The following is a 72,089-nucleotide window of genomic DNA, read 5'->3' on the forward strand; positions in this document are numbered from 1 at the left end:
GCCCCCGGCCCCCCGAACGCAGCCCCGCATTGCCCTTCACCTCACAGTGTAATGACAGCATTGGTGGCAGTTTGCGGAGTGGGTGGGGTATCTCTCTGTAGAGTCACGAATCATGGCATTTGGTTGTAATGAGGGTGGGGCTTAATGACATCAGCACCAGCCCCACCCCCCGGAAAGGCAGATCAGTGTCTATACTCTGGGCTTCTCCCAGAGAGGAGCACTAAATAGTAGGCAAGTATTCCTCAGACAGGGCACTCAGATCTCCTAGGATAAAGCTGCAGCTCCAGGCCTCAACACTGAAATAGGCCCATCATCATGATAGCATGGTGATCACCAGCTGGCCACATGGTCAGCGGCGTAGCTACTGCCGCTACTGCCCCCTACGGTGGCTTGGGTAGCTGGGGATGCTTCTATGCCGGGCTGGCATATTTACATCTCAAATATGGCACTGGGTGCCGACCAATCAGAGCTTGTGTACCAGCAGCCACAGTTAGTGATTGGCTGCCAGGCCGCAAGCTCTGATTGGCTCACGTGCTGGTATTATATTTGAAGTGGTCACCAGACTTAGCAAGGGGTGAGAGAAAAGTGTTCTCCACTGGTCTTCCCTCAGTGATGGCAGTTGGCAGTGCAGCCACCTCAGGGCAATTACTGGGGGCATTATGTGGAAGCTGCACTAGTGGTGGCATTATGTTTAAGTGGCACTAGTGGGGGCATCATGTGTGAAAGCTTCAAAAAGTGATAAAGTGGAGAGTGATCAACAACCAGCCAATCAGCTCATACCTGTGATTTTTCACTCAGCCTGAACGATGACAGTTAGGAGCTGATTGGCTGGCTATTTATCACTCTCCATTTTATCACTTTTTGAAGCTTGATACATCTGGCCCATTACGTGCTAGTAAGTGCATTATGTGTGAAAGCGGCACTAAAATGCCATGGTGGGGCGCAAACTTTATAATTACGCCACTGTGTGTGTGTATAGGGTTCCCCAGAATTGTCCGGAATGCTGGAGCTGCTGGGAGAAGATGTAGAAATATGCACCTTCTGCTATGAAACCTCTGGCGTAAAATGGTGTCAGCGGCATAACTCTGTTTGGCATAATATGTTCTAAGCATTACGGTGTGCATATTGTGTAAGGGGCATTACAGTGTGTAGCATATTGTCTAAAGGGCAATACGGTGTGTGGCATAATGTGTAAGGGGCATTAGAGTGTGTGGCATATTGTCTAAGGGGCATTACAGTGTGTGGCATAAAGTGTAAGGGGCATTATCGTGTGTGACAAAGTGTAGGGGGCATTACTATAAGAAGGAAAATTACAAATAATGCAAGGTGCATGATTCAGGATTCTTACCGGTGGTGGCCAATGCCTGTGCATACAGATTGCAAAGCTGGTATGCTTTTTCTGCAAGGCCACAACTCTTGCAACAAGGCCACACAAATTCTTTATTTTTAAAATGTCTATGGGGAAGGGGAGTTTTTAATTGTTTGCAATTATATCATTGTTAAACATGTACATTAAATGAACTTGGTTCTTATTTACCTGACACTAAGCTACAGATATTCCATGAATATGGAGCATTTGCCGGCGTCTGAGAGCGCTTTGCTATCACAAGTCATCATGGGAATTAGGAGTTTTCAAATTCATAGAAACAGAATATTTATATTGCCCATCACCAGGACTGTAGATATTCTTATTCATACTTGCCAACCTTTTAATGTCCTTCTCCGGGAAGTGCAGGTCGGGGGGCCGGGACAAGGCTGACGTCCCAAAGCCCCGGCCCCAATCCAAGCAAATGCAGCGATTAGCGGGTCTGTGTCATTTTAGTCCTGCCCCCTCCCCTGGACCCGCGATTTACGGCACTTCTTTCACCAGCTCCGGGGGAATGTGGGAGACTTGCCCACCTTCCCGGGGGGCCGGGAGGGGGACCCAATTTTCGGGAGACTCCCGGCCATTACGGGAGGGTAGCAAATAGGTTCTTATTTATCTACAGTATGTGCAGATACTTATATAGAGCCAGCATATTCCCCTATCTAATGCTTTACAATTTTAAACAAAATAGTAATAATACAATATAAAAGCCGCCACCCAGCTCGGTTTTTATGAGCTCTGTGACTGCATTGGCTTCACTGTGACTGGCGGTGGCTTGCAATTGCAAATCCTGCCTGCCAGTCACCCGCTGCGATAAGTAGAGCCCTGACTACTTGTATGAAGCCACTCCCTACCTTATTGCGCAGCCCAATCTGGCTTCTATGGGCTGCAGCCGATGCAGTCCATAAAAGCCAGGGGGTTTGCAATGGATCTATTGCGCTGTCTCCTCTTGAGGCAAGCAGTAGTGGCAGCACCCCTACCAAACGTAATTAGGGGCTGCTGCTTACAGGCAGAGAAGATAGGAAAAATGTTCTAAATTAATTCAAATAAGTGCTACATAATACAAATATCTAACAATCAGAATGCAATTCCAGGTGTCTTGTAGCTTGTACTGTGGTATTAAATCTTAAACTGGGGCTCTCCCCCGAGGCTCTCAGCCATCTATTGGAGATATCCTGTGTGGGGGAGATAGGCCAGAACTGTCAATCTTAATGCTGGGTGTGTGTATAACGCTGGGTGGGGGGCGGAGTTCACTCTATGACTCCGCCCAGCATTATACACACACTCACAGATTGACAGTTCTGGGCTATTATTAACACTGGGACGTGGTGGTCAGGATAGTAAGCAGGTGATGGAGTACAAGTCCAAAAGCACAGGTCTGGGTGATGGAGGGACCACAGCGGGAATCTCCTATGCCTGCTGCGATGCCTCCTGCCCCGCCGGCAGTGGCATCCTCCATAGGTCTCTATAGGGGGATGCGATGCACCCCGATGCATCAATATCAGGCAGCATCACATCAGGTCCTGGGGCTATCACCAATCTAAGATGCCGGTAGCCCATTGTAGCCTATAAGCTACTTACCGCATCCCCGGCAGGGCAGTGCGTTCAGTGCCAATGGCACCTGGCTGAGCAGTTTGCATGGGCCCCCAAGTGTTAAAGTCACCTCTGGGGCTCAGTGTAGATCAAACTTGCCTACCCAGGATGCTCCTGAAAATCGGGCCAACCTTGCATCCCCCAAAGGTACTTGTTTCTTAGCACGGCGCCCATCGCATCGTATACCATAAACCATACAATGGTATGCGATGCGCTGCGATGTTGCGCAATGTCAGCTGATGTTATACAATTTTAAATTGTATACCATCGCATTGTATGCCATTGTATGCCATATACAATGGTATACGATTTAAAATTGTATAAGCACCCTAATGGGTTTTTTCAATGTTAAATGGTCCCCCTATCTCCTATATATTTGGCTACATCTGTCACTCAAAGTGGGTGTCTGTGTCTATAACGCTCTGTTCCTGGACTTTCCTCTTAATGTGTGATTGCCTTCATCTGTGCTGAACACCTTTCTGAGAAATTAACCTGTTTAAAACAGGTGATGGCAATCATACATTAAGGAAGTCTAGAAACAGAGCATTGTGTCCCTCCTGGAGAGGGTCATGTTGGGAGGTATGTGACAGAGAACCTTACCAGTGAGCCCACAGACAGTGCCAGACACCCACTGCCTTCCCATGTTGCCCAGCACTGCTACTCCACAGCCACCAGGTGAGCGCCCTCCTCCCGCGATTTGCGGCAAAACCTCCCCCCCCACATGCCCCCCCCTCCCGCGATTCGCGGCAAAAACACCCGCGACCCCCCCTACCGCGATTCGCAGCAAAAACACCCCCGCGACCCCCCCTCCCGCGATTCGCTGCAAAAAGAACCCCCCCACGACCCCTCCCGCAATTCGCGGCATAACCACCACCTCGCGACCCCCCCCTCCCGCGAATCGCGGCAAACCCTCCCCCGTGACACCCCCCCCGATTCGCGGGAAAAACAACCCCCCCCCGCGACCTCCCTCCCGCGATTCGCGGCAAAAAGAACCCCCCCGCGACCCCCCCCTTGCACGATTGGCGGCACCCCCCCTGCGACCCCCCTCCCGCGATTCGCGGCACCCCCCCCCCCCGCAATTCGCAGCAGCCCCAGGATTAAATGGCACATGCAAAACACTGACATGGCTATGGTCGACAATGAAAAAGGTTGACATGAGTTTTTGAAGATTTATTTTGAATTTTTTCATATTCATTGTCATGTGTCGACATGGACACCAATGAAGTGGCACACTTATGTCAACATTTACATGTGTTGACCTTTCTGTGTTGATTTTTTCTTGTGGCGATTCGCGTCACACCCACCCGCAACCCCCCCTCCCGCGATTCGCGGCACCCCCCGTGACCCCCCACCTCCCGCAATTCGCGGCAACCCCCCACCGGAACCCCTGTGAACCCCGCCCTCCGGCGATTCGCGGCACCCACCCCCGCGACCCCCCCTCCCGCAATTCGCGGCACCCCCCCGTGATTCGCGGCAGCTCCAGAATTAAATTGGGTACTCTTTACCTAGAACGGCGCCCGCGATTAGAATCGCGGGCGTCGGGGGTAAAAAATCGCGGTCATCGCGGGCATCGCGGGTAAATCACGGGTACATAAAAATCGTGTACCCGCGATCACCGCGATTTTCCCAAAGGTAACAATGTTAAAAAGCCTGATTGACCGCGATTTTACTTTAAAATGCCTCAATGCCCGCGATTTTCACATAGGAATCAATGTTAAATGGGCTACAGAGCCCAAATAGTCACAATTAACCCTTAAATGTCACCCCAATTTTTGTACGCCACCCCACGATCCACGCCAACCCGAAGCGTGGCGAGCGCAGCGAGCCCGCGAGGGGCGGCGGTACGCGTCCTCCGACCTTTTCATGCCCTACTATCCACGTCGGCGTGGAGTTGAGAATAGAATAGTGTGGCGAGCGCAGCGAGCCACCGAGCCCGAAGCGTGGCGAGCGCAGCGAGCCCCGCGAGGGGACGCGGATACCTTCACAGTTATACGCGTCCCCTCGCGGGCTTCACAGGTATCCGTGGCGAAAAGTGGACACCTGTGAAGCCCGCGAGGGGACGCGTTTACCTGTGAAGGTATCCGCGTCCCCTCGCGGGGCTCGCTGCGCTCGCCACGCTTCGGGCTCGGTGGCTCGCTGCGCTCGCCACACTATTCTATTCTCAACTCCACGCCGACGTGGATAGTAGGGCATGAAAAGGTCGGAGGACGCGTACCGCCGCCCCTCGCGGGCTCGCTGCGCTCGCCACGCTTCGGGTTGGCGTGGATCGTGGGGTGGCGTACAAAAATTGGGGGGACATTTAAGGGTTAATTCTGCCTATTTGGGCTCTGTAGCCCATTTAACATTGATTCCTATGTGAAAATCGCGGGCATTGAGGCATTGAATGCAAAATCGCGGTCAATCAGGCTTTTTAACATTGTTCCCTATGGGAAAATCGCGGTGATCGCGGGCATCGCGTCGCGGCCGTTTATGTAGTGCCCGCGATGTCGCGATCACCGCGATGGGCGCCGTTCTAGGTAAAGAGTACCTTAAATTGCACATGGAAAACACTGACATGGCTTTGGTCGACAATGAAAAAGGTTGACATGAGTTTTTGAAGTTTTTTTGGCATTTTTTGAATATTTTCATATTCATTCTCATGTGTCGACATGGACACCAATGAAGTGCCACACTTATGTCAACATTTACATGTGTTGACCTTTCTGTGTTGATTCTTTTCTTGTGGAGATTTGCGTCACACCCCCCGCAACCCCCCCTCCGGCGATTCGCGGCACCCCCCGCGACCCCCCCCCTCCCGCAATTCGCGGCAACCCCCCACCGGAACCCCCATGAACCCCGCTCTCCCGCGATTCGCGGTACCCACCCCCCGCAACCCCCCCCCCCCCCGCAAATCGCGGCACCCCCCGCGATTCGCGGCAGCCCCAGGATTAAATGGCACATGCAAAACACTGGCACGGCTATGGTCGACAATGAAAAAGGTTGACATGAGTTTTTGAAGATTTATTTCATTTTTTGAATGTTTTCATATTCATTGTCATGTGTCAACATGGACACCAATGAAGTGGCACACTTATGTCAACATTTACATGTGTTGACCTTTCTGTGTTGATTTTTTCTTGTGGCGATTCGCGTCACACCCCCCCGCAACCCCCCCTCCCGCGATTCGCGGCACCCCCCGTGACCCCCCACCTCCCGCAATTCGCGGCAACCCCCCACCGGAACCCCTGTGAACCCCGCCCTCCCGCGATTCGCGGCACCCACCCCCGCGACCCCCCCTCCCGCAATTCGCGGCACCCCCCCCCCGTGATTCGCGGCAGCTCCAGAATTAAATTGCACATGGAAAACACTGACATGGCTTTGGTCGACAATGAAAAAGGTTGACATGAGTTTTTTAAGTTTTTTTGTCATTTTTTGAATATTTTCATATTCATTCTCATGTGTCGACATGGACACCAATGAAGTGCCACACTTATGTCAACATTTACATGTGTTGACCTTTCTGTGTTGATTCTTTTCTTGTGGCGATTTGCGTCACACCCCCCGCAACCCCCCCTCCGGCGATTCGCGGCAACCCCCCGCGACACCCCCCCCCCTCCCGCAATTCGCGGCAACCCCCCACCGGAACCCCCATGAACCCCGCTCTCCCGCGATTCGCGGTACCCACCCCCCGCAACCCCCCCCCTCCCGCAAATCGCGGCACCCCCCGCGATTCGCGGCAGCCCCAGGATTAAATGGCACATGCAAAACACTGGCACGGCTATGGTCGACAATGAAAAAGGTTGACATGAGTTTTTGAAGATTTATTTCATTTTTTGAATGTTTTCATATTCATTGTCATGTGTCAACATGGACACCAATGAAGTGGCACACTTATGTCAACATTTACATGTGTTGACCTTTCTGTGTTGATTTTTTCTTGTGGCGATTCGCGTCACACCCCCCCGCAACCCCCCCTCCCGCGATTCGCGGCAACCCCCGTGACCCCCCACCTCCCGCAATTCGCGGCAACCCCCCACCGGAACCCCTGTGAACCCCGCCCTCCCGCGATTCGCGGCACCCAACCCCGCGACCTCCCCCTCCCGCAATTCGCTGCACCCCCCGTGATTCGCGGCAGCTCCAGAATTAAATTGCACATGGAAAACACTGACATGGCTATGGTCGACAATGAAAAAGGTTGACATGAGTTTTTGAAGTTTTTTTTTTCATTTTTTGAATATTTTCATATTCATTCTCATGTGTCAACATGGACACCAATGAAGTGCCACACTTATGTCAACATTTACATGTGTTGACCTTTCTGTGTTGATTTTTTCTTGTGGCGATTCGCGTCACACCCCCCCCCGCAACCCCCCCTCCCGCGATTCGCGGCAACCCCCGTGACCCCCCACCTCCCGCAATTCGCGGCAACCCCCCACCGGAACCCCTGTGAACCCCGCCCTCCCGCGATTCGCGGCACCCAACCCCGCGACCTCCCCCTCCCGCAATTCGCTGCACCCCCCGTGATTCGCGGCAGCTCCAGAATTTAATTGCACATGGAAAACACTGACATGGCTATGGTCGACAATGAAAAAGGTTGACATGAGTTTTTGAAGTTTTTTTTTTCATTTTTTGAATATTTTCATATTCATTCTCATGTGTCGACATGGACACCAATGAAGTGCCACACTTATGTCAACATTTACATGTGTTGACCTTTCTGTGTTGATTTTTTCTTGTGGCGATTTGCGTCACACCCCCCCCCCCCCCCGCGATTCACGGCACACACACACACACCTCCCCCGCGATTCTCGGCACCCCACCCCGTGACCCCCCCTCCCGTGATTCACGGCACACCCCCGCGACCCCCCCCTCCCATGATTCGCCGCAACCCCCGCCCCGTAACCCCGCTCTCCCGCGATTCGCGGTACCCACCCCCCGCAACCCCCCCCCTCCTGCAAATCGCGGCACCCCCCGCGATTCGCGGCAGCCCCAGGATTAAATGGCACATGCAAAATACTGGCACGGCTATGGTCGACAATGAAAAAGGTTGACATGAGTTTTTGAAGATTTATTTCATTTTTTGAATGTTTTCATATTCATTGTCATGTGTCAACATGGACACCAATGAAGTGGCACACTTATGTCAACATTTACATGTGTTGACCTTTCTGTGTTGATTTTTTCTTGTGGCGATTCGCGTCACACCCCCCCGCAACCCCCCCTCCCGCGATTCGCGGCACCCCCCGTGACCCCCCACCTCCCGCAATTCGCGGCAACCCCCCCCCCCCCCGAACCCCTGTAAACCCGCCCTTCCGCGATTCGCAGCACCCAACCCCGCGACCCCCCCCCCGATTCGCGGCAGCTCCAGAATTAAATTGCACATGGAAAACACTGACATGGCTATGGTCGACAATGAAAAAGGTTGACATGAGTTTTTGAAGTTTTTTTTTTCATTTTTTGAATATTTTCATATTCATTCTCATGTGTCCTGCAATTCGCGGCACCCTCCGCGACCCCCCCTCCCGCGATTCGCGGACACCTAAGTTGCAATACAGGGCATCTTTCATACAATTCTAACCATATTTCTCATATACAAACGTTCACAAATTAAGGGGGCGCAGCCCCTTACGACGGTGTGAAGAGCGCCCGTAGGGCGTGATGAATCACCTAGTAAGATTATTAATTGTATAAGCACCGTTAGGGGTGCTTACAATGTTAAAAGCACCTCCACGCCACCCCCTAGAGGCGTAGCTACCGTAAGGCAGCCACCGCGGCTGCTTGGGGGAGCAAGCGCTAGCGGGGCGCCCCCGGTGCCCGGGCACTCTGGTCAGACCCCCCCCCTTACCCCTCCGCATGCCGCCGCCACCGCATTCAGTCCGGCACCGCAGATAGCCTCCGGGCTCCGTCTTCTGAAGTAATGAAAAATGTCACGACAAAATGGCTGCCCCCTAATAGCAGACAGTTTTTACGGATGCTAGAGGAGGCCGCCGCCTCCTCTAACATCCCTAAAAAAACTGTCTGCTGTACGGGGGCAGCCATTTTGTCGTGTCATTTTTCATTACTGCAGGAGACGGAGCCCGGAGGCTATCTGCGGTGCCGGACTGAATGCGGGGCCAGCGGCGGCGGTGGCATGCGGAGGGGTAAGGTAATTTTTGGGCGGGGGGGCGCCACAATATTAGTTACGCCTCTGCCACCCCCATTATCAATGCCAACGCCAAGTTCAGTTCACCATAAAAAGATGGCGATTGCTACACGGTGACAAACGGCGAAAATCACTTAGAAAGCAATTCGCCGTCTGATCATTGAATACACTCACGGTGAATCACATTGAAAAACCCAATGAAAAACCGCATAGAGTTACAGCGACTATCAGACGGCGAATTGTCCGTCATTCACGGTTTGCCGTCGGCGAATAGTACATGTTGAACAGGGCGAATCAGTTTTTCAGTAAAAAGATTCACCTTAGAGAAAATAGCACACATTCGCCGTAGAACATGACGAATCAGCCTTATTAAATACTGCCCTAAGGGTTAACACGTGAATACAGATCAGACCAGTACAGTAGTACAATAGGAAATACTCACATTAGTGGGACATAATAACACATCAGACACTGATTGGCTTGTCAGGCTTTTTATTGTTGACAACAACAGATTCATATAGAGGCCGCTCAGCGACCAAATGACTCCATAGACAGTGACAGCAAAATGATGTTTCAGACTTGCTGGATATGGAGAGAGGGAGTTGTGAAGACAGAGATTGGGGGTAGGGGGATTACCCATCAACGGGACAGGTTTGGGTAGAGGGATAAGCCGTCAACGGGACAAGCTTGGGTTGGGGGATGAGCCGTCAACGGGACTGGCTTTTAACATTGAACAAACGTTGCAGAAACTTTAATGATTTGAGTTAGCTGCATATCATTAAAACAAGTCAAATACTAATGTGACACAAGTCAAACATATTAAATATAAATGTTAAAAAACAATTTCCCAAGTTATGGGATATACGATGTTATATATAAATGACTCTGAGTCCGATGTCCAGGATAAGTTCTTCTTTAAATATCCACCCTGGGCATCCCGTCCTCCTCGTACTGGCAGAGGAAGCCAACAGAGACAGGCCTGATGTAGATGACCGTCCTATAAAAACAAACGTTGATCAGTGACTGTTATTGTAGAGACACAAACGTTTGCCATGTACAAGTCATCTCATTATTCCCTGGCCTGCTGCTATCTGGCACCTGCACCATGTTACTGGCCCTTACTGACTACATTTATCTGTGTGATTCCTCTTTGGACCAATAAGAGCGCTGATACTGTGGGTGTGCCATGACAAGGACGGCCCCCTACAGGAAGCCCAGTGCACAGTGATGTGAGATCCCTCTAATGGGGCCACACACCGAGCGATTGCGGCCTATTTTCTAAGTGATCTGACTAGATCGCCTAGAAATGAAGTAGGGCCCATATGTGTACGGCCCATAGCGATAGTGATGCGTGGCACCATGCGTTGCTATCGCTGGGAGATGTAGATATTGCATGCAGTATAAATCTAGTCATAACCGGTATATGGTCGACACTATTAAGGTTGCCATACATTGGGTCGACCATTGAAGACACATGAAAAAGATTGACATGCCTAAGATCAACAGAATCAAAAGGGAGACACAAGCTTTAGGTCAACATTGGGAAGGTCCACCGTCAAAAGTTCAACATGGGTTTTCCATGTTATTTTTGAGCCGACATGTGTCGACAGGTGGTAGGTAGTTCATTCCCTACCATTCACTAGGGCTGGAGGGAGAATTTAATACTGCCCGAAGCACGGGAGAAGACGCGGTGCACTTTTTTTCAGTGTCCATGTTGACTGTGTCGACACTCGGGACAAAAAGTTGTGAAAACCCCATTTTTGGCTTTCGACCTTCCCAATGTCAACTTAATGATTGTGTCAATCTTTTGACCCTGTCATCTGTAGGCATGTCAACCTTTTTCATGTGTCGACCTAAGGTCAGTTGACCTTTAGTGGTCGATATACATTGTATGTCGACCTTAATAGTGTCAACCCAACGACCCATACCTGTTCATCGCCTATGTTCTCTCTATTGAGAACGTGGGCAGTGACAGATCGCTCAGCACCCTGCGCTGTGCTGCGCTGTGCGCTGAACGATCGGAGTGATCTAGAATCATTCAGATCGCTGACAAAAACGTTGCGCGCTGTAGCATTTCTCCTCTTATATTGTTACTCCTTAGTATAATGATATATACATGTCGTACTAGTAGGATACCAGCCCATCAGCGCTGTGTGAGAGAACTTGTGTAGCGGCCCCGGCTGCAGCAGATATGGAGATACCGGTTCTACATCACAGCATGTGTGTAAGACAAGAGACCTGAAATCTACCCCAGCGACCAGAGCAGGGAGGACGTGCGGATTGTGCCGGCAACCTACCTGGGGGAGGAGTCACTGCTGGTATCTGAGGACTTAGAGCTGATGCTGCTGTTGTCAGATGAGGAATCTGACCGGTCTGTCAAGTAATAACTGCCACTGGTGGTGGTATCTGTGATGTCATCAGATGTCATTGTGTCCTCCGACATCATGGAGGACACCGGGGACTCCTCACGCCTCTGCACCTCACTCTTGCAGGCTAGAAAATGATAGAAACAATCTGGTAGGTTGCTATGGGCAACATCACCGCTTCAGGGGTGAATTTAGGGGTCAGGCCACCGCTAGGCACATCATTTACAACGCGCTAACATGTTGATTTACCAATTAAAGATAACCGGTATTTCAAAACCTTTAAAAAGCAGAGTCCTACACGTTTCAGAGCCGTTTTTTATGCAGTGAGAATGGCTCAGAAACGGTGTTTAGTAACAACAACAGATTACAGACCTGTGATAGGCTGTCCCCTGCATTCTGCCTTGAAAATGTTCAGGGGATTAAATGGGTTGAATGATGTGAATGGTACTCAAACAGTATTTAAAACGGTAATCTACTGCAATGTGAAGGCTCAGACCCGTTTTAAATACCGTTTGGCAGTGTGAAAGCGGTATAACTTTGTTGTGATGAACTTACACCCCTGCACCTGGGGGACGCTTACCTTCACTGATCAGGTACTCCAGAAGCTCTCCCACGACTGCTGCCGCGTCCTCTGTGTCCAGAGTATTATCCGGCTCAGTAGCACATTCCCCAGACACATTGGTGCAGGGCACAGGGGGCTGCACGCTGGTGGGGTGCTTGGCCGCTCCTTTATTACACCTCGCAGACTTGCCAGGCTGTAAGGAGCAGAGGAAGAGACATCATGAGCTGTGACTACAGAACTCTCCGCAGTACAAGCACTTTCTACCATGGAAGCAATAGAACAGGGTCGGGCAGTGGAACCAGCTGTAACTGCACTATAGTATAATAGAAACCACTGATGTATTAACCATCGATAAAGGGACCATCAGGTCATTTTATTTTGCTACACATCGATAGCAAAACAATATTTATATATCATCCATAAACCATCGATGACAATAATCGATTGTCATCTCTGCTCTTAATTTATGATTGTCATCATCTGTCAATGGTACAATGGACAATGGACACCGCATGTCCATTGTACCAATGGGGACAAAGATTTCTTGTCCCAACCTGAGGGCACCGGAGCAAGCTAGCCCAGGGGCGCTAGAGTGCCGCAGCACACAGTCAACGTTTTATATACAAGGTATATATATATATATATATATACACACACAGCAATCATAGTATCAAAGGGAAGCCCAGGAACAGGACATATTGGTAGGTATGTACAGTATTCACGAGTAATAAGATCAGGGCAGCTTTATGTGATGAAGTTATTACCAGTACTGTACTAGGGATGGCCATTGTTGCCATTGCCATCGATGTTTGCCATTGATGGCAATCATGCAATTGGCCATCGATAGTGTTAAACTATGCAATGGATGTCTATTGATACTTTTACCTATTGATGGTCATCCAATGTGTTTGGCTGATTGGCCTGTGTGCCAATCAAAACATGGGGGCATGGCTTCACAGCTGTCAGGGGCGGAGCTATGCTCAATGTCCAGGCACTTTGTAAAAAAAAACGAAAGCAAAACATCGGTTTTGCTGTGCCATCGATGGAGGGAAACCATCGGGTTCTCCCCCCATCAATGGCAAAAGTATTCAATATCGGCCATAAACCATGGATGATTTGGAATCATCGATGGTCGATGGCATTCGTGTACTGTTCTACACATATTGTATACAGAGCACAGGCCGAGCTGCAGTCACAGCTGCAATCTGAGCTCTCAGGTGATTGGCAGATAATTGGCAGCACGTCAAAAGGAGAATAGTTACATTGGCAGAACTGCAGGGAGGAAGCAGTAACTCCTGTATAGTAGGGATGGCCATCGTTGCCATTGATGGTTGCCATCGATGGCAATTCTGCAACTGGCCATCGATAGGGCTAAACTATGCAATGGATGACCACCGATATTTTTACATCCATTGGTCATCCATTGTGTTTGATTGATTGGCCAGTGGGCCAATCAAAACACAGGGGCAGGGCTTCACGGGTGTTGGGGGGCGGAGTTCCATCGATGGAGGGAAACCATCTGGTTCTCCAACATCGATGGCAAAACTATTCAACATCGGCCATGAACCATCGATGATTTCAAATCACCGATGGCCATCCCTACTGTATAGAGGGAATCCACATTACATGCAATGCTGACATATCTGAGATCACAGAACACATGGGATAGACATGAGATAATAAAGGCAAAGAGGCAAAAATCCTATTCGTCTACTCTTCCAGACTGGCCAGGAGGCTCCCATAAATCCCTCATAGCCCCAAGGACAGCAGGTAAGTCTCCCGCAATGTACATATGGATAGTGGTAGCACTCTGTGTGCAGACTGTGTATGGGCCCCCTTCTCTTCACAGCGAGGTAGACTCTGGTATGATGGTCACCACCAGGGCGCATGGGCAGTTAGTGACAGTTAGAGTCAGGTGGGAGGAGAGTGGGCAGGAGGCAGCTACTGGCAGGAGAAGGAGAACACTGCACACAGCCAAATATGGGATCTCCAGGGGGAACCTACATGGATGACAGCAGCAGAACTACAAAGCCCAGCAAGGTGGGGAGATGACACTTCACTGCTTATAATGGAGCTTCACCCACCCATGTACCCGCTAATGCTACATACTGGGAGCGTCACTAACCCGTGTACCCGCTAATGCTACATACAGGGAGCATCACCCACCCATGTACCCGCTAATGCTACATACAGGGAGCATCACCCACCCATGTACCCGCTAATGCTACATACAGGGAGCATCACCCACCCATGTACCCCTAATGCTAAATAACAAAAATGTGCCATCTAGTGGTTGTCTGCATTCAAAACACTTGAATTCCCCCCATAGAGGTGAAGAGCAGTGTTCCCCCTTTTGTTACATGGATGTTCAATACAAGTAATAAAAAAAATAACTTAAAGTATGGAAATTTATACACATTGAGAATAACAATACACTATACCTATCCCCCATATTTAGGCTACAGAACTGGGCAAATCACCCCCATATCTTGCCCAGAAACTCCCAATATCAGGTGAGCTCCCCCTATTGCGGCCTGTGATAATCCTCTGTATGTAATGTACAACCCATAAATATAACAGCGCACTTACCTTCCTGCTGGGTGCAGGGATGCACATTTTACTGCACAGACAGCCCATTACGTCACCTGTATTAGGTAAATAATCCCCCAAAAAAGAGATGAAGCACTCAGGAAATATATCAGCTTCTTCTCCTGATGCCACTAGAAAGTTCTCTGCCTCAGAGCCTTTGTGATGTCATAATGATGTCATGGGACAAGATGGCGGCTACTCAGCAAACATTTAAAAGTAAAAGAGCCTCAAATTGTGTTTAGGGATGGGGGGGGGGGGGGGGCAGAACAGCGCACATCCCAACTGTCCTGATTCACAGGCCTCAAAGGGGAACAGGGAAATGTACAAATAATCACCTTTGCCTGCGGTTTTACCTCCAAGACCATGGATTTACTATTCAGTGGTTTGGAGAGTAACTGGCGGGTGGACGTAACAATTTTAAGAAAAATTAGTATTTGAAATGGAGGAAGGTTTGTCCTATTGACATATACACAGTGTTATTTTACGTGTTGGTAATTGATATATTTTGTGGATAAAAGGTGTTCTCCAAGAATTAGCGGGTATTACTGTACTAGGTGGTTCATAGCACCCTACGCTATTCACACCGGCGTAAGGGGCTGCGCCCCCTTAGTTTGTGAACGTTTGTATATGAGAAATATGGTTAGAATTGTATGAAAGATGCCAGTATTGCAACTTGAGTTATAGGTGAAATGTGTTAATAGAGAGCATATGATGTGGAAGGGGGTGTGTATGGTTTTGTTTATTTAAAAAGCGGTTGTTTAGGTGTGTGTGTGTGTGTGTGTGTGAAATAGTATAGTAGGATGTTTTTGAGTCAGCGGCTCCCCACTGGCGGAGGTCACGACACAGGAAAACAGGAGGCTGGGTAGTGATAGGGGTGTGTGGTCATACGGGGGACTAAAGATGAGGGTGGGTGACACTGTGCAGCTTCTGCCAGTGGGTAAGGGTCCAGTGTGGCAGTACAGGACGGTGAACCTGAGTCAGTGTCTCCTCCTACTGGGCAGGAGGGGGTCTGCAAATCACGGGAGGTCCGTGAATCGTGGGAGGGGCCGTGAATCGCGGGAGGGGGTCCACAAATCGTGGGGGGCTAGAATCACGTGAGAGGGTCCAGAATCGCGGGAGGGGGGTAGCAAATCTCAGGAGGGGGGGAGCCGTGAATCGTGGGAGGGTGCTGGGGTTCGCAAATCGAGGGAGGGGGGCACGGCGAATCATGGGAGGGGGCGTGAATCGCGGGATCAGCCTTGGGTTTGCAAATCGCGGGAGGGGGGCGCCGCGAATCGCAGGAGTGCGGGGTCGCGGGGGGGTGCCGTGAATTGCGGGAGGGGGGGTTACGGGGGTGCTGCGAATTGCGGGAGGGTCGCAAATCGCGGGAGGGGGGGGGTGCTGTCAGAGGGGGTGGGTGGGAGTAATGGTGAATGGTGGCTGTGGAGAAATGGTAGGCGTGTACTGTAGCCCTGGCTGGGCGGGGGGGGGAGGTGATGTTAAGGGGGTGGGGTGAGTAGAACACTGGTATTTTCCTTAGGGGGGGCAGGTTTGTGTATACCTGGGCGGGAACGTTATATACACAGGGGATGAGTGACAGATCTGGCTAAATATATAAGAGATATTCCTCAGTATCTAACCATAACACGTTATACACTCACCTCTATGTATTGATTAAACATTGGGATCTGTGCAGCAGTTGTACAATTGGCAAAAAAACAGCACAAAAGTAGGGATAATAGTTACTATGAGGCGACAGAGAAAGGCTGGCGTAGCGTGAGGCTAAGACTCTGACTCCTCCCATGAGCTGTGAACTGAGCCACTATGAGCAGTGACCCCACCCCTTTTATGCGCACAATTATATGCTGCAAAGGAGGCAGCAAATATTAGTTTTACCACGGGGGCAATATTATTTAATGAATATATAGGGGGGGGGGGCAAATAAATGTATACTCCGAGATAACGATACTTTATTAGGTCAATGGGGAAATATTAATTGATAACTAATGTGGGTCAAAAAATATTTTTTTTTATGATAGGACAATATTTATTATTTTATAGAAATATAAATGGTGGTCACATATAATAATAAATAATTGTTGCTCCCATCATAAAGACTTATTGCCCGTAATAGCAAACAGATAACATTGTCCCTTAATAATTTCTTAATAAATAATATTGCTTTGTTACTCTAATTATACAACTGGGGATAAGTTACGTACATTTGTAATAAAGTTCCTGCCCTTAGTATCCGTCACTGACAATCGCACAGTACCCTTTCTGTAATCATGTGAAATAGCAACATATACTGAGAAATATGGCCAACAATTGTACAGTACCACTTCTGTAACCATGTACAATGGGTGTAATTCTCACTGTGCGCTGCGCTGTACTCTGGTATTGGCTGTGCACTGTATATAGAGACTGCATATAGGGGCACGCTGCTGTGTGCTGTACTGTGCTCTGTATACAGTGACTGTATATACACTGAAGCCTGCACGGATTTGACGGATCTGTGCAGGCTAAAGCCAAGTACGCCAGGAAATTAAAGTCTATCTTCCTGGTGTATTTGGCCGGCAATTATTGCCAGTTTGACGATAATTAGCAGCTGTATTTTAATTCTTAATTCCTATTTCCCGATGGCGTATCTATTTGTATATACAAATACGAATGTGCCATAAATACGAATATGCATATTATTGGTATAGTAATTGGCAAAAATACAAATCTGCATAAAAAAAAAAAAAAATCGTATTTTACTATCCAAATACACTTTTTTTTTTTAGGCGTATTTGCTTTAGTAAATTTGCCCCTCAGGCCTTACCCTGATGAGAATGGAAGAAAGACCAGCGAGTCCAAAATGCAGTGTGTTGTAGAACTATCTTTTTGCTGGCTCGACTGCTATCCTACTCCATTCCTGACCCCAGAGGGCTCCATACCGGTACCTAGAGTCTTCCATTATCTTCTGAGTGATTGGGATGGATGTAAAATTGCGTTAGCAGCTTTTGCCTTGGGATCTGTTATATGCTTGTATTCACCTACCATTGTGAGTTTTTTGTATTTTGACAGACACCTGTTGTGTAGCACCAGCTGCAGAACCTTTGTAGTCGTGCATTTTACTTTTCACCTAGAAACTTTCCAGGTAGGTACTCTAATACGCGCATGTTTCTCTCCCCCCCCCCCCCCCCCGGCCTTCTGGACTTGGCAAGATGCCAGACAATGATAATGACTCCTACCAGAAGTGTCAGGGAAGAGACAGCGCAGGGCCTATTCTGTAATTGGGTCATACTGCACAGAGGTGAGCCTATATCCAGCAGCAGACATGCAGCTCCTAGTGTCTCAGCACCCAGTGGACTGCTGGTACACGACAGCCCTTGGTGCCATCGTTGCTTGGTACTCTTGGCATCTGCAAACACTCAATGCAGCTCCAGTGCAGTTTTTGAGCAGGTACAGCTGAATAAGCAGGGGGACAGGACCCTAAAACTGTACTAAGCCTTAGCATACATGGGCAGATACCAGGATAGGCCACACTCCCAGACACCCCTTCCTTCCCCCTCTCATGGCTGCCATGAGGATCATAGAAGAAAAAAAATCTTAGCTGCAACTAGAGCACAGCAGGAGGCGATTGTGCCCCCACCCGCTAGCAGCCTCACTGGACCTGGCATATCAAGAGAAAGTTGATCACAACTGCAGAAAAACTAAAAAAAAAAAAAAAAGTAGGACACTGTGTGAAGATGAAATAACTGCCAGTGACCAGCAGGGCTCCACTGTTTAGTAGAAATCTGCAGTAATCAGTTATTTTTCTTATGACAACTCAAACAAATCCATGAGGTTTATCCATATACAATATTGCTGTACAGTGTTCTGTCAGACCTGGTGTAATTATACATTAAATGCACCCATTAGCTCAAACAGCATCGAAAAGGGGGGAAGGGGGGGGGGGTTCTACAAAATGAGAACGTCAGCCTTAACCCAATCAACGTGACGATAACAGTGACTGAACACATATTGGATCTGGAAAACCACTACACATTGCGTACTGCCAGCAGATACATGGCACTAGGGGAGCATTTGGGATATGCTTGCTAAGCCCTTACCGCCCCCTTCAGCAGACTATAACCCTTTTAGGGCGATTCAGACTTGCTCATAGCGGCCGAATTTGCGCATATACGACTCAGACTGAACGCCTCTGGAGAGTCACACTTGCCGGTGACTTTGCCAGGATGGGAGGAAGAGGGGGCGGCAGCAGCAGCGCCCAGCGTTGTTAGAATGATTATTTTGCCCATGCGGACATATGCAAGTGTACACATCCACTAGTGTGCAAATGCAGGGATTACCGCGGGGTGGGGGGCAGACAATTGCCTGGGCGGCGTTTACTGAGTATATGCTGCCTAGCAGGTCTGAATCGGGCTCTTTGAGTAGAGATGCGGAATGTCAATAAAGTACAACATGTATAGTAGCGGAAACCAAATATCACAAGCCCCCTGCGAGCCATTCGGCATTCCCCATCCATACTACAAAGCCTACATGTTATGCTCAGTTTAGGACCGATGTGTGGCTTGTGTCATAGCTAGAACACAGACGTGCACAAGGAGATCACTATTCTGCAGCATGTTTTTCTGTTGGACATAGTATTACGATTACAGTCATTGTGTTTGCTATATATAAAAAGAAAAAAAACTAAAATAAGACCGTGGTATAGAAAGAAGTCTTTATTTAGCATCAATACAAAAACATTTAATTTGTGGTTTTAAAACAAAATTCCCTGATTACGGCACAATAAGGCACATAAAATCCCTTTGGGGAGAGACAGCTCCAGGTGCACCTGCATGAGACATTATATTCTGCCAATCACAAAGTGCACTAAAGGGGGCATCCAGGCAGAACCCACACCCTCCTGCAACATTTACTGCCGGAAGATAGTCTAAGCTGCAGGCCGATACTTCATCCAGTCAGGATGGACAACCTTAGAGGCTCCCTTTCACATTACTATCCCATAGGCCAGGCATGGCCAAACTGTTGCCCTCTAGCTGTTGAGCAACTACACATCCCAGCATGCCTTGCCCATAGCTTTAGCATTTCCTAATAGCAAAACTGTGGCAAGGCATGATGGGACCTGTAGTTTCACCTCAGCTGGAGGGCCATAGGCTTCGTATGGCAGGCATGACCTAACTTTCACAGAATACATGGACAAACAAGGGCTATCTTAACGCTGAAAATGGCTTCACTTAAGTCAACCAGACTCCTAATCATTATGATCAAATTTAGGCCAAGCGTGGCAGCAAAGCAGCGGCGCGCCATATCCGCCACGCTGCCTCAGTTACACAAATCATTCAGTAATTTGGGTTTCCAGCATTAAGCCGCAGCTACAGCATCTAAATCACAGTATCTAAGACAGCTTTGGAACAGGGGTGGCAGATACAGCTATACTTTCAATGGCGCACTCATTGACGCCCCTGCGGATTCTGAAAAAGCCGTCTTCTCCCCAGGACTCTCCCCAGCTGTTTTTCACGATCCAGTACTTTTCCCCGGTTTTGGCGTCCTTTCCATACCCGACCAAGAGAACGGCATGGTTGGTAAGCTGGAAAGGATTGAACTTATCCTGCAGCCCCGTGTGGTGGTAGATGCCTCCGCCATAATGCATGAAGTCATCGTAGACTTCGAAAGCTACTGCCAAAGGTCCACCAAGTACCAGCTCAAGCTTCATGTAGGCCTCATTGCAGCCGCCGTAGAACCCCCCCACATAGTGGTACTCGGCGGTGTAGTACTTGTAGTAGTTCTCTTTAAGCGTGCAGGGCGAATCCTGGGCGGTGTACGGAAAATCCGCCTCTTCCACGATGCCAAAGTCTTGAGCGTACTTGCCAGCAATAAGGTAAGGGAATCCCCCATCACAACCTGCAATGAAAGGACATGAGCTCATGAAATGATACAATGTTCTGCACAAAGTCGCACTGCATGTGTAGAGAGTCTGAGGAGTACTCTTACCATGAGGCAGAAAGACCTCACCATAAGCACGGGACCAGCGGTGAGCTCCGTTAGAAGGGGGTACACGTGTCCCCTTCCGGGGGCTGGCGATCCAACCGCCAGCCCTCAGATAGAAAAGGCCAGCTCCATCTGTACAGTCAAAAATTGCATGGCACATAGTACAACAGTGACTGAACACATATTGGATCTGGAAAACCACTACACATTGCGTACTGCCAGCAGATACATGGCACTAGGGGAGCATTTGGGATATGCTTGCTAAGCCCTTACCGCCCCCTTCAGCAGACTATAACCCTTTTAGGGCGATTCAGACTTGCTCATAGCGGCCGAATTTGCGCATATACGACTCAGACTGAACGCCTCTGGAGAGTCACACTTGCCGGTGACTTTGCCAGGATGGGAGGAAGAGGGGGCGGCAGCAGCAGCGCCCAGCGTTGTTAGAATGATTATTTTGCCCATGCGGACATATGCAAGTGTACACATCCACTAGTGTGCAAATGCAGGGATTACCGCGGGGTGGGGGGCAGACAATTGCCTGGGCGGCGTTTACTGAGTATATGCTGCCTAGCAGGTCTGAATCGGGCTCTTTGAGTAGAGATGCGGAATGTCAATAAAGTACAACATGTATAGTAGCGGAAACCAAATATCACAAGCCCCCTGCGAGCCATTCGGCATTCCCCATCCATACTACAAAGCCTACATGTTATGCTCAGTTTAGGACCGATGTGTGGCTTGTGTCATAGCTAGAACACAGACGTGCACAAGGAGATCACTATTCTGCAGCATGTTTTTCTGTTGGACATAGTATTACGATTACAGTCATTGTGTTTGCTATATATAAAAAGAAAAAAAACTAAAATAAGACCGTGGTATAGAAAGAAGTCTTTATTTAGCATCAATACAAAAACATTTAATTTGTGGTTTTAAAACAAAATTCCCTGATTACGGCACAATAAGGCACATAAAATCCCTTTGGGGAGAGACAGCTCCAGGTGCACCTGCATGAGACATTATATTCTGCCAATCACAAAGTGCACTAAAGGGGGCATCCAGGCAGAACCCACACCCTCCTGCAACATTTACTGCCGGAAGATAGTCTAAGCTGCAGGCCGATACTTCATCCAGTCAGGATGGACAACCTTAGAGGCTCCCTTTCACATTACTATCCCATAGGCCAGGCATGGCCAAACTGTTGCCCTCTAGCTGTTGAGCAACTACACATCCCAGCATGCCTTGCCCATAGCTTTAGCATTTCCTAATAGCAAAACTGTGGCAAGGCATGATGGGACCTGTAGTTTCACCTCAGCTGGAGGGCCATAGGCTTCGTATGGCAGGCATGACCTAACTTTCACAGAATACATGGACAAACAAGGGCTATCTTAACGCTGAAAATGGCTTCACTTAAGTCAACCAGACTCCTAATCATTATGATCAAATTTAGGCCAAGCGTGGCAGCAAAGCAGCGGCGCGCCATATCCGCCACGCTGCCTCAGTTACACAAATCATTCAGTAATTTGGGTTTCCAGCATTAAGCCGCAGCTACAGCATCTAAATCACAGTATCTAAGACAGCTTTGGAACAGGGGTGGCAGATACAGCTATACTTTCAATGGCGCACTCATTGACGCCCCTGCGGATTCTGAAAAAGCCGTCTTCTCCCCAGGACTCTCCCCAGCTGTTTTTCACGATCCAGTACTTTTCCCCGGTTTTGGCGTCCTTTCCATACCCGACCAAGAGAACGGCATGGTTGGTAAGCTGGAAAGGATTGAACTTATCCTGCAGCCCCGTGTGGTGGTAGATGCCTCCGCCATAATGCATGAAGTCATCGTAGACTTCGAAAGCTACTGCCAAAGGTCCACCAAGTACCAGCTCAAGCTTCATGTAGGCCTCATTGCAGCCGCCGTAGAACCCCCCCACATAGTGGTACTCGGCGGTGTAGTACTTGTAGTAGTTCTCTTTAAGCGTGCAGGGCGAATCCTGGGCGGTGTACGGAAAATCCGCCTCTTCCACGATGCCAAAGTCTTGAGCGTACTTGCCAGCAATAAGGTAAGGGAATCCCCCATCACAACCTGCAATGAAAGGACATGAGCTCATGAAATGATACAATGTTCTGCACAAAGTCGCACTGCAGGTGTAGAGAGTCTGAGGAGTACTCTTACCATGAGGCAGAAAGACCTCACCATAAGCACGGGACCAGCGGTGAGCTCCGTTAGAAGGGGGTACACGTGTCCCCTTCCGGGGGCTGGCGATCCAACCGCCAGCCCTCAGATAGAAAAGGCCAGCTCCATCTGTACAGTCAAAAATTGCATGGCACATAGTACATCTCACACTAAGCCCCCCCCCCCCCCCCCATGGCCAAGCATCACCCTCATTCGGTTAAGAGACCAGGAGCAATCACTGCCACCCTGTACCACCAGTGTATGTTAGCTCTGCTGTAAGGATTTCCATAGGTAGTTACCTTGGGAGTAATTACTGCAGGACACAACCTGCTGAGGGCTCAGTATAGGGGCCTGTCGGAGGCTGGTCAGGAGACGGAGTCTAGATTCCAGCATTCCCATTGTAGCGAAGGAGTAGCAGCTTCCACAGCTCCCTAAACAAGAGGGGAGACAAACAAAGATGTTGTTGCATTCAGTTTTTCCTCTACATGTGCAGCCATCAGTTAATCATTGTATGGACAATTAATGGTGGTAATTAACAGGGATAACCCAGTATTAGCTGAAAATAAGAGACCTGGTTCTAGCATGCAGCCTATTAGCCCCTTCAGTGTTTTTTTTTAAGGAGTGCTCTCCACTGGGCGAGTTTTTTATGGGGAGCGCTCGCTAAAAAAAAAAAAAACCCACCATACTCTCCCTGGGTCCGGGCAGCGCTGCTGAACTGCGAATCAGCCGCTGCCCGGCCCTGTTCCCCGCCCCCGGACAGGACAATACAAAAGCTGACGGGGGAGGTGCCCCAGAGCTGAAGCTACGCGACAGTGATTGAACTCAGTAGCGCTGCCCGACTCTAAACAGTGGCAATCTCAAGAATCTTCCAGGCTTGCCAGACTGGGCAGAGGCACAGCCCGGAAAATTCTCAGGATTGCCACTGAAGGGGTTAAAGGCTTCTAATGAATTCAGACAGCCATCCGCCAAAATTTATAGTTAAAAGGTCAAACTTCTTGCCAACAGGGCTCAATACACAGTGTTACATGACTGTCATACAGGGGTCAGTCCCAAATACAGAATATACATGAACAAGTGCCACATCCCCAGGCCACTTGTTCTATAGTTTGGGGGGGGGATGACTGGTGGTACACTACATTGACTGGCAACTTTCACCCTTGGGCTTACCAGCATATCATACTAACGAGCTAGACTATAAAAAGTGATGGGACAGCAAGAAGGATCATCCCCACCACCCCTGTAAAAGCCATACCTTGGTTTCTAACAGGGCTGACAAAGCTGTATCCCTGGATGTTCCTCCAATCCCACTCCTCGGGGAGACCTTGGTATTTCTCATCGGTTGGCAGTGGGGCTGTTGGTGGGATGCTGGGAGAAAGAATGTGACGTTACAACCTTGTTCTAGGTAAGAGTCAGCACCACTTCCAGGATGAAGGAGCAAATACACAATATGCCGAACAGCCTTCTATCAAGGGGGCTATTATAGAACCGATACAGCCGTATATAAATGGAGAATGTCTCATAAGCTTAGCAGATCTACGGTCAGCAGCTGTGAACCAGCCCTTGCACATCACTCTGCATGGAAGGGTGCATGTCTAGGGCTCAATGAGCCTGACCTTGCAGCAAACCTCACATCTATCTGCTTGGACAACCGGCGTACAGAGGACCAGGCGGCTACTCTGATCAGCCAACCCAGCTCTGTTTGGCTGGACCAGCATTTGCTGCAACAGCCAGTTCAGCTTGTCATGCTGTTTGGAAACTGCATATCAATGCATGCATTGCCACAGGTGTAGCATTTTTGAATGGCAAAACTGGCAAGGCATGCTGGGATTTGTAGCTGGAGAGGCACAGTATGGCCTGACCTGTTTTAGTGCTTTGCGCAGTCAGTCAAAGGATGAAAAATACCTTGACAGTGTAATGGTTCACATTACTGCCTCACAGCACTGAGGTTGTGGGTTCGATGCCCTCCTTGTCCCAGACTGGAGTTTGTATAGCCCCGTACATAGATTCATTTTCTATTCAATCCAGGTTCGATTCAAACGAACCGTGTGTACAAGGCTTAAGTTCTGTTTATGTGGGATTCATAGAAACATAGAATTTGACGGCAGATAAGAACCATTTGGCCCATCTAGTCTGCCCCTTTTTTACCCTTCAGGTAATCTCAACCCTTTTTAATCCTTATTTCTTTGTTATATTCATATGCAGGATATTCCCAAGCATGTTTAAATTGTTCTACTGTCTTAACCACCTCTGATAAGAGGCTATTCCACTTATCCACTACCCTTTCTGTGAAGTAATTCTTTCTAACCTTTCCCCTGAACCTACCTCCCCCCAGTTTCAGTGCATGTCCTCGTGTTTTATTACTTGTTTTCCTTATTTCCCACCTGTACTATGTTAAAACCCTTGATATATTTGAAGATTTCTATCATGTCCCCCCTTTCCCTTCTCTGCTCCAAACTATACATGTTAAGATCTTTTAGTCTTTCCTGGTACGTTTTGTGATGTAGGCCATGCACCATTTTAGTTGCCCTTCTTTGTACACTCTCCAATGTATTTATATCCGTCTGAAGATATGGTCTCCAGAACTGGACACAGTATTTCAGATGAGGCCGTACCAATGACCTATAAAGTGCCATTATTAAGTCTTTTTTTCTGCTACCGATTCCTCTCCCTATGTAACCAAGCACCTGACTAGCCTTCCTCATTGCTTTCCTCCATGTAGTCTCTTCTCACAATCTAAGACATTCGGATCATTTAATAGCGCCCAACAAAAACGCCCCCTAGTGTGAATGCGCACATGTACATTTATTAGGAAACAGATGTAAACGACCAAATATTCTCAGTAAGGCGCTGCTAAATGTGTGCACTATATAGCATTTAATAGGGGTTCCCAACCTCTGTTCTCAAAGGACACTAGAGGCCTGACGTTAAGGTTAGCCATAACTGAGCACAGGTGACTTAATTCATACCATAGTTCCTTTGATTTAACCAATTGTGCATGGATATCACTAAAGCCTGGACTATGGTTTAGAAACCCTGATTTATATTAACCTTGACAAAGAACAGACTCATTGGGTGCATTCTGGCCACTACCTACATTATACTCCTCAGGGATTGCAGCTATGTAGTTTGCATCTTGCTCCAGAACCAGTTTACACCATAGAGATGTCATCTGATGAGTGCTTATGTTTATAGGCAAACAAGTACCTTGGAATTCTAGATTTACGGCCGCCAGCTCTCCTGAGAAGATCCTCCATGGTCATGCCTGCATACTCTGGGTAGGCCTTTGCAGTCCAAGACTTCTGAACGGAGTTTATTTGATCCAGAAAGGCCGGATTGTGTGTGAACATCATGCTGGACAGCCTGCAAGACATTTCATTCTAAACACCATTCCCACAAGATCATAGCTGTATGGTGGTCTAAGGCATAAGACAGTGGGGCAGATGTATTAAGCCTGGTGAAGAGATGGAAGGCAACGCACCAGCCAATCAACTACCAGCTGCCAGTTGATTGGCTGGTACTAGGGTGGCTAATCCCAGGATTGGATTATTCAGTCCCGGGTTTAGACTGTGCAAGCGCAGTCTAATGCCGCTGCGCAGGAGGCTCCTCCGCCTCCCAACAACCGTCGTAACACCTGCAGACTGCCTCCTGGCGGCTCTGCTGCCGCCTACCCTGTTCCCACATGTAAGTAAAATGTGGGGGATGTGGATGTTTTTCATTAGGATACCAATCCTGGGATTGAGCATTTTTCAATCGAGATTCTCGGGATTGAAAAAAAAATACCCTGGAATTGGCATACCTAAACTGGTACGTTATCTCCTTCCACTTTATCTGCCCCATTGTCTGAACACTGTGGTATCGTTTACAGTAACCAGATGTAAATAATAAACTATATATAAATATACCACAATTTTACTGTTTCTTCAGCGACTCACCATCCTCTCTGCTTTGGGAACGGTGCTGGATTTACTTTCTCACCCGAGTAGCTTGAAGCTTTCTTCCCCACAAAGCAAGCCCAGTTATGGCCCAGCACGTTGTGCACCCAGCCAGGGAGGGTATCGTGGCAGTAACTGGTGACGTTGGAGCCACGCTGTTCATACTGGAAGTAAGGGGCACGTTAGAGGGCTGGAAAATGCAAGAGAATAAGCTTACAGCACAGGAGACGTCTCACAAGCCCCTGGACTAGCCTGTGCAAGGAATTAGCCAGGTGGCGGAGCATCAGACAGGACAGAGGAGAATAGTCCTTGGGGTAAATTACTAGCCTGAGACTTGCATGAATTGGCGAGTTCTCCCTATGTATGTAAAACGCTCAATGGTTGCCTCTTCAGCATCAGGAAGACTCACCGATTCCTCCAAATCACAAGTTTACAGTTGCTCCCTAAAATTTCAACTGCCAATTTACAGATCCCGTTCCAAACGTATTGTACTAACTAAACAAGGTCTTCTCAGCTTCAGTCGGCAAGTAACCCTCAACAGGTTATGTTTTCTGGATTTCTTTAAACGTGCTTAGAAAAGTTGGTCTATTCAGTAATTAGCCCACGTGTCTCCACTGCTAGAAATCCTTGCTCATGACCTGTTGGGGGGTTACTTGGGATCTACTGTTCTACAGTACCATAAGTGGTCCACTTGTAATCAGTTACATATCACTGGTCCTTTCACGGTGGCAGTTAGTGACCATTTTATAAAATTGCATTTATTAAAAGATTAATGGTTACATGCCCAAACTAGTAAACTAAATGTGGCAAATAGGTGTGTCCTCAAACAATACGCTGAAATACTCACAGGGAGATCCCTGGAGCAAGATAGCTGCCATGTCCGTGCAGCTCTGCTAGCCTCAGGTTTTGATGGGACAAGGAGGCACCAGGAGATGCTATTAGATCTGTGGGGTAGACGTATGGGAATGGGATCATTCTTCAGACTGCATTTAGGTCTGCAAGCATTAGGTCGACTTGCATTTAGGTCAACCTGACTGAAGGTCGACATGGGTTAGGTCAACATGTGTTAGGTCGACAGTGAAAAAGTTTACATTGTTTTTTTCAAGCATCGACAGTCAAGATAGCACCGTGTCCCATCGAATGGCTCGCTGCGCTCAGCATACTATTTTATTCTTCCACCACGCCCTAGTGGATGGTAGGGCATGAAATACTGCCTGTCGGCACATGTCGACTCTAAGACAGTCAAATGACCCCATATCGACCTAAGTCATGTCCACCTAGTGGTGTAGACCTAATGCTGTAGACAATATGACCGTATCCCGATGTATGAAGCAGTGTGATAAAGGGAGACGTGAGCTAGACAAGTGGCCCATGGCAACCAATCAGCACTGAAGTAACAGCTATAATTTGCATAATATAAAAAACTATACAGAGCAGTTGATTGGTTGCCACTTCTCCCTCATCACTGCTTCATACATCTACCCCTGTGCGTGATGAGGCTATACAGAGCACAACAGAATTTGGTCTGTTAAATAAAAGATGCACTGCAGCGCCATGGCAGCACTTTGTAAGCAGATTCAGAGACAAAGATACACACGCATCATACTGTATCAAATAAAAGTCCTCCTGTATTATCAAGCAGGGACGTGCAGTGAGGTAAATGACTGAAGAGTCCCTGGCAAGTACCAGAGCCAGATTTGCACACAATATATGAGCCATGGAGTACATGCCGGCATTATGCACATGTGCAGCAGTATACACTGCTGGAGATTTGCTGAGTTTTGATAAGAGATATGCAGAAAAGGTAGCCAGTTTTGTCTATAAAAATTAAAATAAAAATATGAATTTTTTTAAATATTCTTTGTATTTGACATTCTTTGTATTTGACATACTTTATCAATGAAAAACGCTGGCATATACGCTAGTATGTGACAGGAAAGGCTGTGCCTCACCCCACTGCATGCCACTGATTATCAGTACACACAAAGTTAAGGTGGCCACACAATAGAACGATTTTTTGTCCGATTTCTGTTATAGGCCGATATATTGTCCGATGTTTACTGATAATCGGACAAAAATCGGCCGATTTCGGTCCAATGCACGCTCCCGTGGATCTTTTGCTAAATCTTCTGATCTTACGTGCTGCATGAAAGATCAGAAGATTTAACAAAAGATGCATAGGAACGCACACGGGATCTTAAGAAAAATCTTTAGCAAAAATGTGCGCTTGCCTGAAATCTTTTGTCCAGGACAGGCAAAAGATTAAGGCTAATTTATGCGCACATCTTAAGATTGCAGATCTTTCTAGTGTGTGGGCACCATTACAGTCTACACTGCAATCAATGAATACAGCTAGACCATACAGACGACTAATGAATCGGTAGCAAACAGGTTTATCCACTCAGCAAACCAGCTTGTGAGTAAGCATCAGCTCTGTGTGGCTATCACTGGTACAGCCCAACAGGACAGGCACCTATTCAGCACTTGCATCATAAACAATAACAAAGGTTTTAATGATATAATAACTGAAGTGCAGGTTTATAAATGGGATCATCACCATATAACACAGAAAGCAGTGTCACAATAGGGGACAAACCAACTCCCAACAGTAAACAGTGTTACCCAGATGCACACCTCCACTGCTAGAAGCAGTCATAGCAGGACAAAGGAAATACACAGCCGACATTTCTAACAGACAACAAAAACCACCTTCAACCCTGTATGCATGGGGATTCCCAGCCACAATCCTCAAGGCACACATGAAATTACTCAGCAGTCTCCTCACGCATCACAGCTGAGATGCTGGAGACAGTTTCATCAAAATGCAACTAGCAGAATAGCGTATGGACTGGAGGTTCTTACTCCAGGCATCACCCACTGTGCGAAATATGAGGGCACATTCATACCCCCAACCATGGCATGCCTGGATCCCCAACAACCCACCATCCCAAACTGTCTACATATGCATTACAATACCGGCAGGATCCAATATGTAAATGCCCATAAGACAAGGGGGAATACCAATATAGTACCTTGGTAAACTGACACCTAAAGGTACCAACTAGTCAGAACAGTAATGCTTGTCAGGCCTAAACAAGACTGAACACCGGACAGGAAAGTTATCTTAAATATGTGACAGTCGGGTGCCGGATGGGGTCCTGCCAGGCATTTACCCGACGGCCACCTGCTATTTTCCCTTGTGGGGGTCCATGACCCCCAGAGAGGGAGAATATAATAGGTGGCCACAGCGTGGCGAGCCCACAAGGGGCTAAGTTGCGCTCGCCATGCTGTCTGGGTCTGGCCAATCGGGATCCCGACGTCGGGCTAATGACTGTCGGGATCCCGACTGTCGGACCCCTGTACCACACTCGTGACAGTCACCAGGCAATAACCTTCCTGACTGATCACTGAAGAACAATCGCCCCGAGACTGAGCCGTGCTGCACCAACCAGGACCTCGCACAGGTAACAGATTTAAACCTTGTGCTTTTAGGAGCAAAAAGCATAAGTAATACAGAATTTAATAGCACCCTGGGGTGCCCATTATTTTTAGCCACCCCCACCCAAAAAAGAAAACCAATAATGCCCCCAGTGAGTTAGCACTAAAGAGTGCCTGCCATCTATAGTCTGCAGCAGGTGCTGTATTTAATCACCCTCTGCCTGCAGCAGCCGTCAGAGAAACCAGAGGACTCCGGCTGCGCAGGAGCAGAGAGGACACCCGAGGTGAAGGTAACATTACACAGTCCAGGCTGCAGCATCAACACCAGAAACTGACCTCTGCCGAACAGCAAGGGAGAGCACAGTAGAAGGCGGTAAATGGAACCAGCAGAGAATACCTAATAAGTATAGATCTGTACACAACTGCAGTGTGCATATAATTCCAGACAGGAAGCAGCCATTGCAGAGAGGCCAGTATAAGCCAGGGTACAATGGAACACAAGACAAGTTTAGGATACTGAGGCAGGAGAGGTAACCTGATAATTCAAGTTACAATTTGTGTAAGTTTAACAGGGTTGTTGTCTCCTTAAAACTTAAAAAAGTTCACAGCATACACAATGTTCTAGAACAGTAGTAAGAAGCAGCAAACATGCCGGGTGTGGTATGGGGTTCCGACAGTCGGGATCCCATACCACAGATCCTAGCTGCCCTAACTCAGCATGGCGAGCGCAAAAAAGCCCCTTGCGGGCTCGCTGCACTCGCCACGCTAGCAACCTATTCTATTCTCCCTGTATGGGGTTCGTGGACCCCCACGAGGGAAAATAGCGGGTGACCGTCGGGCACCCGGCTGTCTGTGTTCTGACAGTCAGGATCCCGACGTCGGGTAAATGACTGTCGGGACCACGTCCAGCTTATACCCTTTTACACCAAACATCAGTTTACCGGTTGGAAGCAATTCTACCCCGTAATTTGCTCAGTTGAAGAGGGTGAAGCCGGGTTTAAAACCCCAGGTCACCGACCCAGCTTGTTACCAGGGTCAGCAACCCGGATTGACCCTTTTACACTGAAGCTATACCCGTGTACTTCCGCAAATCACCTGTTTGACATTTTTTAACCCATTAATTTGCAGCTCAGTGTAAAAATGGGGTCAGACCGCACCCGGCAAAGTGACCTGGTAATCAAAATGCTGGGTAATTGCCAGGTCACAGGTCCAAAAGGGGTATTCGTGGGCCCAGAGGAGAGCCAAGGCCACTACCTTTTTTCACCCAAATTAAACATGGATATAAGTCCCTTGCCCACTGGAATCGAGCTATGCACCCACCAACTTTGTTCTGTTGCAGAAGGCTTGTACTGAATGGGACCTTCACCAACAGCAGCCACCTAAGATCCCTACCTGCTCTATGTTCTTGAATACACCAACATAAGCAGACAGGAACCAAAACCAGCAGGTAATCAGTTACTACAACCCCCCCCCCTTTCCACCCACCACCCGTCCCAGAATCATACATACCTTGAAAAAGGCAAACCACTTGTAGCCATTAATTACTATTTCAAATCCTTGATTGTAGATGAGTGTAACTGTTCCCAGGTTTCCAAACTCATCTTCTGCCACATTAAGTTCCTTTACGGCAACTCTGAAGGACTTCTGCACTGGGCCTGTAACAGGGATTGGAGGTCAGAAACCATTGCATTGATCAGGTTAGTATTGCTGTATGATCCTTAGCCCCATAAGTTACATCTACACCAGTCTATCCTTCTAGTCTCCCGCAAGCCAGGTTCTCTGCCAACTTTGCTCTCGGCACCTAGATGCACAGAACTTCACAGAATAATGTGGTAACCATTTGGGGTTGAGCGCCCATGGTTTTAAAAGGTTGAGACCCTACCTAGAGCCCAATTACAGACAGGCATATGGGTTTAATGCAATATGGTCCAAGCCCAGAGAAACAGCACAACTGCAGTTGTCTTGGATGTAATTTCAAAGGGAATGCATATGGATGATTGAACACCAATGCCAGCATCCTGGGGTCCGATAACTCAGCCCACCCCCCGGACCCTCCCATCTCGCAGCCTAAAGATGGGTACACACTAGACCAGTGGTTCCTAACCCTGGGAGTACACTGCAGAGCGGTTGGGGGTATTAGAGAACTTGAATGGAGGCCAAGTGTGGCTCAGACCTTCCACCACAGAAATCTATATGGGTCTATGCCATGTCACATGGCAATTTCAGTTTCTTGTGACATTAGTCGAAGAAGCCAAGTAGTGTCACTATTTCCGTGCAGTGACTGGATGATCGTCTATCTCTTATCATGAGTCAGTAAGTGTTGCCAACTGTACATAAAACCAGTCTTGTTTTCTTCCTTGCACTAGGGTACACACATCGCATCACAAACCATATGCACCTGGCAGATTGAAGTACAGTCATGTGACCAGTAGTGTGCAGCCACGTCCCCACCTTAAACTTTCTGTGAGGCCTGCTGTACAAGTCAGATCATAATAGCTAGTAATCCACTGTATCCAATACAGCAAAAGCAGTCTTATACCAGTCACTGACCCTCAATGACCGTTTCGGCATCAATGGATGAAACCTAAAGATAGTACAGTCATTAGTTTGACATGTGTCTAGGTAGACATGTGACAAGGTAGACAGGTATCTAGGTTGATACAAGCATTAGGTCGACATGGGGTTTTTCACTTTTTTTGAGCTGACATGCGGTATTTCATGCCCTACCATCCACTAGAGCGAGGTGCAAGCGCAACGAGGGGACGCCGTGCACAAAACTGTGTCCATTTCGGCATTCTGGTAAAAAAAGAAATACATGACGACCTTTTGACTGTTGACCTAACCCATGTCAACACAATGCTTGTGTCTACCTAGAAACCTGTTGACCTTGTCCCATGTCAACCTAGACACCTGCCGACCTTCCAGTATGTTGACCCAACTGTGTCGTCCTAATGACTGGCAATCATCATCAAGTCGACCCAATGATCCCAAACCAATGTGGATGGCTGTTGGCACCATGGTTTGAAATCTGGTAACATTAATTTTTCAACTATGGATTGCATCGCTCTGAGTGCTTAACAACTGTTCAGCTATCGATGGTTTAACCCTGGTTTGCAGAATATCGAGAGCTAAAGTACTTCATGGAGGAACCAACAGCTGGACCCTAGGGAGATCATGGCTACCAAAGCAAAAAGGATCTAAAGCCGCTCAGAGCCAGAGCTTGATATAAGCTGCACACTTAAAGTGCCTTGTGAAATTACGATACTTGTGGCCCTTTTAAAGTGTTAGGTTGCCCATTGCGAGAGTAGGCGACAGATATGCTGTCAGGCTATGGAAGCTTCTGCTCCATGCTCTCCTGACTTCCTACCTATGATTCTGCTAAATGTTATCTGCCAGTTGTGTAGGCATTGGGAGCAGACAGCAGAAATATCAGGTACCTCAGTTAGTCAGTACTGGCCATAATAAGCCAGGACTTCTGTATACTGCAAATACTAGACTTCCCATAAATCAGTTTCTTAAGGCCCCCATACATTAGGCCGACTTGTCCGAAGGACAAGTCGGACCTAATCTACTGACAACTCCCCTGGGGGGGGGGGGGGGTCACATACAATTTGGCAATTGATGTGCCAGGTTTTGCATGTGATAAATCGCATGCGATTTATCACATGCAGTCCCCCCGGGGAGCTGCTGTCAGCGGGAGCTGAGCAGGGCATGGGGGCTGCAAGCAGGCAGCGGACGCAGCCTGTAGTACCTGCGGTGGAGGGAGCCAGATGCCGAGCGGGGGACTGCAAGCAGGGAGCCAGGCAAGGGAGGCAGTGGGCGCACTGGTCCAGGCGGTGAACTCCGCGAGGGGAGCAGAGACCGGGTAGCGTAGGGGAAGCCGGGCAGCAGCGGGCGGACATAGAAATGAATTAACAGTCAGTGATTGGCTGAGAGCTCTCTCAGTCAGAGAGCTCTCAGCCAATTACTGGCTGTCCATTCATTTCTATGTGCCCGGCTTCCCCTACGCTACCCGGTCTCTGATCCCCTTGCGGCGTTCACCGCCTGGAAGTATCTATTTGCGGCATTCCCCCACCCCCGCCCAGGATAGTGCGCCCACAGTCATATAGAAAGTTATTCCGAGGGGACACCGTGTTAGATTATATGCAAAGGGTTATGTCACGACTAGACAGTGAGGTGTTCAACAGTTCACGTGTCAACAGTAAACCGCTTGAGGAAAAACTTTAGGCTTCTGGTGGAATTGGTGGGAATAGCCTTGCAGCGTCTGCCTGATGGCAGCAGGTTGAACAAGCCATGGCCAGGATGTAGTTGGTCCTTGACTATCTTCGTTGCCGGCTTTTTTGCTCTGGACAGGTACAGGTCCTGGACAGAGGGAAGGTCCATCCCAATTATCTGCTCTGCAGTTCCGACTACCTTTTGGAGGGGGCCTTTAGCATCTACCACCTATTATGGGAGGCTATACTACCCAACTTGGCTAGGGAGAGAGACCAATAAAAAAAAAAAGGCTACCTGCACGTCAGAACCAAACCAAGGCCCTAGAACTAAGTTTTGAAACTGGGTCCTCAAGGTATCTTCGCAGTACAGGTCCCAAGGATACACATACTTATGTCCTCTGCTGATGCAGATAGGGTACTGTACCCTGTACTTGTTCTAGATTGTATTTAACTGCAATAAGTGTTTTGCTCATTTGTGTCTGTACTCTGTAATTAGGCACTGCGTATCCCTTGTTGAACCTAAATATTAGAAGGTCAGAGAAAGGATAGTGTAGAAGTTTAATAGCCTCCCATCAGAGTGATGTGTTCCCTGACGACCCAGCATCATGCTGTGCATTGATACATACTTGCAGGGGATGACTCTGCAACTTACAATGCCAATGCAATCCCAGCCAAGGACGGCTTATCTAGCAAATCCATAGTGCAGCACTAGCAAACGCTGTCTCTGACCCACATGGGACAGCGCATCGGATATCAAGTACATGCTATTTTGGCACTTTCAATCCGATTTTTCAGCCCAATGCAGAATCGGATGAAAAGAGGCCAAAATCGTACTACTGCATCGGCACCTTAAGAGCAGGAAGCACTAAAGTGAAAATGCAGTAAAATCCTTGTTTGAGGTTTTTACTGCATTTTCAAATGCATTAAAGACCATCCGCCGGGGCACCACTGCAGAGGGAACCGCCAGCAAAGACTGGCAATCCCCTATAGAAGCCTATGGGTATCGCCACCAAAATGTTTGAGGGAACCTTTACAGATCCCTCCCAGAATTACCAGCAGCTGGCACCATCTGTGCATGTGCAGAGGGATTCCTGGGTGTGAGACAGAAGCCCGATACCAGAGCCGCATCACAAACAGTGAGAGCGTCCCTAAATAAGGACATATCTTAGTGCATATGCAGTTATTATGAATGTGGTAAATAGCGATTTGTGGCAGTGAGGGGTAGCAGATGTTAGTGCAGCAGATGTTATTGCAGCAGCCCCCCCCCCCCCCCCCCCCCCGGGTGTTATTCTGTGGCACCCTATAGCACAAGGAAAGCTTGTGATGCATCTATTGATGAGCAGTGGTTATTACCCCTGAAGGACCCCATGCAGTGGCGTAACTATCGCCCCGCAGCCCCCGCAGTGGCGGAGAGGCGCTTGTAGGGTGAGGGCGCCGGGGGGGCTGCAGGGCTATTGTTACCATCCCCCTGCGTCTGCCAAGGCCCTTTCGCCGGCTCTCCGTCTCCCTGCTCTCTCGGCTCCGTCTGCAATAAAAAATGTGAAACGCAGCCATTTTCGAGTGACATGTTTTTTTATCACAGCAGGAGCCGGGAGAGCAGGGAGACTGAGAGCCGCAGCGCAGACTGATTCGCCGGCTGAAGTTCCCTGGGCAGAGGCAGCGGCACTACGTGCAGGGGTAAGGGGGTTGGGGGGGTATGCAAAAGGGTTGTGGCGGGGAGGGGGGGGGGGGGGGGAGATTTTGCCATAGTTACGCCACTGACCCCATACTTTAGTCAAGTCGGACCCAATTTCTCCTGCAGCTGCCCGGGAGGGGGACACACTTGATGTGCCAAGTTTTGCATATGCTAAATCGAATGTGATTTATCATACGCAACTCCAGGGGAGCTGAAAGGTGGAGGGAGCAGGCCCACATTCAGCCATACTAAAGATATGGATTTCATAATGCATCCGATATGTAACCACTCTACTAGAGCACACAGCCATATCCATTACACAGACAGGGGATATATTACAAGAAGCCAACTTCAGCCTCGTATATATTACAGGGTTTGACACCTCCTCATAGAGCATGAAAGCGAAACTACAAGAGATGAGGAAATCCCCTGAGACAGACCATAACTCACATCCACCGCAGCTGCTGCAGCACATCTTCAGCAGAACATAGGGATCCACGTACAACTACACCTTGGAGATATAGCAGAGAGCAAAAGCACCAGCCAAGCAGCTCCTAACTGTCATTATACAGGCTGTGCTTGGGGGGGGGATTAACAAGAGCTATCTGATAGGTTGGTGCTTTACCTCTCTAAGGCTTAGTACATGACCCCAAAGTCCCCCCAGGCTCCCAGTGCCAGGTAAGGGAAGGTATAGGTACACAGTAGTAGCCATACCCAATGAGGGGGCTCCCTTACCAGTAACCTGCAGGGGGACTTTCCCATAACTTCCTACACTACTGCCAATAGTGATCAGGCATCCTGACCCGCAGAGCTTGCACTCCAGCACACAGCTGGGGGGGCGGTAAGGGGCATGGTGGGTCACCGGGGTGTAGGGTCTCCTACTCACCAGGTGCAGAGCAGTCGATGTCCTTGCCACGGGTTCCGCCTCTGCCCGGGCTGACCTGGAAGTCCCAGCTCCCCTGCAGGTCCGCGAAGGTGCAGTTGGCCGGGGTGTCAGCGGCCGCCGGGGGGATCCAGGCAGCCATCAGCGCCGAGAAAACCAGCAGCAGCTCCGCCGTCGCCATAATCGCCAACTGAGATCACGTGACACCGACTGAGAGACTCCGTACCTGCCTGGCCGCCGGGCGTAAGCGTAGCGCTGCGCGTTATATACGGAGTGGCGGTGCCGGGCGGGTCACATGACAGCGGGGGCGGGTCACGTGATGCCGGGGAGTTGCGGGCGGCTGCTGGGTCACGCGCTGTCTGGGCGCTGGGTTCCTTGTTGCTGTCACTGGGGAGATGCGTCACGTGACTGATCTTATATAAACAGTACTACTACATACCTCCTTACATTACCCCAGGCATTCCCAACCACGGTCCTCAAGGCACACCAACAGTGCAGGTTTTAGTGATATCCAGGCTTCAGCACAGATGGTTTAATCAGAATCCCTCAATACTAATTAAGTCACCTGTGTTCAAGCCTGGATATCTACAAAACCTGCACTGTTGGTGTGCCTTGAGGACCGTGGTTGGGAAAGCCTGCATTACCCCATACCTCCCAACATGACCCTCTCCAGGAGGGACACAATGCTCTGCTCCTGGACTTTCCTGGTAAAGTATGATTACCATCACCTGTGTTGAAGCACCTTTCTTAACAGTTAACCTGTTCAACACAGATGAAGGTAATCATACATTAAGAGGAAAGTCCAGGAACCAGTGGCGTAACTATAGCACCGCAGCCCCTGCGGGGGGGGGGGGGGGGCGCTGTGCATGTGGGGCGCCAAGGGCTGTGGTGCTATAGTAATGCCCCCGCCCCCCATCCCCCGCAGGCTTACCTGTCTGCGCGTCCCGGCTCCCCTCCTGGCTTCAAACAATTCTATGGAGACGGACCACGATAAAATGGCCGCCCCATAAAGCATACAGTTCTCTGAAACTGTCTGCGGTATGGGGGCGGCCATTTTATCGTGGTCCATCTGCATAGAATTAATTGGGTACTTGTGACATATCTGGGTGCCCGATGTTGAAATTGTATGCCAGTACCCTAAGCATGCGATTTGACGCGATTTCCCTTGAAATTCCCTTGAAGAGAAAATCGCGTTGCATTGTATGCTATTGTATTGCATGCGATGCGATTTGATGCGATTTTAATATGTACAGGCACCCAGATGCCTGTTTCATATGTGAAATGGCCCCCCAGACCCCCTTTTTAATTGTATACCCACCCTGATGGCTAAATGACCCCCATTGTTAAAGCCACCCCACTATCAACGCCAACCCGAAGCGTGGCGAGCGCAGCGAGCCCGCGTGGGGCGGCGGTACGCGTCCTCCGACCTTTTCATACCCCCACTATCCACGTATGCGTGGAGTTGATTTTATATAGTGTGGCGAGCGCAGCGAGCCACCGAGCCCGAAGCGTGGCCTCGCGCAGCGAGCCCCGCGAGGGGACGTGGATACCTTCACAGCTATACGCGTTCCCTCGCGGGCTTCACAGCTATACGCGTTCCCTCGCGGGCTTCACAGGTATCCGCGTGCGCTCGCCACGCTTCGGGCTCGACTATATAGAATCAACTCCACGCCGACGTGGATAGTGGGGGTATGAAAAGGTCGGAGGACGCGTACCGCCGCCCCTTGCGGGCTTGCTGCGCTCGCCACGCTTCGGGTTGGCGTTGATAGTGGGGTGGCTTTAACAATGGGGGTCATTTAGCCATCAGGGTGGGTATACAATTTAAAAGGGGGTCTGGGGGGCCATTTCACATATGAAACAGGCATCTGGGTGCCTGTACATATTAAAATCGCGGCAAATCGCGTCAAATCGCATCGCATGCAATCTGATTGTATGCGATGCGATTTGACGCGATTTTTAGGTGCGATGAAGAAAATCGGGCGCCCAGATAAGTCACAAGTACCATTAATTGAAGCCAGGAGGGGAGCCGGGACGCGCAGACAGGTAAGCCTTGGAGATAGAGCAGAGAGCAAAAGTACCAGCCAAGCAGCTCCTAACTGTCATTATACAGGCTGTGCTTGGGGGGGGGATTAACAAGAGCGTGGGTGGTTTGGGCCCCCCCCCCCATTAACGGCGGGGGGGGCGCCCCAAACCAAGCTACGCCGCTGCCAGGAACAGAGCATTGTGTCCCTCCTGGAGAGGGTCATGTTGGGAGGTATGTTACCCTCTCCAGGAGGGACACAATGCTCTGCTTCTGGACTTTCTTCTTAATTTAGGATTGCCATCACCTGTGGTGAAGCACCTTTCTTATTAGTTAACCTGTTCAAAAACAGGTGATGACAATCATTCATTAAGAGGAAAGTCCATAAACAGAGCATTTTGTCCCTCCTGGCATGGGTCATGTTGGGAGGTATGCTACTACCTGCTGAGACTGGTTATTATTATACTCAGCACTGACCCCTCTCTCACCTATATGTGTCATGTGACTGAGGCTTCACTTCAAGAGGGCATAGGTCATCTCCTATATCAGTTATTGCTATCTCTCTCGTACTTGTGTATTATCACGGCGCCAAAGATTTCCATCGTAGGCAATGTACAACCAAAAATCGCATTGCATCTCATGCGATACGATCGCATGCGATGCGACATGGTTTGACCCGATTTTTAATTGTACAGGCACCCAGATGCCTGATTCTATGTTAAATGCCCCCGAGACCCGATTTTTAATTGTACACCCACCCTAATGGGTAATGACTATGTTAAATGCCCCCCCATTGTTAACGCCACCCCACTATCAACGCCAACCCGAAGCGCGGCGAGCGCAGCGAGCCCGCGAGGGGCGGCAGTACGCATCCTCTGACCTTTTCATACCCCCACTATCCACTTCGGCGTGGAGATGATTACATATAGTGTGGCGAGCGCAGCGAGCCACCGAGCCCGAAGCATGGCAAGCGTAGCGAGCCCCTCGCGGGGACGCGGATGACTTCACATATATTACCCGGGGCTCGCTGCGCTCGCCACGCTTCTGGCTCGGTAGCTCGCTGCACTCGCCACACTGTATAAAATCTACTCCACGCCGACGTGGATAGTGGAGGTATGAAAGGGTCGGAGGACGCGTACCGCCGCCCCTCGTGGGCTCGCTACACTCGCCACGCTTGGGGTTGGTGTTGATAGTGGGGGTGGCTTTAACAATGGAGGGCATTTAACATAGTCATTACCCATCAGGGTGGGTATACAATTAAAAATCGGGTCTGGGGGGGCATTTAACATGGGAATAAGCACAAACCGGGCATGATCGCGTCGCATCGCATGCCATTATACGCGATATTAAAATTGTATACTCAGCCCGGGGAAAGGCTCAAATCGGGTCCCATCGCATGCCATCGCATACCTTAATTAGCGATGCGATGGGCGCCGTGATAATACACAAGTACCCTCTCTCTCTCTCTCTCATCAGGGTTGCCTACCTGAACCTTTCCTTCAGGGAGAACATGCTCTGTTCCTGGACTTGCCTGGTAATGTATAATTGCCAGCACCTGTGGTGAAACACCTTTCTTATCAATTACCTAGCTCCCCACAGGTGATGGCAATCATACATTACCAGGGAAGTCCAGAAGCAGAACATTGTGTACCGAATGCAATGGGTCATTTTGGAGGGTATGTTATTATTCTACTCAGCACTGACCCCTCTCTCACCCATATATGTCATGTGACTGAGGCTTGACTGCAAGAGGACATAGGTCATCTCCCATATCAGTTATTTCTATGGCTATGTACATATATCTATATATAGCAGGGTTGCCGACCCTCCCGGAATTACCGGGAGGATCCCGAAAATCGGGTCCTCCTCCCGCCCCCCCCGGAAAGGTGGGCAACCCTCCCGGATTCCGGGGGGCCCCCACGCCACCCCCCGATTGCGGCGTCTTCCCCATACTTTTGGATTGAAATCCGTCAATCCGCGGGTCTCAGAGGGGGCGGAGCTAAAATCGCGTCATTTTAGCCACGCCTCCTCCACGGAGATCCGTGAATTGGGGGGTTTTACCATCCTGGGGGCGGGGCTTAATGATGTAAAGCTCAAGCCCCGCCCCCCGAACTGCAGCTGGAAGTCTCCTCTCCGGGCTTCTCCCGGAGAGGAGACATAAAAAGTCGGCAACCCTGATATATAGTTAACTGTTAACCCAGCACTGCAGCCAGAGACTGGATGATTTTTTAGACAAATAAACAGGGCAGAAGTGTAAATATTAAACACAGTGGTGGCTCGTACCTTCTTGGGGGAGGGGGGCTGCCTCTGGCCACAGCGGGGGTACTGTGATACAGGCACCACCCTATCGCTGCAGATGCCGCCGCTACCTCGTCTCCCGGGTCCCCAGCGCCTGTGCTTGATGACAGGCGCCGGGACTGACGCATGTGCTGTACAAACATTTGTACTGCGCATGTGGCCAGCTTCTATGCGCTGCTTCGGCAACAGCCCATAGAAGGAATCTTGGTCCCGATGCCTGTACAATACAAATGACAGGCATAGGGACCAGCGCGTGTGCAGTACCGATATAGGTACTGCGCAATTGCTGTTCTTGCACGGCAGCCTGCAGAAAGGCCTCCCGGAGCGAGGGTACACCTTCCAATGGGACTGGCAGGTCGGATAGGAAGTCACTGCCAGTCACAGTGAAGCCAGTGCAGTCTCACAGACTGCACCTGGCTTCAATACAGTGGTGGATTTTTCCTGGGGGGGGCCTGCAGCCCATAGGTAAAAGCCGCCACTGATTAAACGGATTTAATATATAAAAACAGCATAAACAGCATTTTTTTTTTTTGGGGGGGGGGGGGGGGGGCGCACTAAATGTATGTCTTGCCCCGGGCACCAGAAACCCTAGTTTCGGCCCTGCTCTGTATGACATTTATGAACTGTGTGATTTCGTAGTGAGGGATGTGGAGAGAGACTGTGCTGCAGAGACAGCCTGTCCTATCTCTCCCACTGCCCAGCTCTCTGCAACGGGGGAGTGGGCCCTACCATCAGACCCAGGCCTGGGTAAAAAGTACCCACTTCCAGTGGTGTAGCTAGGTGCCACGGTGCCCAGAGCAAGGGCATGTTGTAGTAGGCGGGGCTCTTGCGCTGCAAAAAAGGAGGCATAGCCTAACATTATACCACACACCGTAATGCCCATTGCACATTTTAGCGAACTTTGTAATACCCATTACACATAAAGCCACATGTCGTAATGCCAATTACACATAAGGCTACACATGATGCCCATTACATACAATATAACAAACCATAATGCCCAATACAAACCGTAATGCCCATTGCACATCTGACAAATAAGTGCCACATGCTCATTGCTTGGAACTTCATGCTCGATGCCTAAGGGGTTTCATGCTCGTTGCCAAGGGGGACTGAAATAGCTCATTGCCAAGGGGGACTAAAATAGCTTGTTGCCAAGGGGGACTAATATTGCTCATTGCCAAGGGGGACTAAAATTGCTCGTTGCCAAGGAGGACTAAAATGGCATTGTTGCCAAGTGGGACTAAAATTGCTTGTTGCCAAGGGGGACCCCCTCCCCGTCTGCTCCCCGCCTGCTCCCTGCTCTGAAATAGCCGAAATAGCTTGTTGCCATGGGGGACTAAAATTGCTAGTTGCCAAGGGGGACTAAAATTGCTTGTTGCCAAGGGGGATTAATATTGCTCGTTGCCAAGGGGGACTAAAATTGCTCGTTGCCAAGGAGGACTAAAATTGCTCCTTGCGAAGGGGGACTAAAATTGCTTGTTGCCAAGGGGGACCCCCTCCCCGCCTGCTCCCTGCTCTGCCCGGCTGAGCTGTCCCTGTCCGCAGCTATTTTCAATTAAGTCTCCCGCTGGACTGCTAGCCAATAGGCGTTTGCGATCCAGCAGCCATCAATGCTGCTTCTGATTGGCTGCTGGACCACAAGGCCTATTGGCTAGCGGTCCAGCAGGAGACTTAATAGCAGTGGACGGGGCTGCTGAGCTCAGCAGAGCAGGGAGCGGGCGGGGGAGGGAGTGGTGAAGCGGGCTTCACGGCTCCAGCTCCCTTTGATATCTCGGCGCTGGAGCTCGTGCTCTGCCAGCTCTGCCCTCCCTATGCCCCTGTCCTCTTCTGTCCCCTCTCAGCACCACTGCGCCCACAGCCTAACCCTAAAGGCCCCAATACACTTATCTGATTTGGGACAACTTGGCCCAATTCTGACGGATCGGGCCAAGTAATAGGCACAAATTGCATGTGTTTTGCACCTCATCCGACCCGATGCACGGTTCCGTATGCATTGGGTCTGACCCTGACCCTACAGATAGAACCTGCTGCAGGTTCAATCAGTTGAATTGGACACATCAGCGTCAAATCGCAGGTGCTTTTTAGCCCCTGCGATGTATCCGGTCTGATTCGGAGGTACCGCACCCCTGGCATACACCTTTCTACGTGTTCTACCTCTGGGTGGCGGGTGCTGAGTGGCAGCGGGTGGTGAGGAGCAGAGGGGCGGGCGGTGATTAACTGGACTGAAAGATGTTTTTTAGGGTATTAGAATTTAGAAAAAACATGTTAAATGACTGTCTGGACTCTGATTGGATGAGAGTGATCTCTGTCAGCCAATCAGAGGTCGGCCAGTTATTTAAATAATTTTTTCAAAATTCTAATACCCGCCACTCTCCGGCATGTCCCGATGATCACTGCTCCTCATCACCCGCTGCAGATCAGCACCCGACACCTACCCCACTGCTCCTCACTGCCCGCTGCAGCTCCCCGGTTACATGTGATAAATTGCATGTGATTTATCGCATGTCAAATGGCACATTAAGTGCCAAATCGTATGTGAGCCTCCTGGGGAGCTGCTGGGCATCTCACAGAAGAATTGGGCCCTTGTGTATGGGGGCCTTAACCCTCCCCGCTAGTGCCTAATCCTAGTACGCCACCTAAACCTATCCCCCTGTCCCGCAGTATAACCCTAACACCACCTTCTAAGTGCCTATCCCTAACCATCCCTCCCCGCAGCCTAACCCTAACCTCCCTCTGTAGCCTAATCCTATGCTCCCCCGCCACCAATGCCTAAACCACACCCTCCCCCAGCACCAGTATAATTTATTTGGGTACTTGTTTCCTAGCACGGCGCCCAGATTTGCTACGTACGACACGTAGGGAAATCGCATTGCATGCGCCATTATAACGGCATGCAATGCGATGCTATGTGATTTTTTCATGTAATTTTTTTTACACCACAACATCGCATAGCATCTCATGTCCCGCAAAATCGCACTATCCACGCCACCCCGAAGTGTGGCAAGCGGCGGCGGAACGCGTCTTCCGAATTTTATCATTACCCCACTATCCATGAGTTGATTTTATATAGTGTGGCGAGCGCAGCGAGCCACCGAGCTCGAAGCGTGGTGAGCGCAGCAAGCCCCGCGAGGGGACGCGGATTACTTTACATGTATTCCGTGTCCGCTCGCCGCGCTTTGGGCACGGTGGCTTGCTGCACTCGCCACACTATATTAAATCAACTCCACGCAGACATGGATAGTGGGGTAATGAAAAAATCAGAGGACACGTTCCGCCTGCGCTCGCCACACTTCGGGTTGCCGTGGATAATGGGGGGGGGGGTGCGTTAAACCTATTTTTGGGGACATACAATGATATGATTGCAAACCGAATGTCATGGCATCACACACCCTATAAAATGACATGCGATCGCATACGATTTTGCGGCAGATGCAATGCGATGGCCCGGGGCTGAGAGAGCAGTGATTAAATTACATAGGAAAATCGCATTGCATCGCATCGCACATCGAATGGCCCTAAAATGGCCCATGTTATGCGATGCGATTTCACTACGCAGAATTGCCCACTGAGCAAATTGCTTAGTTAGCGCCGTTCTAGGAAACAAGTTCCTTTATTTGTGATGCCAGCAATCAGGATTCCAATGCCAACATTCTCATTACTGCTGGCATTCTGGCGCTAGTCAGAATACTGCCATCGATATGCTGACTGCTGTCATCCCATCTTCTGGATAGCTAACTGCACATTGCCTATCATACGTAAAGTACAATGGGCGGTATTCAATGAGGCAGAATCGCCAAGTTTTATGGCGATTCTGTGTTTTTTTCGTGTGTGCCGGCGATTTTTGGAGCTGAAAAAGCGAATCACCCTATTCAATGACCTCTATTCGCAGATGACGACCGGTGAATGAAGCCCCAATCGCCAAATGTTATTCTCTACAAATCGCCGGTTTTTGTCTATAGGAATTTTCATGGGGATTCGCCAGTAGTCGACGGGAATCACCATGAATCGCCAAAAGTGTATTCAATGTGAGGTTGGCGATTCTTATTTCTTGTTTCATATCGCCGTTCCTCACCGAGTGTCCCTCGTCATCTTTTTGTGGTGAACTTTTATAGAAACCTGTGAAATAATTGGTTTTAAGTGTTCAATTTAACTCTGCAAGTGTAATGTATTATTATTTGCTGCCCTTGTGTGATGTGATGGTCGTAGAAGTGCTATACAAATATATATTTAATTTTTTCTGGTATTTTTTTTTTCTCCCACAACGCACTGTTCTTACCCATGGTGCACCTCACTTACCCATGATTCTCCTCCCCACCTCACTCCTTCGTTTGGCCTTTGAGGAGATTACACAGCTTTTGCAGTCTGCTGTATTGGAATCGTTTTTTCAGGGTAATTTGCATTTTTCTTGCATTTCACTGCAATTTCTTACAGTACTGAAGCTGTTTAGGGAAACGCCGGATTGGCTGAGAATCGCCGTTGGGGGCGGCGATTCTCAGCCACGTTGAATAGGGTGACACAGCTAGTCCCGGCGACTCCCTACGCTTGGCGAATCGACATAAAAAAACGGTGAATGGCTGGCGAATGTAAAATCTGAATCACTGTGACCAACGATTCAGGTCATTGAATACCGCCCAATGTCTAGGTAAAAGTAGATAATGAAGATAATTCATTGATCAGCCTCTAATGTACAAATTACACACTTTCGAAATGTTTCATTTCACCTACATAGAAAGGGCTGCTGAACCACTTCCTCTTCCTTTTACACAATGTCAGGCAGTGACTCATCACAATGATATACCACACCACTTGTGTATTGCACAATATTACATTTGCCGTTTTTCTTTTTTTTTTTTATTAATAACTTTGCCAAACTAAGCAGTATCACAACCATCCTAATTACCAACAACGCAGCAGTTTCAATTACAGAATAATTACAATTTGCTGTCTTTATAATTTATGATAACGTAAACAATGGCAGCCTTTCAATAACAATTACAAGAGTTTATCGGGAACACAGAACCCATGCGGGATACTTAATCTTCGGAAAACAAAAAACTCCCGCTCGCACCGCTGAAATTAATTTCAGATTAAAGTGTGGATGTGTCTCCGAACTTTTTTTTAATTATAGCACAAACTTGTAAATTACTTCATAAAAAAGTTCTGTATTTAGAGAAACGCAATGATAAAATAAAATTATTTTTTTATATTTAACAGTTCCATCTCTTTCCTATAATAGTACCGACGTCAGGGTCAATAACCTAGCTCCCCACCATCCATTACATATCTCCAAACATGACCCATTCAAGGAGGGACCCAATAGTCTGTTCCTGGACTTCAAAAGGGTTTATGCAAAGGCAAATAAAGACGTGTCTCGGTGTGGTGCACCTAAGAATTGACACATTAATACATAACTTTTATTGTATCTATTAAAAAGAAAAGCGAAGTAAAAGACACAAAGTACATACAGAACATAAAGACACAGACATGGGTTTTAAAAAGGATAAGGTATCCTTACAACGTGGGGCTCCAAACCCAAATGTAGTAATTCAAAGTAATTTTTATTTGTGTAAATATGTTGCTCTTTTGACTGTAGCGATCTCAATACAATTTAGCAGTGGTTGCGTGTTCTCATACACATTAGCAGAGAAAATCTCCTGAAGAAGCTCATTTGCGAAGCGTACGCCGACCGTACACCTCGTGTGTGTGCTCCATCCCCTCCCCATATACATGTACCAATGCATTTTGATCTGTTTAGCTTAAAAAATTCTTTATTTCAGCAGAGGTGCGTCCTGGCAGGCTCCTTACTAGTGAGTCCTGCTGCTGACCATCACAGTGTGCTATCCATGCACTTGTGACGATTCAGCTATTGTGTGCAGCAACCCCTCCGGGCGCAGCTAGTGACGCTGCCACCCGGAGCTGCTGGCTCTCCCGTACCACGCCACACTAAGCGGGTCGGGTAAGAAGTATTAGGATTGGTTTGACAATTTACCAATTATTGCCATACTAAATACTAGCTGAAAATATTGGAGATTATATCTGATTTTCTCTGCTAATGTGTATGAGAACACGCAACCACTGCTAAATTGTATTGAGATCGTAACAGTCAAAAGAGCAACATATGTACACAAATAAAAATCACTTTGAATTACTACATTTGGGTTTGTAGCCCCACGTTGTAAGGATACCTTAACCTTTTTTTAAAACACATGTCTGTGTCTTTATGGGCCTTATTCTGGTTGGTGCGTTAATTTCCGTATACTTTCGGATGCCGTTTTTTTAGCCGTCTGCGCATGTGCGGGGAACACTATGTGCATGTGCCACGCATGTTCTACGTACTTGTTCTCACTAATCCCGTACAGAAATGTGCACCGCAATCATTTGTGAAATATGGGCGTATTATGGGCGTCATTCGGAATGACACAGGGGCGTACTTTCAAAGTGGGCTAAACTGGGCGGAAACATGGGCGGACACGGGGGAGTACACTTATTTTGGTGGGCGTTCATTCGGACAGCACACCGAATGCACGCGAACAAAAAGGGAAGAAATATGCGGTGTCCATAAGCAAGTATTGCTTTGCGGACACCACTCGTTCATGCGCTAGGCAATCGGAACGCCTAATCACTACAACCAATGTCAGGTGAACACAAAACAATCCACTCCTTTACTCATTCCTTGTTAATTACACGCTTGTCACTGCTTCAACTGGAACCATTGCAGCTTAAATGGAACATTACTAAACACACACATATATGCTGCACTTTTCACACACTTTTACACTGCAAATAATGAACACAACTTCATAGTAATAATGGAATGGGATTATATGGTCGACGAGTATTAGATCGACGGTGTTTTGGACAAAGCCGTTAGTCAGACTGTACGGTTTTATCCAAAGTGTATAGATAGACAGTAGCATATGGTCCATCATAGTTAGATCGAAATATGCAAGGTCTTACGGCAGAAAGGTAGACCGCTATTAGGTCGACCTGTATCTAGGTCGACCGCATTTTTATCGACAAGTACGAGGTCGTTAATCGCTAGGTCGTCCGCTATTAGGTTGACCGGTAAATATGTCGACCGTTTCAAGGTCGAAAATTACAAGGTCGATCAACAATAGGTGGCCCGCTATAAGGTCAACAAGTGCAAAGTCAACTGTTTATGATTTGAGCACATTTAGGACGCCTTACACAAGGTTCACCGTTAATAGGTTGACCGATAGTCGATCTAACTATGATGGACCATATGCTACTGTCTATCTATACACTTTCGATAAAAACGTACAGTCTGACTAACGGCTTCGACCAAAACACCGTCGATCTAATACTCGTCGACCATATAATCCCATTCCGATGGCGCAAATTAATTAATTTATTTTTTCCAAAAATTCTATGTTTTTTAACCTTAATAAATAGTTAATTACAGTTCGAAGTTGTCTGTGTGTTTTTTTAAAATGGAAAAGTACTGTATATGTGTAACTTGTTTATAATCTTTTAAATAAGCAAACTGTACATACTGTATATAGAATATGTTATGTTCACATGCTGTAAGGGTTAATGTGTGTAATGAATATAGTAGTAATGTGTTTCAGTATATATTAGGATTTTATTGATTGAAATAGACAACAATCCCTTTTTAATGAGGTTGCCTAATTGCAGAAGTGGGTCATGTGTTCGCTGTGTGTGCTCAGAAAAATAGTGTTGTATTTGAGCGTAAATACTCCGCATCGGTGTGTACGGCCAGGTTCCCGTACGTTCTAACGCGGTAATACCGTGCTTACGCTGTAAGACTGTGCAGAATCTGTACGTGTCCACCGCACACGCAAGGTTTTTAGGTCGTCCGTACACACGCCCTGTTCTTAAAGAGTGAGTCCGTCCGAATGCGGAGGCTCAATGGGCGTTTCGACGGACGATGTCCGCATAGCGTTGTGTGCGGCCCGTTCCGTAAGAAATCTGGAATGTACACACCGATCAGAATAAGGGCCTATGTTGTGTATGTACAGATGTAGCGGGATTCATCTTTGCAGGTGATGGCGATGGCGTCCTCCCTTCCGACGGTGCTGCCCTCGGTCGCCCGGTGCCCACACCGGGCGACCGCACCCCCCCGCAGTATTGCATCCGCCCCGCCGCCCGGATACTGAGACGCGCGTGCGTGGGGGACGCACGCGCGTCTCAGTCAGATAGAGGCGCCGTGTTGCTGGCGGATCACCAGCAGCATGTTGCTGGCGGTTCGCCAGCAACAACGAGGCCAGATTCATCTGTACTTTGTGTCTTTTACTTCGCTTTTCTTTTTAATAGATACAATAAAAGTTCTGTATTAATGTGTCAATTCTTAGGTGCACGACACCGAGACATGTCTTTATTTGCCTTTGCATAAACCCTTTTGCCTTCTAACCATGTCCAGTGGTAGCACACCCCAGTGATTAAGGTTTCTCATTAATCCTTTAATTTAATACCTTGGGGTTCACTCTTCAGATATTCTTACATCACTCCCCTGTGCGAATAACTTTCCCCCTTTCTTGTTTGTTCCTGGACTTCCTTGCCAGGGGCAGTTGCAGATGTAGGGGCTGGAGCGCAGTGCAAATTTCAAATAGAGGAGCTGCACCAACTGCCAGTGAGTCCTGGCAGAGTTTGGTGTGGCAGTTGGTGCGGCTCCACTATTTGAATCTTGGACTGCACTACAGCCCCTACATCTGCAACTGCCACTGGCAAGGAAGTCCAGGAACAGACTATTTTGTTACTCCTGGAATGGATCACTCATTCAGCATGAATCGCAAAAGCACATGTGCAGAATTGGTCTAGCGACAGTATCACATTGGGAATGCCTCTGTCTTATTTGCAGGCAGTTGTATTTGTAGGGAGGGGAGGAGGGGCTGGCCAGCATTGCCAGAAACGGGACATTACACCTACGTTTTCCATGAGTGGTGAGGCCTAGGATTGTGTCAAGTTTCCTTCACCATGCAAACCTCTCTGCAATGGCCAACTTGATTAAATTGAGGCTTATACTCAGCTTGCTGTGGCAGATGACCGGACTTTCAGGCCTTTCAACTCTAAATCCCTTTACCCAAGCTCACCTCCCATACACCGACTCCCTTCTTCTCTTTCTTCCACCACAGCTTCAATCTATATACTGTAGTGGTGGAACTCCTATGGAAGACTGAGCCGAAGGTGTGCCCTTAGCAGTGCATTCAGGCTAGGCTGGTCTGAGGTCATGTGATCTTGCCATTGCTGGGTCAAATCTGCCCAACAATAGTTTTATTGATTTTGACCCACAGAAGAGGGGAAATCTCCCGCATCCCACCCACTGCTAGTGAAGTAGGCAGGATGAGGAGAATAATACCAGGAATTGCAGGACTTTGGGGAGGGGCTAAGATTACTCAATTTGCATCATAATGGCACCACCTCCTCCCTACGGACTCGTGATTCCCAGCATTATTCTCCAAATTCTGCCCACTTCTCAAGGAAGTGGATGGGTTTCAAGAGATCCACCCACTCTTCCAGGTGTCCAGTGACTACCCCAAAAAATTGGGACTTTTCTGCATCTTCCCAGAGGAGTTGGTAAAAATTATTAAGAGGAGCATGTTGAAACTCAATATTGCAGTGTCAAAATAAAGTTGTCCAGCATTTGTGGGCTGCATGCAAAAGCAGCCAGTATTTACTCTGCAGGAACAAACAATAACTGTACTTGGTTTGCACAGAGTTACTGTGCTTCTAAAACCGAACGAGCCCCAATTTGGCAAAAAAATATACATGGTAGCAACTCATACTTACCACTCTCCTGGAAGTTGCAAGAGACTTTAAATTTTTCGAGTAATCCCCCGCCACATCTCCCTCCCACATCAGTTCCACTGGGTTGTGGTAAAATGACACAAATTGCTTTTTTTGGCTCTGCACAGACAAGCGAATACCAGGATTTTGCAGAGTGGGGCCTAATAATGTGAAAGTCCGGCCCTGCCCTCTGAAGTAGTGCTGTTCACAATCTACTGTGTGGGCTTCTCCCAGAGGTAAGGCAAGCACGGAGTAACTACTATGCAGGCACCTGTTCTCCAGCTGATGAGCACAAAAGACAGATTCAGAGACACTGATTGCCCAAAATATACCAAGGAGGAGAATATGAGGGTTTACTTAAGGAAACCCTGATCTCTGACTCTGCGGGGGAAAAATACTAAGATGAATTCGTAGAAAAAAAATCGTATTTTTATAGGAAAATACATTTTTTGAGGGCGTATTCGTATTTTTGGCATTTACTATGCCAAAAATACAAATTTTCGTATTAGTATTGATGGGACATTCGTATTTGTATTTACAAATACGAATGAATACACCATCGATAGAATACAACAGAAATCACCATTCAAAAGAATAGTGATTCCTGATTTAAACGGCCGCGAATGGCGGGCCAAATACAGCAGGAAAATACACTTCATTGTCCTGTCGTATTTGGCTTTAGCCTGTATGTATCAGTCAGATCCGTGCAGGCTTCAGTGTTAAAAAAATAGAAAAATAAATAAATAAAAAATACTGCATGGGGTCCCCCCCACAGCCGTAACCAGCACCAGGCTGAAAGAACCAGGGCTGGTAATAAAAAATCCTGGAAACCCGGCAAATAGGGGTTCCCCAATTTTTTTGAAACCAGCCCCAGGCTCCAGGTCCAGGGCTGGTTCCCAAAATACGGGGGACAAAATGACTTGGGGGCCCCCTATTTTAAGAACCAGCTCCAGGCCAAACCAGCCAGCAGGGTAATGTCACAGCCGGGGGACATCACCCTACTGACCAGTCAGCCTGGCCAGGGGTCCTGGAGGAGTGGGGACCCCCCCAATAAAGCCCCCCCCCCCTCCAGGACACCCCATCACAAGCGCCTAAATTGGTTGGTACTACTACCATATTTTTTCCTTTCCTGACCAGGCTGAAGCGTGGTGCTGTCCCCGGTGACCCTGGAGCGGTGGTCACCGGGCTGATGAACTTGTGTAAAAAAAAGGAATAAACTATTGTTTAATACTGTGGAACTATGAGTCCCAGCAAGCCTCCCCCACAAGCTGGGACTTGGAGAACCACAAGTCCCAGCATATTGTATGCGTATTCTTAGTAAATTTCCCCCAATATGTCAACCTAATGACCATATGCCAATCGAGTACAGATATATATGTAAAGCCTGAAGGTGAATGCTATATTTTAGGATCTTATAAAGCAATTATAGGGTTCTCAGTAACTCTGTAGGGTTATTGAGTATAACATAGACAAGGAGAGGGGCTGTTTGAATAAAGCCATGATCTGGATTGCCATCATCATCTGACTGCATAATAACATTATGAACCATTTGGTTAAAGTTCCTTATGGGATTGACAATGTAAATGTGCCGGCCTCCTGCAAACTCTGGGAGAGTAGGAGATTCAGAAAGTGAGAGATTTGGTAAGAAATCTCCAGGTTTTTTTAAAGCGGCAATCATGTAGACTTAGAACTGGTTTTGCAGTGTAAATGATTGCCGCTTTAAAAAAAACTGGAGTTTTCTTACCAAATCGCTCACTTTCTGCATCTCTCATCCTATTAAATTTCCCACCTAGGTATTTATGGATTGGGTTATGGCCACATCCCCAGATGGACATATTCTGTGCTTCCTATCCCCCCTGATTTATGTACTCCTGGAACAAACACAAAAAGCTTTAAAGTGTTGTAAACATTTATATTTTATTAGAACAACCATGCTGTAAAATGACTGTAGCTGCAGAATGTATTTTATAGCATTTATACTTTGTTGTGTTTGCAAGCGTCAGCACAATAGAAAATAATGAGGACCAAAGGGAGTGCCACTCCCCGGTAATGTCGCTTGGAATCCCGTCTCCTGTTTTCGGGGCACTGCGTATCTGTCACTGTGCCGTTATCCTTGTACTGAGAGAACCTGTGCCTCCAGTGCTCAGCCCATCTCTCTTACTTCCTACGTGTTCCTTGCTGTTGGTGATCTCACAACCGTTTTCCCTGAAGTCCTAATTTGGTTGAGTCTGGCTATGACAATGTCCTTGGAATAAAAATAACAATTGCTGTAGTTTTTACCTTTTGTATTTCTGTGAGCCCTTTATGTGCAGGACATTAGGACAGCTGAATTACTATTCTGGTAGCGCTGGAACTGCAGTTATACTATAGAGTCAAGGCAAATGTGGTACAGTAAAGCTGGGTACACATTAGACCATGGCCCTTATTCAGATCGCAGTACAAATTTGTTCTCAAAATGGGCAAACCCATGTGCACTGCAGGGGGGGGGGGGGGGGGGGCAGATGTAACATGTGCAGAGAGTTAGATTTGTGTGAGTTATTTTGTTTCTGTGCAGGGTAAATACTGGCTGCATTATTCTTACACTGCAATTTAGATTACAGTTTCAACCAGGGGCGGATCGGCAACACAATCCGGCCCAGGAAAAATCCCCAAGCAGCCCGGGGGCGGGGGGGGCGCTAACGCTAATGACCGGCCGGGAAGGGGGGGGGGTTGGAGCTAGAGCTATGGCCGGGGGGGGGGGAGGGCTAGCGCTAATGACTGGCTTGGGGGGGACCCAACACTAATGACAGGGGACCCAGCTTGGGGGGGGCGCCATTTACCACGCTGCCACGCTGCTTGCGGCCGCACATGCTCAAGGCCGCTCAGTCCCGAGTGATGTCACCCGAAAGCGGCCATAGTAGCAGTGTAATACCGGGTGAAGTCACCCGAAAGCAACCGGCGGCCATATTGACTGTGGGCAGCCAGTAGATGGTGGCTGCGGGCAATAAGCGCTGTGGTAGCGCAGTCCGAGGCCTGCGGCCCAGCCAGGGAAAAAGCGGTGGCTCTGACAGAGAAAATGCGGCCTTATCAGTACCGGCTCACCTGGAAATGACCCGGTTTCCCGGTGGGCCAATCCGCCCCTGGTTTCAACACACTCCACCCAAATGTAACTCTCTCTGCACATGTTACATCTGCCCCACCTGCAGTGCTCATGGTTTTGCCCATTTTGAGAACAAATTTGTACTGCGATCAAATCTGAATAAAGCAGGGTTGCCTACCCTCCCTGAATGGATGAGAGGGTCCCGGTAATCGGGTCCCTCTCCCGGCCCTCTGTGAAGGGAGGCAACCCTGCCTGAAATACCGGCATTGCACAGCAGGGGTGGGGCTAAAATGACACGCTCGCTCTTGGCATGCCCCCAATATGGCAGCCCGTCCGTGGCTCCACCCCCAAACCGCCCCTTTTTTCCTCCCGGCGATGGCCCCGCCACCCTGCTTCACTGAGTTGGCTGCCAGAGAGGGCAGCCAAAAAGTCGGCAACTATGGAATGAGGGCTCATATATGCACCCAGCAACATCTTTCGTGACGGGGGCCCAGTGGACACAGCATAAACATGCTAACAATGTCCTCTGTCATCCTCTATCATCAGTACATACAAAACAGTTTACCAATGTCTGGGGGTGCAGATGTCTTACATCACATTATGCCACACACAATAATACCCTTACATCATGTTATGCCACACACAATATTGCCCCTTACATGCCTTATGCCACACACAATAATGCCTCTTACATCATTTACAGGTGTTACTTTTCTGTGTTTGACCCTCTGCAGTCACCATTACTTTATTTATCTTGTATAGTAAGAAGGAGAAGCTTGTCCTACGTGCTGTCAGGAAACACAGTTATCTGCTCTATAGCTACTTCCAAGAAACGAGACAGATTGTGTTTACATCTCCGCACTGGACCATATTGCGTGTGAAAACAGAAAACTATACGGTGCACAGCTGTGTGGGCGGGGCCTGATAATATCACTTCCTACGCAGGCCCCGTAAGGTGTAATCTCACTGCTTCTCCCAGTATAGTCTTACAGGCTGCGCAGTGGTGATGTGTAGTGTATATGGTATTTATGGTGTGTTGTGTATACACTCTGCTGTCAGATGATCTTTTCCTCGCCTTGCCCAATACATTAAAGGGGTCATGTTGGCGATATATTTGCTGCGCTTTTACATGGAAAAGCCTATTAATCAAGTATCCATCTGAATGTTTTGTACAAAATCCAAACTCTTTTTTTTTTTTTTTTAGGTACAATATAGAGCTGGGGTAGCCAACCCTAGTCCTCGAGAGCTACCAACAGTGCATGTTTTGCAGGTCTCCTCACAGAATCACAAGTGAGCTAATTAGCTCCATCTGTGGATCTTTTAAATTGTATCAGTGATTAATGATTGCAGCTGTGCAGCAGCTAGGTTGTCTGAAAAATGTGAACTGTTGGTAGCTCTCGAGGGCTAGGGTTGGCTACCACTGATATAGAGGAACGGTACTTGTTTCCTAGCACGGCCACAACGATCATAATCGCGGTCATCGGGGGTAAAATCGGGGCCATCGCGGGCATCGCATGCGCAAAAAAATCGGGTGCGATGGGCCAGACGCGATGCCCGCGATTTCCCCATAGAGAACAATGTTAAATGCCTCAATTTACCCGCGATGACCACGATTTCCCATAGGAAACAATGTGAAATGGCTCAATTTACCCAAATTATCATAGGAACAATGGTAAATGGGCCAAAAACACCCCTGAACATTGAAATGTCCCCCCAAAAGTAGTTTACGCCACCACGTGATCAACGTGAACCCGAAGCGTGGCGAACGCAGCGAGCCCGCGAGGGGCGGCGGTACGCGTCCTCCGACATTTTCATACCCCTACTATCCACTAGGGCGTGGAGTAAGTTGACAATAGAATAGTGTGGCGAGCGCAGCGAGCCACCGAGCCCGAAGCGTGGCGAGCGCAGCGAGCCCCGCGAGGGGACGCGGATACCTGTGAAGCCCGCGAAGGGACGCGTTTACCTGTGAAGGTATCCGCGTCCGCTCGCCACGCTTCGGGCTCGGTGGCTCGCTGCGCTCGCCACACTATTCTATTCTCACTCCACACCCTAGTGGATAGTGGGGGTATGAAAAGGTCGGAGGACGCGTACCGCCGCCCCTTGCGGACTCGCTGCGCTCGCCACGCTTCGGGTTCACGTTCATCGCGGGGTGGCGTGAACTACTTTTGGGGGGACATTTCACTGGTCAGGGGGGTTTTTTGGGCTTTCTGGCCCATTTACCATTCTTCCCTATGATGATTTGGGTAAATTGACCCATTTAACATTGTTTCCTATGGGAAATCGGGGTCATCGCGGGTAAATTGAGGCATTTAACATTGTTCCCTATGGGGAAATCGCGGCCATCACGGGTGGACCATTTAAGCATTTTTAGGCGCACACGATGCGACCGACCCGATTTTTCACTATTTTCAATGCATTTCAATGGAAAAATCGGGGGCATCGCGTCGGTCGCGTCGCAGGCCACTAAAATTACCCCCGATGGCCAAGAATGGTGGCCGTGCTAGGAAACAAGTACCAGAGGAACTTAACCCCTTCCCGCCGCAGCCTGTTTTTGCCTTCCTGACAGAGCCCTTTTTTTCAAATCTGACATGTATCACTTAAGTGGGGATAACTTTTTTTAGCTTTTACTTATCCCAGTGATTTTGAGATTGTTTTCTCGTGACACATTGTACTTCAAATTAGTGGTAAATTTGGGTCGATACAGTCTGTGTTTTTTTGTGAAAAATACCAAAATGTCGTAAAAAAATGGAAAATTTAGCAATTTTCAAAATGTTAAATTTTCTGCTTGTGAGACAAATAATCATACCACTCAAAATAGTTAATAACTAACATAGACCATATGTCTACTTTATGTTTCCATCATTATTTCAACCTCCTTTTATTTTTTTTGGACACTAGGAGGCTTAAAATATGAATAGCAAATTCTCAAATTTTCAAGAAAATTTCAAACACTGATTTTTTTTGGGACCAGTTCAGTTCTGATGTGACTTTGAGGGACTTGTATGTGAGACAACCCCATAAATGATGCCATTTCAAAAACTGCACCCCTCACAGTATTCAAAACAGCATTTTGGAAGTTTGTTAACCCTTTAGGTGTTTCACAGGAATTAAAACAAAGTGTAGGTGAAATTTCAAAATTTCATTTTTTTTGCAGATTTTCAATTTTAATACATTTTTCTAAGGAACACAGTAGATTTTACTAGAGAAATGTGACTAAAAATTGATTCCCCCAATTCTTTTGTTTTCATAAATATCCTATATGTGGCCCTAGTGTGCACGTTGACCAAACCACAGGCTTCATAATAGAAGGAGCACCTACTTGATTTTGGAGCCTCCTTTTTATGAGATTATTTTTTAGGCAGCATGTAGGTTTCTAGGCACCATAAGATGCTAAAAGTTAGGAACCCCCCCACAAGTGACCCCATTTTGCAAACTACACCCCTCAGGGAATTCATCTAGGGGTATAGTGTACATTTCAAACCCCCAGGGGTTTCACCAATTGTGGTACAACTGGGCAGTGAAAATGAAAAATTACATTTTTTACACAAAAATGCAGTTCTGGCTCAAAATTTTTCATTTTCACAAGGAATGAAGGAGACAAAGCACCCCAAAATCTGTGCCCCAATTTCTCCCGAGTACGGCAATGCCTCACATGTGACCAAAAAATACCATTTGGGTGCATGGCAGGACTCAGAAGGGAAGGAGTGATTTTTGGATTTTGCAGCTCAGATTCTGGTGGAATGTTGGTGGGTGCTATGTCGCATTAGCAAGACCCCCGAAGCACCAATACAGTGGAACTCCCCCACAAGTGACCCCATTTTGCAAACTACACCCCTCAGGGAATTCATCTAGGGGTATAGTGTACATTTCAAACCCCCAGGGGTTTCACCAATTTTGATACAACTGGGCTGTGCAAATGAAAAATTACATTTTTTTACACAAAAATGCAGTTCTGGCTCAAACTTTTTCATTTTCATAAGGTATGAAGGAGAAAAAGCACCCCAAAATCTGTGCCCCAATTTCTCCCGAGTACGGCAATGCCTCACATGTGACCAAAAAATACCAGTTGGGTGCATGGCAGGACTCAGAAGGGAAGGAGTGATTTTTGGATTTTGCAGCTCAGATTCTGGTGGAATGAATGGTGGGTGCTATGTCGCATTAGCAAGACCCCCGAAGCACCAATACAGTGGAACCCCCCCACAAGTGACCCCATTTTGCAAACTACACCCCTCAGGGAATTCATCTAGGGGTATAGTGTACATTTCAAACCCCCAGGGGTTTCACCAATTGTGGTAAAACTGGGCAGTGAAAATGAAAAATTACATTTTTTACACAAAAATGCAGTTCTGGCTCAAAATTTTTCATTTTCACAAGGAATGAAGGAGACAAAGCACCCCAAAATCTGTGCCCCAATTTCTCCCGAGTACGGCAATGCCTCACATGTGACCAAAAAATACCATTTGGGTGCATGGCAGGACTCAGAAAGGAAGGAGTGATTTTTGGATTTTGCAGCTCAGATTCTGGTGGAATGTTGGTGGGTGCTATGTCGCATTAGCAAGACCCCCGAAGCACCAATACAGTGGAACCCCCCCACAAGTGACCCCATTTTGCAAACTACACCCCTCAGGGAATTCATCTAGGGGTATAGTGTACATTTCAAACCCCCAGGGGTTTCACCAATTGTGGTACAACTGGGCAGTGAAAATGAAAAAATAAATTTTTTACACAAAAATGCAGTTCTGGCTCAAAATTTTTCATTTTCACAAGGAATGAAGGAGACAAAGCACCCCAAAATCTGTGCCTCAATTTCTCCCGAGTACGGCAATGCCTCATGTGTGACCAAAAAATACCAGTTGGGTGCATGGCAGGACTCAGAAGGGAAGGAGTGATTTTTGGATTTTGCAGCTCAGATTCTGGTGGAATGTTGGTGGGTGCTATGTCGCATTAGCAAGACCCCCGAAGCACCAATACAGTGGAACTCCCCCACAAGTGACCCCATTTTGCAAACTACACCCCTCAGGGAATTCATCTAGGGGTATAGTGTACATTTCAAACCCCCAGGGGTTTCACCAATTTTGATACAACTGGGCTGTGCAAATGAAAAATTACATTTTTTTACACAAAAATGCAGTTCTGGCTCAAAATTTTTCATTTTCATAAGGTATGAAGGAGAAAAAGCACCCCAAAATCTGTGCCCCAATTTCTCCCGAGTACGGCAATGCCTCACATGTGACCAAAAAATACCAGTTGGGTGCATGGCAGGACTCAGAAGGGAAGGAGTGATTTTTGGATTTTACAGCTCAGATTCTGGTGGAATGAATGGTGGGTGCTATGTCGCATTAGCAAGACCCCCCAAGCACCAATACAGTGGAACCCCCCCACAAGTGACCCCATTTTGCAAACTACACCCCTCAGGGAATTCATCTAGGGGTATAGTGTACATTTCAAACCCCCAGGGGTTTCACCAATTGTGGTACAACTGGGCAGTGAAAATGAAAAATTACATTTTTTACACAAAAATGCAGTTCTGGCTCAAAATTTTTCATTTTCACAAGGAATGAAGGAGACAAAGCACCCCAAAATCTGTGCCCCAATTTCTCCCGAGTACGGCAATGCCTCACATGTGACCAAAAAATACCAGTTGGGTGCATGGCAGGACTCAGAAGGGAAGGAGTGATTTTGGGATTTTACAGCTCAGATTCTGGTGGAATGAATGGTGGGTGCTATGTCGCATTAGCAAGACCCCCCAAGCACCAATACAGTGGAACCCCCCCACAAGTGACCCCATTTTGCAAACTACACCCCTCAGGGAATTCATCTAGGGGTATAGTGTACATTTCAAACCCCCAGGGGTTTCACCAATTGTGGTACAACTGGGCAGTGAAAATGAAAAATTACATTTTTTACACAAAAATGCAGTTCTGGCTCAAAATTTTTCATTTTCACAAGGAATGAAGGAGACAAAGCACCCCAAAATCTGTGCCCCAATTTCTTCCGAGTACGGCAATGCCTCACATGTGACCAAAAAATTCCATTTTGGTGCATGGCAGGACTCAGAAGGGAAGGAGTGATTTTTGGATTTTGCAGCTCAGATTCTGGTGGAATGTTGGTGGGTGCTATGTCGCATTAGCAAGACCCCCGAAGCACCAATACAGTGGAACCCCCACACAAGTGACCCCATTTTGCAAACTACACCCCTCAGGGAATTCATCTAGGGGTATAGTGTACATTTCAAACCCCCAGGGGTTTCACCAATTTTGATACAACTGGGCTGTGCAAATGAAAAATTAAATTTTTTTACACAAAAATGCAGTTCTGGCTCAACATTTTTCATTTTCATAAGGTATGAAGGAGAAAAAGCACCCCAAAATCTGTGCCCCAATTTCTCCCGAGTACGGCAATGCCTCACATGTGACCAAAAAATACCAGTTGGGTGCATGGCAGGACTCAGAAGGGAAGGAGTGATTTTTGGATTTTGCAGCTCAGATTCTGGTGGAATGAATGGTGGGTGCTATGTCGCATTAGCAAGACCCCCGAAGCACCAATACAGTGGAACCCCCCACAAGTGACCCCATTTTGCAAACTACACCCCTCAGGGAATTCATCTAGGGGTATAGTGTACATTTCAAACCCCCAGGGGTTTCACCAATTGTGGTACAACTGAGCAGTGAAAATGAAAAATTACATTTTTTACACAAAAATGCAGTTCTGGCTCAAAATTTTTCATTTTCACAAGGAATGAAGGAGACAAAGCACCCCAAAATCTGTGCCCCAATTTCTCCCGAGTACGGCAATGCCTCACATGTGACCAAAAAATACCATTTGGGTGCATGGCAGGACTCAGAAGGGAAGGAGTGATTTTTGGATTTTGCAGCTCAGATTCTGGTGGAATGTTGGTGGGTGCTATGTCGCATTAGCAAGACCCCCGAAGCACCAATACAGTGGAACCCCCCCACAAGTGACCCCATTTTGCAAACTACACCCCTCAGGGAATTCATCTAGGGGTATAGTGTACATTTCAAACCCCCAGGGGTTTCACCAATTGTGGTACAACTGGGCAGTGAAAATGAAAAAATAAATTTTTTACACAAAAATGCAGTTCTGGCTCAAAATTTTTCATTTTCACAAGGAATGAAGGAGACAAAGCACCCCAAAATCTGTGCCCCAATTTCTCCTGAGTACGGCAATGCCTCATGTGTGACCAAAAAATACCAGTTGGGTGCATGGCAGGACTCAGAAGGGAAGGAGTGATTTTTGGATTTTGCAGCTCAGATTCTGGTGGAATGTTGGTGGGTGCTATGTCGCATTAGCAAGACCCCCGAAGCACCAATACAGTGGAACTCCCCCACAAGTGACCCCATTTTGCAAACTACACCCCTCAGGGAATTCATCTAGGGGTATAGTGTACATTTCAAACCCCCAGGGGTTTCACCAATTTTGATACAACTGGGCTGTGCAAATGAAAAATTACATTTTTTTACACAAAAATGCAGTTCTGGCTCAAAATTTTTCATTTTCATAAGGTATGAAGGAGAAAAAGCACCCCAAAATCTGTGCCCCAATTTCTCCCGAGTACGGCAATGCCTCACATGTGACCAAAAAATACCAGTTGGGTGCATGGCAGGACTCAGAAGGGAAGGAGTGATTTTTGGATTTTACAGCTCAGATTCTGGTGGAATGAATGGTGGGTGCTATGTCGCATTAGCAAGACCCCCCAAGCACCAATACAGTGGAACCCCCCCACAAGTGACCCCATTTTGCAAACTACACCCCTCAGGGAATTCATCTAGGGGTATAGTGTACATTTCAAACCCCCAGGGGTTTCACCAATTGTGGTACAACTGGGCAGTGAAAATGAAAAATTACATTTTTTACACAAAAATGCAGTTCTGGCTCAAAATTTTTCATTTTCACAAGGAATGAAGGAGACAAAGCACCCCAAAATCTGTGCCCCAATTTCTCCCGAGTACGGCAATGCCTCACATGTGACCAAAAAATACCATTTGGGTGCATGGCAGGACTCAGAAGGGAAGGAGTGATTTTTGGATTTTGCAGCTCAGATTCTGGTGGAATGTTGGTGGGTGCTATGTCGCATTAGCAAGACCCCCGAAGCACCAATACAGTGGAACTCCCCCACAAGTGACCCCATTTTGCAAACTACACCCCTCAGGGAATTCATCTAGGGGTATAGTGTACATTTCAAACCCCCAGGGGTTTCACCAATTTTGATACAACTGGGCTGTGCAAATGAAAAATTACATTTTTTTACACAAAAATGCAGTTCTGGCTCAAAATTTTTCATTTTCATAAGGTATGAAGGAGAAAAAGCACCCCAAAATCTGTGCCCCAATTTCTCCCGAGTACGGCAATGCCTCACATGTGACCAAAAAATACCAGTTGGGTGCATGGCAGGACTCAGAAGGGAAGGAGTGATTTTGGGATTTTACAGCTCAGATTCTGGTGGAATGAATGGTGGGTGCTATGTCGCATTAGCAAGACCCCCCAAGCACCAATACAGTGGAACCCCCCCACAAGTGACCCCATTTTGCAAACTACACCCCTCAGGGAATTCATCTAGGGGTATAGTGTACATTTCAAACCCCCAGGGGTTTCACCAATTGTGGTACAACTGGGCAGTGAAAATGAAAAATTACATTTTTTACACAAAAATGCAGTTCTGGCTCAAAATTTTTCATTTTCACAAGGAATGAAGGAGACAAAGCACCCCAAAATCTGTGCCCCAATTTCTCCCGAGTACGGCAATGCCTCACATGTGACCAAAAAATACCATTTTGGTGCATGGCAGGACTCAGAAGGGAAGGAGTGATTTTTGGATTTTGCAGCTCAGATTCTGGTGGAATGTTGGTGGGTGCTATGTCGCATTAGCAAGACCCCCGAAGCACCAATACAGTGGAACCCCCACACAAGTGACCCCATTTTGCAAACTACACCCCTCAGGGAATTCATCTAGGGGTATAGTGTACATTTCAAACCCCCAGGGGTTTCATCAATTTTGATACAACTGGGCTGTGCAAATGAAAAATTACATTTTTTTACACAAAAATGCAGTTCTGGCTCAACATTTTTCATTTTCATAAGGTATGAAGGAGAAAAAGCACCCCAAAATCTGTGCCCCAATTTCTCCCGAGTACGGCAATGCCTCACATGTGACCAAAAAATACCAGTTGGGTGCATGGCAGGACTCAGAAGGGAAGGAGTGATTTTTGGATTTTGCAGCTCAGATTCTGGTGGAATGAATGGTGGGTGCTATGTCGCATTAGCAAGACCCCCGAAGCACCAATACAGTGGAACTCCCCCACAAGTGACCCCATTTTGCAAACTACACCCCTCAGGGAATTCATCTAGGGGTATAGTGTACATTTCAAACCCCCAGGGGTTTCACCAATTGTGGTACAACTGAGCAGTGAAAATGAAAAATTACATTTTTTACACAAAAATGCAGTTCTGGCTCAAAATTTTTCATTTTCACAAGGAATGAAGGAGACAAAGCACCCCAAAATCTGTGCCCCAATTTCTCCCGAGTACGGCAATGCCTCACATGTGACCAAAAAATACCATTTGGGTGCATGGCAGGACTCAGAAGGGAAGGAGTGATTTTTGGATTTTGCAGCTCAGATTCTAGTGGAATGTTGGTGGGTGCTATGTCGCATTAGCAAGACCCCCGAAGCACCAATACAGTGGAACCCCCCCACAAGTGACCCCATTTTGCAAACTACACCCCTCAGGGAATTCATCTAGGGGTATAGTGTACATTTGAAACCCCCAGGGGTTTCACCAATTGTGGTACAACTGGGCAGTGAAAATGAAAAAATAAATTTTTTACACAAAAATGCAGTTCTGGCTCAAAATTTTTCATTTTCACAAGGAATGAAGGAGACAAAGCACCCCAAAATCTGTGCCCCAATTTCTCCCGAGTACGGCAATGCCTCATGTGTGACCAAAAAATACCAGTTGGGTGCATGGCAGGACTCAGAAGGGAAGGAGTGATTTTTGGATTTTGCAGCTCAGATTCTGGTGGAATGAATGGTGGGTGCTATGTCGCATTAGCAAGACCCCCGAAGCACCAATACAGTGGAACTCCCCCACAAGTGACCCCATTTTGCAAACTACACCCCTCAGGGAATTCATCTAGGGGTATAGTGTACATTTCAAACCCCCAGGGGTTTCACCAATTGTGGTACAACTGAGCAGTGAAAATGAAAAATTACATTTTTTACACAAAAATGCAGTTCTGGCTCAAAATTTTTCATTTTCACAAGGAATGAAGGAGACAAAGCACCCCAAAATCTGTGCCCCAATTTCTCCCGAGTACGGCAATGCCTCACATGTGACCAAAAAATACCATTTGGGTGCATGGCAGGACTCAGAAGGGAAGGAGTGATTTTTGGATTTTGCAGCTCAGATTCTGGTGGAATGTTGGTGGGTGCTATGTCGCATTAGCAAGACCCCCGAAGCACCAATACAGTGGAACCCCCCCCACAAGTGACCCCATTTTGCAAACTACACCCCTCAGGGAATTCATCTAGGGGTATAGTGTACATTTGAAACCCCCAGGGGTTTCACCAATTGTGGTACAACTGGGCAGTGAAAATGAAAAAATAAATTTTTTACACAAAAATGCAGTTCTGGCTCAAAATTTTTCATTTTCACAAGGAATGAAGGAGACAAAGCACCCCAAAATCTGTGCCCCAATTTCTCCCGAGTACGGCAATGCCTCATGTGTGACCAAAAAATACCAGTTGGGTGCATGGCAGGACTCAGAAGGGAAGGAGTGATTTTTGGATTTTACAGCTCAGATTCTGGTGGAATGAATGGTGGGTGCTATGTCGCATTAGCAAGACCCCCCAAGCACCAATACAGTGGAACCCCCCCACAAGTGACCCCATTTTGCAAACTACACCCCTCAGGGAATTCATCTAGGGGTATAGTGTACATTTCAAACCCCCAGGGGTTTCACCAATTGTGGTACAACTGGGCAGTGAAAATGAAAAATTACATTTTTTACACAAAAATGCAGTTCTGGCTCAAAATTTTTCATTTTCACAAGGAATGAAGGAGACAAAGCACCCCAAAATCTGTGCCCCAATTTCTTCCGAGTACGGCAATGCCTCACATGTGACCAAAAAATTCCATTTTGGTGCATGGCAGGACTCAGAAGGGAAGGAGTGATTTTTGGATTTTGCAGCTCAGATTCTGGTGGAATGTTGGTGGGTGCTATGTCGCATTAGCAAGACCCCCGAAGCACCAATACAGTGGAACCCCCACACAAGTGACCCCATTTTGCAAACTACACCCCTCAGGGAATTCATCTAGGGGTATAGTGTACATTTCAAACCCCCAGGGGTTTCACCAATTTTGATACAACTGGGCTGTGCAAATGAAAAATTACATTTTTTTACACAAAAATGCAGTTCTGGCTCAAAAATTTTCATTTTCACAAGGAATGAAGGAGACAAAGCACCCCAAAATCTGTGCCCCAATTTCTCCCGAGTACGGCAATGCCTCACATGTGACCAAAAAATACCAGTTGGGTGCATGGCAGGACTCAGAAGGGAAGGAGTGATTTTTGGATTTTACAGCTCAGATTCTGGTGGAATGAATGGTGGGTGCTATGTCGCATTAGCAAGACCCCCCAAGCACCAATACAGTGGAACCCCCCCACAAGTGACCCCATTTTGCAAACTACACCCCTCAGGGAATTCATCTAGGGGTATAGTGTACATTTCAAACCCCCAGGGGTTTCACCAATTGTGGTACAACTGGGCAGTGAAAATGAAAAATTACATTTTTTACACAAAAATGCAGTTCTGGCTCAAAATTTTTCATTTTCACAAGGAATGAAGGAGACAAAGCACCCCAAAATCTGTGCCCCAATTTCTCCCGAGTACGGCAATGCCTCACATGTGACCAAAAAATACCAGTTGGGTGCATGGCAGGACTCAGAAGGGAAGGAGTGATTTTGGGATTTTACAGCTCAGATTCTGGTGGAATGAATGGTGGGTGCTATGTCGCATTAGCAAGACCCCCCAAGCACCAATACAGTGGAACCCCCCCACAAGTGACCCCATTTTGCAAACTACACCCCTCAGGGAATTCATCTAGGGGTATAGTGTACATTTCAAACCCCCAGGGGTTTCACCAATTGTGGTACAACTGGGCAGTGAAAATGAAAAATTACATTTTTTACACAAAAATGCAGTTCTGGCTCAAAATTTTTCATTTTCACAAGGAATGAAGGAGACAAAGCACCCCAAAATCTGTGCCCCAATTTCTTCCGAGTACGGCAATGCCTCACATGTGACCAAAAAATTCCATTTTGGTGCATGGCAGGACTCAGAAGGGAAGGAGTGATTTTTGGATTTTGCAGCTCAGATTCTGGTGGAATGTTGGTGGGTGCTATGTCGCATTAGCAAGACCCCCGAAGCACCAATACAGTGGAACCCCCACACAAGTGACCCCATTTTGCAAACTACACCCCTCAGGGAATTCATCTAGGGGTATAGTGTACATTTCAAACCCCCAGGGGTTTCACCAATTTTGATACAACTGGGCTGTGCAAATGAAAAATTAAATTTTTTTACACAAAAATGCAGTTCTGGCTCAACATTTTTCATTTTCATAAGGTATGAAGGAGAAAAAGCACCCCAAAATCTGTGCCCCAATTTCTCCCGAGTACGGCAATGCCTCACATGTGACCAAAAAATACCAGTTGGGTGCATGGCAGGACTCAGAAGGGAAGGAGTGATTTTTGGATTTTGCAGCTCAGATTCTGGTGGAATGAATGGTGGGTGCTATGTCGCATTAGCAAGACCCCCGAAGCACCAATACAGTGGAACCCCCCACAAGTGACCCCATTTTGCAAACTACACCCCTCAGGGAATTCATCTAGGGGTATAGTGTACATTTCAAACCCCCAGGGGTTTCACCAATTGTGGTACAACTGAGCAGTGAAAATGAAAAATTACATTTTTTACACAAAAATGCAGTTCTGGCTCAAAATTTTTCATTTTCACAAGGAATGAAGGAGACAAAGCACCCCAAAATCTGTGCCCCAATTTCTCCCGAGTACGGCAATGCCTCACATGTGACCAAAAAATACCATTTGGGTGCATGGCAGGACTCAGAAGGGAAGGAGTGATTTTTGGATTTTGCAGCTCAGATTCTGGTGGAATGTTGGTGGGTGCTATGTCGCATTAGCAAGACCCCCGAAGCACCAATACAGTGGAACCCCCCCACAAGTGACCCCATTTTGCAAACTACACCCCTCAGGGAATTCATCTAGGGGTATAGTGTACATTTCAAACCCCCAGGGGTTTCACCAATTGTGGTACAACTGGGCAGTGAAAATGAAAAAATAAATTTTTTACACAAAAATGCAGTTCTGGCTCAAAATTTTTCATTTTCACAAGGAATGAAGGAGACAAAGCACCCCAAAATCTGTGCCCCAATTTCTCCTGAGTACGGCAATGCCTCATGTGTGACCAAAAAATACCAGTTGGGTGCATGGCAGGACTCAGAAGGGAAGGAGTGATTTTTGGATTTTGCAGCTCAGATTCTGGTGGAATGTTGGTGGGTGCTATGTCGCATTAGCAAGACCCCCGAAGCACCAATACAGTGGAACTCCCCCACAAGTGACCCCATTTTGCAAACTACACCCCTCAGGGAATTCATCTAGGGGTATAGTGTACATTTCAAACCCCCAGGGGTTTCACCAATTTTGATACAACTGGGCTGTGCAAATGAAAAATTACATTTTTTTACACAAAAATGCAGTTCTGGCTCAAAATTTTTCATTTTCATAAGGTATGAAGGAGAAAAAGCACCCCAAAATCTGTGCCCCAATTTCTCCCGAGTACGGCAATGCCTCACATGTGACCAAAAAATACCAGTTGGGTGCATGGCAGGACTCAGAAGGGAAGGAGTGATTTTTGGATTTTACAGCTCAGATTCTGGTGGAATGAATGGTGGGTGCTATGTCGCATTAGCAAGACCCCCCAAGCACCAATACAGTGGAACCCCCCCACAAGTGACCCCATTTTGCAAACTACACCCCTCAGGGAATTCATCTAGGGGTATAGTGTACATTTCAAACCCCCAGGGGTTTCACCAATTGTGGTACAACTGGGCAGTGAAAATGAAAAATTACATTTTTTACACAAAAATGCAGTTCTGGCTCAAAATTTTTCATTTTCACAAGGAATGAAGGAGACAAAGCACCCCAAAATCTGTGCCCCAATTTCTCCCGAGTACGGCAATGCCTCACATGTGACCAAAAAATACCATTTGGGTGCATGGCAGGACTCAGAAGGGAAGGAGTGATTTTTGGATTTTGCAGCTCAGATTCTGGTGGAATGTTGGTGGGTGCTATGTCGCATTAGCAAGACCCCCGAAGCACCAATACAGTGGAACTCCCCCACAAGTGACCCCATTTTGCAAACTACACCCCTCAGGGAATTCATCTAGGGGTATAGTGTACATTTCAAACCCCCAGGGGTTTCACCAATTTTGATACAACTGGGCTGTGCAAATGAAAAATTACATTTTTTTACACAAAAATGCAGTTCTGGCTCAAAATTTTTCATTTTCATAAGGTATGAAGGAGAAAAAGCACCCCAAAATCTGTGCCCCAATTTCTCCCGAGTACGGCAATGCCTCACATGTGACCAAAAAATACCAGTTGGGTGCATGGCAGGACTCAGAAGGGAAGGAGTGATTTTGGGATTTTACAGCTCAGATTCTGGTGGAATGAATGGTGGGTGCTATGTCGCATTAGCAAGACCCCCCAAGCACCAATACAGTGGAACCCCCCCACAAGTGACCCCATTTTGCAAACTACACCCCTCAGGGAATTCATCTAGGGGTATAGTGTACATTTCAAACCCCCAGGGGTTTCACCAATTGTGGTACAACTGGGCAGTGAAAATGAAAAATTACATTTTTTACACAAAAATGCAGTTCTGGCTCAAAATTTTTCATTTTCACAAGGAATGAAGGAGACAAAGCACCCCAAAATCTGTGCCCCAATTTCTCCCGAGTACGGCAATGCCTCACATGTGACCAAAAAATACCATTTTGGTGCATGGCAGGACTCAGAAGGGAAGGAGTGATTTTTGGATTTTGCAGCTCAGATTCTGGTGGAATGTTGGTGGGTGCTATGTCGCATTAGCAAGACCACCGAAGCACCAATACAGTGGAACCCCCACACAAGTGACCCCATTTTGCAAACTACACCCCTCAGGGAATTCATCTAGGGGTATAGTGTACATTTCAAACCCCCAGGGGTTTCACCAATTTTGATACAACTGGGCTGTGCAAATGAAAAATTAAATTTTTTTACACAAAAATGCAGTTCTGGCTCAACATTTTTCATTTTCATAAGGTATGAAGGAGAAAAAGCACCCCAAAATCTGTGCCCCAATTTCTCCCGAGTACGGCAATGCCTCACATGTGACCAAAAAATACCAGTTGGGTGCATGGCAGGACTCAGAAGGGAAGGAGTGATTTTTGGATTTTGCAGCTCAGATTCTGGTGGAATGAATGGTGGGTGCTATGTCGCATTAGCAAGACCCCCGAAGCACCAATACAGTGGAACTCCCCCACAAGTGACCCTATTTTGCAAACTACACCCCTCAGGGAATTCATCTAGGGGTATAGTGTACATTTCAAACCCCCAGGGGTTTCACCAATTGTGGTACAACTGAGCAGTGAAAATGAAAAATTACATTTTTTACACAAAAATGCAGTTCTGGCTCAAAATTTTTCATTTTCACAAGGAATGAAGGAGACAAAGCACCCCAAAATCTGTGCCCCAATTTCTCCCGAGTACGGCAATGCCTCACATGTGACCAAAAAATACCATTTGGGTGCATGGCAGGACTCAGAAGGGAAGGAGTGATTTTTGGATTTTGCAGCTCAGATTCTAGTGGAATGTTGGTGGGTGCTATGTCGCATTAGCAAGACCCCCGAAGCACCAATACAGTGGAACCCCCCCACAAGTGACCCCATTTTGCAAACTACACCCCTCAGGGAATTCATCTAGGGGTATAGTGTACATTTGAAACCCCCAGGGGTTTCACCAATTGTGGTACAACTGGGCAGTGAAAATGAAAAAATAAATTTTTTACACAAAAATGCAGTTCTGGCTCAAAATTTTTCATTTTCACAAGGAATGAAGGAGACAAAGCACCCCAAAATCTGTGCCCCAATTTCTCCCGAGTACGGCAATGCCTCATGTGTGACCAAAAAATACCAGTTGGGTGCATGGCAGGACTCAGAAGGGAAGGAGTGATTTTTGGATTTTGCAGCTCAGATTCTGGTGGAATGAATGGTGGGTGCTATGTCGCATTAGCAAGACCCCCGAAGCACCAATACAGTGGAACTCCCCCACAAGTGACCCCATTTTGCAAACTACACCCCTCAGGGAATTCATCTAGGGGTATAGTGTACATTTCAAACCCCCAGGGGTTTCACCAATTGTGGTACAACTGAGCAGTGAAAATGAAAAATTACATTTTTTACACAAAAATGCAGTTCTGGCTCAAAATTTTTCATTTTCACAAGGAATGAAGGAGACAAAGCACCCCAAAATCTGTGCCCCAATTTCTCCCGAGTACGGCAATGCCTCACATGTGACCAAAAAATACCATTTGGGTGCATGGCAGGACTCAGAAGGGAAGGAGTGATTTTTGGATTTTGCAGCTCAGATTCTGGTGGAATGTTGGTGGGTGCTATGTCGCATTAGCAAGACCCCCGAAGCACCAATACAGTGGAACCCCCCCCACAAGTGACCCCATTTTGCAAACTACACCCCTCAGGGAATTCATCTAGGGGTATAGTGTACATTTGAAACCCCCAGGGGTTTCACCAATTGTGGTACAACTGGGCAGTGAAAATGAAAAAATAAATTTTTTACACAAAAATGCAGTTCTGGCTCAAAATTTTTCATTTTCACAAGGAATGAAGGAGACAAAGCACCCCAAAATCTGTGCCCCAATTTCTCCCGAGTACGGCAATGCCTCATGTGTGACCAAAAAATACCAGTTGGGTGCATGGCAGGACTCAGAAGGGAAGGAGTGATTTTTGGATTTTGCAGCTCAGATTCTGGTGGAATGAATGGTGGGTGCTATGTCGCATTAGCAAGACCCCCGAAGCACCAATACAGTGGAACCCCCCATAAGTGACCCCATTTTGCAAACTACACCCCTCAGGGAATTCATCTAGGGGTATAGTGTACATTTCAAACCCCCAGGGGTTTCACCAATTGTGGTACAACTGGGCAGTGAAAATGAAAAATTACATTTTTTACACAAAAATGCAGTTCTGGCTCAAAATTTTTCATTTTCACAAGGAAGGAAGGAGACAAAGCACCCCAAAATCTGTGCCCCAATTTCTCCCGAGTACGGCAATGCCTCACATGTGACCAAAAAATACCATTTTGGTGCATGGCAGGACTCAGAAGGGAAGGAGTGATTTTTGGATTTTGCAGCTCAGATTCTGGTGGAATGTTGGTGGGTGCTATGTCGCATTAGCAAGACCCCCGAAGCACCAATACAGTGGAACTTCCCCACAAGTGACCCCATTTTGCAAACTACACCCCTCAGGGAATTCATCTAGGGGTATAGTGTACATTTCAAACCCCCAGGGGTTTCACCAATTTTGATACAACTGGGCTGTGCAAATGAAAAATTACATTTTTTTACACAAAAATGCAGTTCTGGCTCAAAATTTTTCATTTTCACAAGGAATGAAGGAGACAAAGCACCCCAAAATCTGTGCCCCAATTTCTCCCGAGTACGGCAATGCCTCACGTGTGACCAGAAAATACCAGTTGGGTGCATGGCAGGACTCAGAAGGGAAGGAGTGATTTTTGGATTTTGCAGCTCAGATTCTGGTGGAATGAATGGTGGGTGCTATGTGGCATTAGCAAGACCCCCGAAGCACGGTGAAATGATGAACCTAATAATCCATAGATGTGTGGTATATTTTAAAACACTCCTTTATACATAGGCCGGGTTTGTCAGGGCAAGTTTCACAGTGGAAAAT

At 47.6% G+C, this 72,089-nt stretch overlaps 1 protein-coding gene and 1 long non-coding RNA gene across 2 annotated transcripts; both read right to left on the reverse strand.

Moving 5' to 3' along the window:
• Nucleotides 1-9,444: 9,444 nt before the first annotated feature.
• On the reverse strand, nt 9,445-19,969 carry LOC146058134 (uncharacterized). Its single transcript, XR_014469821.1, has 3 exons — nt 12,027-19,969; nt 11,378-11,573; nt 9,445-10,077 (listed from the first exon to the last, which is right to left on the reverse strand). It is a non-coding gene; the product is annotated as an uncharacterized LOC146058134 (long non-coding RNA).
• Nucleotides 19,970-21,431: 1,462 nt separating this feature from the next.
• On the reverse strand, nt 21,432-37,168 carry CTSC (cathepsin C). Its single transcript, XM_083170161.1, has 7 exons — nt 36,865-37,168; nt 31,599-31,744; nt 26,652-26,815; nt 25,924-26,079; nt 23,972-24,084; nt 23,019-23,150; nt 21,432-22,629 (listed from the first exon to the last, which is right to left on the reverse strand). The coding sequence occupies exons 1-7, from the start codon at nt 37,040-37,042 to the stop codon at nt 22,124-22,126; spliced, it is 1,395 nt and encodes a 464-aa protein (XP_083026287.1). The 5' UTR covers nt 37,043-37,168; the 3' UTR covers nt 21,432-22,123.
• Nucleotides 37,169-72,089: the final 34,921 nt, after the last annotated feature.

This window comes from Crinia signifera, chromosome 2 (genome assembly GCF_055691185.1).
Source record: "Crinia signifera chromosome 2, ASM5569118v1, whole genome shotgun sequence".
Lineage (NCBI taxonomy): Eukaryota > Metazoa > Chordata > Amphibia > Anura > Myobatrachidae > Crinia > Crinia signifera.

Excerpts from the sequence above, each read along its gene's own strand:
- CTSC (XM_083170161.1), bottom strand. The coding sequence starts at position 37,042 with ATGGCGACGGCGGAGCTGCTGCTGGTTTTCTCGGCGCTGATGGCTGCC. Across the intron at positions 23,151-23,971 it reads CAGCCCTGTTAGAAACCAAG|GGAGCTGTGGAAGCTGCTAC; the intron begins GTATGGCTTTTA and ends CCTCTTGTTTAG. Across the intron at positions 22,630-23,018 it reads CTGCAGTAATTACTCCCAAG|GTTGTGATGGGGGATTCCCT; the intron begins GTAACTACCTAT and ends CTTTCATTGCAG.